Source organism: Cotesia glomerata, linkage group LG4, assembly GCF_020080835.1.
Source record: "Cotesia glomerata isolate CgM1 linkage group LG4, MPM_Cglom_v2.3, whole genome shotgun sequence".
NCBI classification, from domain to species: domain Eukaryota; kingdom Metazoa; phylum Arthropoda; class Insecta; order Hymenoptera; family Braconidae; genus Cotesia; species Cotesia glomerata.
This window is the reverse complement of record NC_058161.1, coordinates 16,597,145-16,658,786: the sequence shown is the minus strand read 5'-3', so window position 1 is coordinate 16,658,786 and position 61,642 is coordinate 16,597,145. Positions and strand designations below refer to the sequence as shown.

At 29.1% G+C, this 61,642-nt stretch overlaps 4 protein-coding genes across 8 annotated transcripts; 2 read left to right on the top strand and 2 right to left on the bottom strand.

Moving 5' to 3' along the window:
* Positions 1–1,879: 1,879 nt before the first annotated feature.
* On the top strand, positions 1,880–16,320 carry LOC123262597 (E3 ubiquitin-protein ligase KCMF1-like). 4 transcript variants are annotated; one of them, XM_044724850.1, is made up of 9 exons: positions 1,880–2,146; positions 2,344–2,448; positions 4,071–4,238; positions 4,319–4,458; positions 4,783–4,979; positions 6,161–6,341; positions 7,215–7,540; positions 10,384–10,918; positions 13,629–13,952. In XM_044724850.1, the coding sequence occupies exons 2-9, from the start codon at positions 2,433–2,435 to the stop codon at positions 13,857–13,859; spliced, it is 1,794 nt and encodes a 597-aa protein (XP_044580785.1). In that variant the 5' UTR covers positions 1,880–2,146; positions 2,344–2,432; the 3' UTR covers positions 13,860–13,952. The 4 variants fall into 4 exon arrangements, with proteins under 4 accessions (XP_044580785.1, XP_044580784.1, XP_044580786.1 ...); XM_044724849.1 differs by having other exon boundaries at positions 6,152–6,341; XM_044724851.1 differs by lacking the exon at positions 13,629–13,952 and adding an exon at positions 16,102–16,320 and having other exon boundaries at positions 1,881–2,146; positions 6,143–6,341.
* A 4,444-nt stretch (positions 16,321–20,764) lies between these two features.
* LOC123262404 (DE-cadherin) lies at positions 20,765–37,647 on the top strand. Of its 2 annotated transcripts, XM_044724581.1 has the most exons (7): positions 20,765–20,867; positions 20,950–21,233; positions 27,555–27,625; positions 29,337–29,478; positions 29,682–29,920; positions 32,272–32,463; positions 33,264–37,647. In XM_044724581.1, the coding sequence occupies exons 2-7, from the start codon at positions 21,143–21,145 to the stop codon at positions 37,305–37,307; spliced, it is 4,779 nt and encodes a 1,592-aa protein (XP_044580516.1). In that variant the 5' UTR covers positions 20,765–20,867; positions 20,950–21,142; the 3' UTR covers positions 37,308–37,647. The 2 variants fall into 2 exon arrangements, with proteins under 2 accessions (XP_044580516.1, XP_044580517.1); XM_044724582.1 differs by lacking the exons at positions 20,765–20,867; positions 20,950–21,233; positions 27,555–27,625; positions 29,337–29,478; positions 29,682–29,920 and adding an exon at positions 30,053–30,085.
* A 3,683-nt stretch (positions 37,648–41,330) lies between these two features.
* On the bottom strand, positions 41,331–51,377 carry LOC123263244 (exonuclease 3'-5' domain-containing protein 2). The gene is made up of 7 exons (XM_044725846.1): positions 50,815–51,377; positions 49,239–49,380; positions 48,828–49,127; positions 45,547–45,668; positions 45,060–45,472; positions 42,597–42,967; positions 41,331–41,583 (listed from the first exon to the last, which is right to left on the bottom strand). The coding sequence occupies exons 1-7, from the start codon at positions 51,075–51,077 to the stop codon at positions 41,386–41,388; spliced, it is 1,809 nt and encodes a 602-aa protein (XP_044581781.1). The 5' UTR covers positions 51,078–51,377; the 3' UTR covers positions 41,331–41,385.
* Positions 51,378–55,555: 4,178 nt separating this feature from the next.
* LOC123262727 (interferon alpha-inducible protein 6-like) lies at positions 55,556–56,914 on the bottom strand. Its single transcript, XM_044725099.1, has 2 exons — positions 56,483–56,914; positions 55,556–55,779 (listed from the first exon to the last, which is right to left on the bottom strand). Exons 1-2 carry the CDS (start codon positions 56,714–56,716, stop codon positions 55,591–55,593), a joined length of 423 nt encoding a protein of 140 aa, XP_044581034.1. The 5' UTR covers positions 56,717–56,914; the 3' UTR covers positions 55,556–55,590.
* Between the last annotated feature and the right edge of the window lie 4,728 nt (positions 56,915–61,642).

The window sequence follows — 61,642 nt, the reverse complement described above, 5'->3', positions numbered from 1 at the left end:
TTTAAAATTTTGTTCATATAGATTTTTTCGCGCCAAATAATTTCATATGAGTCCATTTGCCGTAACTCCATTCCTACTCGAGATATCCGTAACTAAAAATCATTTTTTTCGGCTATGTGCTAACTTCAGGGTCATAAAATTTAAACAATAATGACATTTTCACTGCATTTATGCTCAGAATTAATGTAATCTCCCATCAATACCCGGTTTAGCAATGACCGTCATTTACAAAACTTAAAAATTAAAATAAAAAGTATTTTATTTATAAAATTTACTACTATTTATTGCATTGACACTCAAAATCAATGCAACCGCGTTAATATCCTTATAAGCAATAACTGCACAGAAAAAAAAATGTTCTTGAATCAAGTATATAATTTTGAAGAACTTAATATTCTTGATTTGAAGTAGAAAAATTCTTGATTTAAGAATTTTTCTCTTGAATCAAGTTAATTTTTTTTCAGTGTGTGACTAGCATAAAAAAAGTTTGGAAAATTCAAGAGTGCACGCCTCATAACGCTCATTCATTTTTTAAGAAAAAAATAAATTTTGTAATTGATTAAAAAAAAAATTATAAGTAAGTAATTTCTTACAGAGTATTTTTTATGTTTTTTTAAATATCGGCGCCCGTTTTTCTTGTTATATGCGCACGCAGTCTAAAAAAATCTAGTTTGATCAAGTGGCGCCATAGTTTTCACGTGACAAATAAGAAAAATTCGTTTGTCTTTGTACGGTTATATCGTAATAAATTTTAATAAAAATTCAATTTAAAAAAAAAAAATACGTAAACTAGGCCACTGATATGAAATACGGACCCAGTTCATCGAATTCTGAAACTAATAAAAAATTTCCGGTCTTGAAATATCAATTTGTTCGAGAGTAATCGTTGGTACATCCAAAATGGAGTGACATCCGGACGTCCACGTAAAATTTTTTTCAAAATAGCAACATGAAATGATTTTAGAAAGTAAAAGATGGTTTAATTTAAATGTTTTTTCGGTGTACATCTACTTATATCATTGTATAAGTGTAATATGGTTGTGATAGAGGCATTTAAAGATCACAAAATTGCTTGACCTTGACGAGTCGAGTATAAAGCACAACCCCACGCGCTTCGCGCTATGAGGCGTGCAATAAAGATAATATAAATACTAGTTTCTTCTGCAAAATAACATTTTACTGCATTGACGCTCAAAATCAATGCACCCTCTCACCAATATCCTAATATTAGCTATAATGGTCATTTTTTCAATATTAATATTCAAGTAAAAATTATCTTCTTCTCTAAAATGACTTTTTTTAACTACATTATAATGTCAATTGACACTTAAAATCAAGGTATCCGGCTATCAATATTTTAATGAGCAGTAGCTATCATCAAAAAATCTTCTAAATTGAAATAAAAATGACATTTTAGACATTTTTCACTGCATTGACACTCAAAATCAATGCAATCGCTCGTCAACATCCGATTTACCAATGTCCGTCATTTACTTAACATCAAAAATTTAAATAAAAAATACTTTAAAGTACTAAAATAATTATTAATAAAAATTACTTCATTTTACTGCAATGCATTGACGTCCGAAATCAATGCACCCCGTTATTATCCTAATAAACAATAACTGTGATTACCATAACAATTAAGATAATATAAATACTACTTTCTTTTGCAAAATAACCCTTTACTGCATTGACGCTTAAAATTAATGTAAGTTTTTTTTTACCTCCTCTCCCTAAAAACCCCTTTTAAAAGAATTCAAATTTACCCACGCTTTTTCACCATTTAAATCTCCTGCTGGCTTCTGTAAAACCCTTCAAAATGGCTTCCTCCCCTCTCTCATTCGGCGTGAACAGAGCAAAGAGAGTGTCGTGACATCAGAAACTTAAAATTAAAGAGCTCCGTGATATTAGCCTAGTTGGGTTAGGTTTTTATCTCGAGCGAATTTATTCTCATTACATGTTCATGTAGAAAAATTTATTTAGTTCGGTTAATAAAATTCTAAATGTCACGTTACTCCTAAATTTTGTGTAATAAGTTTATTTGTCACCCACCGCTTGCTCGTCTATTAATAATCAATCGCCAATCATCCCAACTAAACCAGCTACTCGACATTGGTGATCCCACTGCTAATGCAAATACTGTGTTAATTTCACATTCTCAATATTTATTTATTAATATTAATTTTTACTCTAATAATCATAATAATAACAATAAAAAAATAATTATTTTTCAAATTATCAATTTAAATTTACAATAATAATAATATTAATATTAATTATTTTACTAATAAAAAATTAATTATTTTTTTTTTTATTATTATTATTTTTTTTTATTGATAGCTAGTGAAGGTTTTTTTTTTTTTAAATAAATATTCAAGTGACCCAAGTTTAAGCATTTATATTGTATGTGATATTACACACGAAAAATAATGAGTCGACATGAAGGTATGTACCTAATTTACTTATATATATGTATTAATCTATTATTACATATATATATATATATATATATATATATATATATATATATATATATATATATATATATATATATATATATATATATATATATATATATATATGCTATATATATATATATATCCACGTACATATACATATATATATACAAAAATTTTTTTATCTATCAATACTAATTAAAATTCTCCATTTTCAATTTCTTCTAAAAAAAAAAAAAAAAAATTATTAATTATAAAAAGAAAATTCTAATAAATTATTTAAAAAATTTCAGGTTGGTTGGCGTAGGAAATATCTGAATTTAAAAAAAAAAAAAAATTATAAATAAATTAAATTTTGACATTTGGAAAAAAAAGAAGAAATATTTTTAAGTTTTGAAATCTTCTAAAATTATGAAGTGAAAAATTGCATAATTTTTAGTTGTGGGGATTTTAAGTTTTGAAAGGAAAAATATAATTATGTGATGATGATGTTCTGAAGCTAAGAGACAATTGATTTTCTTTATAAACGTCCTTATGATATTTATAGACTTTATTTATATTTCTGGGATTTATCGTTTGGTTGTTTGTAAATTAAATGGAGGCTTTTTTTGTGGTTATGTCTGATTGTGAGCGAGGAATTTAAATGGTGGTGATGTTACTTGCTTATATTTAGTTGGATCAGTTTTTTTTGTTGGTCTTGAGAAATTTTGGGGAGTGTTTTTTTTTTGTGAAGGAAAGTTAGAAAATTATTTTTGATGTGGAGGTTTAGAAAATTAGGCAATTTTTTTATGGATAGATTAGTCTTTATTATTTATTTGATTTTAGAATTTAAATGTTAAATTGTAAAAGTTTAATTGGGACATTTAACTTTGTGATTTTTAGGAAATTAGTTGTAGCAAAAAAAAAGTTATTTTTAAAATTTCTTATAGAAGCTTTGAAAAATTATAAATGCAGTTTTTTAAAAAAAAATTTCTAGGTTTCGTTTATTATTTAAGAAAAATTAAAAAAATTCTTAAATGTCAAAAATTTATTAGATTTTTTTTTTTCGAAAACTATTGATTTATATTTAAAAGTTATTTTTTTTATAATTTATAATCAAGAATAAAATTTTTTAGTTCTAAAAAATTTTGAAATAATTTTATGATTAAAAAAGCACATTTCAAAATTTTCATTGTTTTTAATTTTTTTGGTACAGCAAAATTATTTATAAATGATTAAAAAAAAAATTACGAAATTTTCTTCTTGAAGAAAAAGAAAATTTTACATTTGAAAATTAAAAAAAAAAAAAAATTCATGTCACTAATTAATTAAAAAAATTAACAAAATTTGAAATTGCAAATGAAAATTTGCAAATTTAGTCTTGATTTAAAAAAAAATTTTTTTTAATTATACAATTTTAATTTAATTTATTTTTACAATTAAATAAGTCGATATTAATTAGTAAAAATTTCATTAAAAATAGATTAGTTAATAAAACAATTAAATGTTAATTATTATAAATCATTAATTAATTATTATTAGAAATTTTCCTTGTTAAAATAAATATATGATTAAATTTCTTGATAATATATTCTTAACTACTATTTACTAATTATTAGTAATATTTTTCAGGAGTAAGTTGCGACTCCTGTTTAAAAGGAAACTTTCGGGGTCGCAGATACAAGTGCCTAGTATGCTACGATTATGATTTATGTGCTAGCTGCTATGAAGCTGGAGCGACAACCACTCGACACTTATCAGATCACCCAATGCAATGCATACTAACAAGAACTGATTTTGGTAATTATCCAGCATAAAACTTGTTCAATCATTTTTCTTCCAACAAATTTTAACTTTTTTTTTTATTTTATTAATTACAGAACTTTATTACGGCGGTGAAGGTGTAAGTGTCGAACAACCTCAGTCGCTGACTTGTCCTTACTGTACCAAAATGGGGTTCACCGAAGCAACTTTACAGGAACATGTAGCATCTGATCACCCGGACACTACATTTGAAGTGGTCAGTATCTAATTTCTGGAACGTTAATTTGATATAATTATTTTTTTATTAAACTGATACCACTTAGAGGAACACGTCTACAAAAAATCATCAAGTGAATCCTGGTAGTTTAATAATAACCAACAAAAAAATCTTAAAACTGGGACTAAAAACTCAGCTGCCATTAAACTTTTCCTTAGCTGCAATTAAACATGAGCATTAATAGCGATAGAATACATTCAACGACTTCTGATTTGAAATTTAAAATTAAGCGCGAAATTTGAATTTAAATAAGTTTTTGTTTTATTTAAAAATTTTTGCTAATTTAATTGAACTACATTACAGGTATGTCCGGTGTGTGCATCACTACCGGGTGGTGATCCGAACCACGTGACAGATGACTTTGCGAATCACTTGACTGCGGAGCATCGCAGCGGACCCAGAGATTTGATATCTTTCTTAGACGAGCCGACATCTTCTCGGCATGGTCCTCGACGAATACCACACTCTTCTCGTGGTGTCGGTGGTCAGCGAACTAGACGGTATTAACAAGACTTATTACTTATGACCATGTTTAATCATTTTCACTTAAGACTGCTGTTTTTATTATATTTTTATAAAGAGTTTATTAGATAAGATAGAAGCATCCATTATTAATACGGGTCTAATTTAATTTTCTAGGGTGTTAATAATAATCGTAGATTTTTTATGCAATCTTTGGAATTAAAATAATTTTTATAAAATTAATTGTTGGGTTAAATAGAAAATATTTATTGATAAAAGAAAAAAGATTAGCTCGAGTTTGTTGGAACAACTCCTCAGTGTCTGATTCATAACCTATTTTGGTTAGACGACTACTATTTTAAAACCCTCTTTTTTAATTATTTTTTTCATCTATTCACATTAAACTTTGTTTGTTTATAAATAGAATAAATATCGAACATTCAACAATATTAAATAATATTTACAATCTATTTAATGGTTATTAATTTTAAAATAATGGCTCTCAATAATTGGTAGATAAAATATATATATGTTCAGTAGGATCTGTTATTGACAGGTTAGGTTTAAACAGCGCCTTTAACCTAACTTTTCAGACCCCAACAAAATACGTTAGCAAGCTTTAAGCAACTTAAAATATACAACATTTCATTTTATTAAATATTCTCTTAATTATTGCTATCACTAATTAAAACTTTATCTTTTTATTTTTATTTAATAAATTTATTTTTTAAATCTTTATGAATTATTTTAATGATAAATAATAAATGAATATTAATTTAATATAGTTGAATATATTGTAGGGGTGTAAATAATTAGCGCAGGTATCTGTCACTAATTCGATCAGCTGATTGTTGTCAGGCTGTCAATAATTGGTGTCGTCCGGGTGATTGACTTTATCAATAGAAATAAACAATTAAATTAGATAAATTACTATAAAAAAAGCTTGAATTTTCTATTGAAAAAACTAATTAATAAAACCATCTTAATTCTAAATATGGAACAAAATATTGTAATCCTAGTCAGGTCTTTTACATTGTCAATAATTGGTGCTTTTACCTTATTAATTAATGTTGAAAAAAAAAACAGCAGTCCACCTCATAAATTCCATTAAAAATATCTAACCTAAAAATCAAAAAGGGATTTATTGGTGAAAATTTTAAGTATTACTATTTTTTTTTCGTTCTATCTTATAACTGTTTAGTGACGACAGGACCTTCAGGTCCAACATGCTTTTCAGTTCATCCGGAGGACTGAGTCCTAGCAGCCGTGACAGTATAGACCCGATCGCCGAATTATTGTCACAATTGTCTGGAGTGAGACGTACTGGAACCAGCACTGGCCAGACTACACAATTACAACAGTTGCAGATGCAACTACAATTGGAACGCCAACAAGTCAGGGTAAGAATTTTTCAATAAATTATAATTGAAATAGAGAACTTGCATTCAATTTTTATCAATAAAAATTAATATATAAATTAAAGAATTATTTATTTGAAGTATATTCTGATAATATTTTGATTAACAATTTTATTTTTTAAATTAATTTTAAAAAATGAAAATTTTAGTGGAAAGACAAGTTATGAAAAAATGAAAATTACGCTAACCTTTTGTATTTTATATATTCAGATCACCATAAATCACTAACCCGTTAAACTTAACCTAATAAAATAAATATTGTCAAGTAATAAAACAGACAATTTTTTTTTATTAATGCAAAATAATATCGAATAAATAAAAAATATGGTTGATGTCGGGTTGAAGAAACAAGACTTATAACTTGTCCGGGTGTAGGTGAAGTATTGTTGTTAAATATCGGTCAGTATTTATCTGTTCGCGCTTTTTAATAATTATTATTTTTCACAAATAATTGTTTTATTCTTCGTTAAAATATTTTTTTTTACATTTATTAATTTATTTCACCGACAAATATATCTTATATTATAAAATAGCCGTTTATTTATTTATTTAAGAAGACAATAAGTTAATTTAAAAATTCCCGGGACAAATAAATTATTTATAGTATATTACACACCTAGGGAAGTAAAGTAAGAAATGTCTCAGATCACATGTAATTGTTGTCCGAGGCGAAGCCGATCGAGGTCAACAAACGTGTGATCTGAGGCTTTCTTATTTACTTCCCTAGGTGTGTAATAAACTATTCTATTATTTTCTTTTAATAACTTTAACTAAACTTTTGAAAAACACTAAAATTTAAAAATATGCAACTTTTTTCTTAAAATTATATAATAAATTAATGTATTCATATATTAGGCTGCTACGAGACATCAGTTGGAGCGGCTGCCCAGAAGACAACCGCAGGCGATTGGTTCTGTCAGCGGTGGAACAAGCGGAACTGGAAGTGCCGCAGGTGGAAGTGGCACCAGTAGCAGCGCTATTGGTAGCACCAGCGGCAGTGGAAGCGCTGGTGGTAGCGGGAGCAGTTCTGGTACTGCTGGTAGTGCTAGTGGGAACCATCATCACTCAACAATGGCAGGTGTCGTTGCTAACAGTTCATCGAACAATAACAATACGAGTAATGTTAACCCGTCCAGCGGATCGTCTGCCAGTTCACAAAACTCTATGTTTTTGTTACCTAGGTAATTTTTTTTTATTTAATTTATTTATTGATTTCTAGGTGTATCTTCAATCGCAGTATTTTATGATGGCATGATTGAAGGTATTAATAGTTATAGCCTTGGATTATTTCTTTATAAATAAAATTAATAAGCTGCCAAAAGTAGATGAAATTATTAGTCAATTTTTATTGGCAGCTTTTATTAGTTTTGTGCTTATGTAAAATTATAACCTTAAATTTTATGCCTGATTCAGAAAGATGATTTGAAATGATTACTTTCATGTTAATTGTATATCTATATAGTATTCAAATCAGATGCTTTAAAATTATTTTTAAATTATTTTAAATCGTTTCAAATTAGATTTCTTAATCAAGGATTTATGTAATTTTATTAAATTGTTAGTTGAAATTTTAAATAATTTTTTTTTTATCTAAATAATATCAAAATTCATAATTTCACATTGAACTTTTGATAAATAAGCATTTTTATATGATGTTTGACACTTTGGGAGTACATTGACACTCAAAATCAATGCATCTACTTATTTGTTCACTATAAGTATGATATTTATCACTAATGTGGCATTGGAATTTTATTTTAAAGTTCCTTAATACAAAAATAACAATTTGAAGTGCATTGATGCTCAAGATCGTAAGATGTAATTTAATTTTTTCACTACTTTCAGTAATTCCAATAATGTTTTTCAATAAAATCGCCTTAAAAATTTAATAAAAAGTTCCTTTGTGAAATAAATGACGCGATTTAAGTGCATTAACTCTCAAAATCAATGTAGTACCATTTTTCTTGACATTTTCAGTTTTATTTAAGATATTTATTAGTACTATAGTCTTTAAATTTCAAGCATCAGCTTCTTTTTCACAATAAATGCAATTTTTAAACCGCATTGACACTTTAAATTAACATAATCCTACTTGCCGTTTTTTCACAAATGTTCAGCTATAATATAATACTAAAATTTCAATGACACATCCTTTAAAATGAAAATGTCGGATTTTACTACATTGACGCTCTAAATCAATATAACATTATATTGTACGCTATTCTGAATTTTTTAATAATATTCATCTGTAGTTATATATAGAGTTATATACAGAGTATCCCAGAAGTAGCGGAGGCCATTGTAGCATCTGATAAAAAAAATAATTCTGAGACGAAAAGTCCTTAGCCATTTTTTAATAAGACGCATAGATAATTAATTATTAATTAAAATAATGTCCTTTTATGCGTTAGAGAGAGAGCACCAGTGTCCAGTCAAGTGCGTTCCAAACAAAGACGCTTGCACGTGTGAATGTGTAAGTAAATGTGTGTGACTACGTTAGCTATAGTAGCTAGTTAGTCATACAGTTAGTTGTGTCTTTGTTTGCCACATACTTTACTGGACACTGACGCTCTCTCTCTAACACATAAAGCGACGTTACTTTAATTAATAATTAATTATCTAGGCGTCTAATTAAAAAATTGCTAAGGACTTTTCGTCTCAGAATTATTTTTTTCATCAGATGCTACAATGGCGTCCGTTACTTCTGGGACACCCTGTATATTTTTTACAATTGTAAATTGACTATATTTACAATTGTTATTGGCTATCTAGTCTAGTGCACGAATTTTCTCTAATTATTTATAATTTTTTGTTAGCCTGTATTCCCTCCAGGCATAAACAATTTTTCCATTCTTATTTAAATTTGTCATTAGAGATAAATTAGAGATACTATTCATCTATAGTATTGTAATTTTAATAACAGGCCTCTATTACGTCACGTACAAAATTTTTAATCTGCATTGACACTCTAAATCAATGCAATATTATTTTATACATCATTTTAAGTTTGTTTCGTAATATTTTTCAGTACTATGCTATTGAATTTTCAACATAAAGTTTTTCTGATATGATAAATGTCATATTTACACTGCACTGACGCTTAGAATCAATGTAATACTATTTTATACAATAATTTATTTTTTTAAAAGTTTACTTGTAAAACAGTAATGATATCCCAGTAGAAAGTCTCATTTACATTACAAACGCAATTTTTAAGTGCATTGACACTAAAAATCAATGTAAAACTATTTCATACATCATCTTAAGTTTTTTATAAATATAGTTCAGTACCATGGTATTGAAATTTAGTAACAAAAATGATTCAATAAACTAGTGCTATTTCACTGCATTGACACTATAAATCAATGTAATACTATTTTATACATTAATTTGAGTCTTTCAAAAATATTGTTTAGTACCATTATATTGAAATTTAGTAATAAAAATCATTCAATAAACTAGTGCTATATTTTCACTACATTGACGCTTAAAATCAATGTAACACTATTTTATACATTCTTTCAAGATTTTTAGAAATATTGTTCAGTATCACGGTATTGAAATTTAGTACAGTACATTTTGGTTATAAGTTATATTTCTTTCTCTCTTCTACTTTCCTGAAATATTTCATATATAGATATAACTGCCGTGAGAGTGAGTAGATTATCCGATATAACTTATAACCAGATTGTACTGTAACAAAAATTACTCTATAAATTATTGCTATATTTTCACTGCAATGTCGCTCAATATCAATGCAATACTATTTTGTACACTAATTTAATTTTTTTTCAATACTACCAAACGTCATTTCGAAACTGCATTGACATTAAAAATCAGTGTAATACTATTTTATAGATTATTTCAAGTTTTTTAGAAATATTATTTAGTATCATTGTATTGAAATTTAGTACCAAAAATTATTCAATAAATGAGCTCCATATTTTTACTGCATTGACACTCAAAATCAATGCAATAAAATTTCTTCTCTAAAAAATGATTAATTTCAAATTTTTTTTGTTAGATGCATTACAACAAGCCTATCAGAAAACCAACTTCAGAACATAGAACGTGATAATGCAAATCGTAGTTTATTTGTGCGTGAAATAGTACTTGGAACTCTCAGTCACACGGTAGCCGAATTAACAGAACAATTAGAAAAACAGCAGCTGGAGTTAGAGTCACAGACGGCATTAGAAGCACTAAAAAAGTTGCTAAGAACTCCGACAACGAGTGAAGAAACTAGCACCACAACCTTAAGTGACTCTGCTGAAAGTAATAAAGACAAAGACAAAGACAAGGATGACAAACCTCTCGAAGAGAATCAGTCTTGTCATTCACCGCCATCTGTGCCAGAAGCTCCCAGGGAACCCCAGGAACCTGTCACTTCAGCGCCACCTGGACAAGCTTCACCACAAACACAATCCCAGTATACAGTAGCCTCAAATACGCATACCACTGCTACTAGCAGCATCGCTACCAACTTGCAAACCCAAGCTGGACTTCCATCAGCTAATATTCAAACAATTATGCACAGCGTCTTACCTCCTCCACCGTTGGTGAGTTTTTTCCTCATTAATTTACAAAAATTAAGGTAAAAGCGCCAATTATTGATAATGTAAAAAACCTGACTACGATTACAATCTTTTGTTCCATATTTAGAATTAAGATGATTTTATTTTTAACTTTTTCAATAGAAAATTCAAGCTTTTTTATAGTAATTTATCTAATTTAACTATTTATTTACATTGATAAAGTCAATCACCCGGACAACACACCAATTATTGACAGCCTGACAACAATCAGGTGATCGAATTAGTGACATATACCTGCGCTAATTATTTACACCCATACAATATACTCAACTATATTAAATTAATATTCATTTATTATTTATCATTAAAATAATTCATAAAGATTTTAAAAACAAATTTATTAAATGAAAATAAAAATATAAAGTTTTAATTAGTGATAGCAATAATTAAGAGAATATTTAATAAAATAAAATGTTGTATATTTTAAGTTGTTTTAAAGCTTGCTGACGTATTTTGTTGGGGTCTAAAAAGTTAGGTTAAAGGCGCTGTTTAAACCTAACCTGTCAATAACAGATCCTACTGAACATATATATTATCTACCAATTGTTGGGAGCCATTATTTTAAAATTAATAACCATTAAATCGATTGTCAATATTATATAATATTTTTTACTGTTCGATATTTATTTTATTTATAAACAAACAAAGTTTAATGTGAATAGATAAAAAAAATAATTAAAAAAGAGGGTTTTAAAATAGTAGTTGTCTAACCAAAATAGGTTATGAATCAAACACTGAGGAGTTGTTTCAACAAACTCGAGCTAACTTTTTCTCTCTTATCAATAAATATTTTCTATTTAAGGAGGTCCTTTCGCCGCCAATGTAAAATAAAAAATATTAGATTATGAGTAAATTTAATTTTTTTCTAATAGTTAAGGTCCTTATTTATCTTATAGTGAGGTTTAAATTATACTTTACCGGACAAATTTTTGAAAAAATAAAATTTTTAAATGTTAGTATTTGTTCAGAGTCTTACGAGAAAATCAGACGTTTGCAGTATTTCTCGAATTATACTATCAGTCATGGATTAGATGAAGTAAAGAAAAACTAAAAATCAGATTTTCGAAATATTCAGGTTTCTTTTTTTGCAATAAAATATATCAGTTACCGAGATATTTATTGAGAAATTAATATTTAAAAATCACAAAAAATTCTCAAGTTACCTACAATAAAATGGAGTCAAAAGATTTGGCAACGTTGCGTAGCGCGCGAGCTTCAGACCATTCAATAAATTCAAACTAAACTTTAACGCGCTTATGTTTTTCATGCATACTTATTAGTTAATTTATTGTTAACAAATTTTCATAATTCATAATTGAAAAATAAAACAATAATTAAAAAATACTAGCATTCCTGCCATGAGACATTAGAATGTTATGGTTTTGTGACTAAACATTTTTAATTTATTTATTTATTTACACTGACTGCAAAAAGTTAAACACGGTTAAGGTTATATTGTGCAAATAAAAATGTAAACAACCGAAATAAAGCGTTGCCAAATCACGGACAGGTTACTAACAGCTGATTTACAACAGTCAAATTAATTTTTGTATTTAATTATTTTTTTTTTTAATTTTCAAAATTTCAACGATTAATGCCTCATATACTATTTATTTTTTAATTTTAGGAATTTTTATGGGTTTTGTATTTTAATCTATTGAAAATTTACTACTACAGTTGTTATGACTCAACTGGAGCGAAAGGACTTCCTTAACCCAACAATTAATTTTATAAAAATTATCTTAATTCCAAAGATTGCATAAAAAATTTACGATTGTTATTAAGGAGGTTCGAGCGAATCTAATGTGAAAAATAATTTCCAACTTTGAACTTTGAAATTAACTATACGTTCAAATAAATACGTTATTTATCTAATCCCAAAATTTAAAAAAAATTCACCGATTAGTTACTTAGATATTAAATTTAAAAAATCACATTTTTCATCTCTTTATACACGGGCTCTTATAGCGGACAAACGTTTAGTCGAGACTTTAATTATTTTTTTCAATATTAACTTCCCAACTTTAACGAATAAAAAACTATACACAAGAAACTTGGATTATTGTAAAATATAAAAAAATTTTAATAATAATACATTACCGATATAATTTTAGAAATATTTAAAGTTCAATTTAATGTTTTTGACTCGTTTATCGTCAGCTATTTATTCGAATAAAGATTTGGCAACGTCGCGTCAACAGCTGAGAAAAAAGAAAAGGATAGAAATATAGTTACAGAGAAAGAAATATTTAACTCGCACACTCATCCACGTCTCTGTATGGGTATAACCAAACGCGCTGTTGCCAAACCTGTTTATTTAATCCAGCAAGTAATAAATACGAAAGTAATTTTATTACTTCATTTTATTAAATAAGTAAAAATCATCAATTATTAAATTGTTCAAATTATTTTAAATTAAAATAAAGAATTTTGACGAATATTGGGAAGACTGAAATTAAAAAAAAATTTTTAACATTATTTTGACTCATAAGTTACGCTCGAACCTCCTTAACACCCTAGAAAATTAAATAAATTTTTAAGTAGGGTCTCAATAATTGGACCCGTGTTAATAATTGGTGCTTCTACCTTAATTAATTTTGATTAATTAATATATATTATTATTAATAATAATTATAAATGTAAACATAAAATATAACATGCATAACCTAACCAGGTACTGCAGCAACCACTGCCGCCATTACCGCCAACCCGTAACACGGGAACCGGAACGATCCGAGAGTCCTCGACAACAATCGCCGGCTCGCAACCGCCATACTTAACCACTCGAGGCGTTAACGTTACCAGCGGCGTTAACTCCGTCAACGTGACAAATTCTTCTCGGCGAAAACCCGTCCGGTCCGTCGACGGACGGAACCAGTCAACGGAACCCCCACCACCCCACTAACGTCTAGAATAATTATCTACTAATAATTATCTAAACAACAAATAATTAACGCTTTATTCATTTATATTATAAACTGTTTTTCTTTCTTTATTATTTTTCTTTATTATTTTTATTTCTTCATTGAGTGTCGGCCCATAAAGGAAAATTTTTTAAAAATTTATCCATCCAATAATTAAACAAACTTTTATCCTTAGCACTAGTCCTAGCGCTGTTTAGAACACTTCATCATTGTTGTTAATTATTATTATTATTATTATTAAAAAATATATATATATTGATAAGTTAACCCGAGTTAATTGCTCCATTTAATTTTAAATTATTATAAAATTATCTATGCAATTAGGAAAAATACGTAGACGGTCACTGAGAATATATATACTTTATTAAATATTTATCTTTGTACTAGTGTTTTAAAGACATATCATTTTTTTTTATTTATTTATGAAATTTAAAAATCATTTTATTAACATTGATTTTTGTTTTTCAATTTATGATTAGATATTGAAAAAAATTATATGTCTTGAGCATTAGTATGTGATTTATTAATGAGGAGTACTGTTACTGATTATAATTTTTTTTTAAATTAATTATTGCGCTGACGTCTTTTTTATGTAAATATTTATTATTATTATTATTATTATTATTATTATATTTTGATTTTAAAAACATATCAAAATTTCATAAAAATCGGATGAATAGAACCAGAGATATTGATAAAAAATAATTACATTGACTTTGAGAGTCAATGCAATGTAAAAAATTTATGCCTCGTAAAAAGACACTAGTGTTGAAAAATATTAACCGGTAATAATAGTAAGTTTGATTCATTAAAATATTATCGGAGAAATGCATTGATTTGGAGCGTCACTGCAATCTATATGTTTCATTTCAATTTAATTTAAAAATTATAAATATAATTTTACATTTTTTTAATCTTATTACTATGACATTTAATTCTATTTATAATTTTTTTAATAAATGAAATTGACGTTTTGATTTTGCATTGACGCTTAAAATCAATACAGTACATGCTGCATTGATGCTCCAAATCAATGTACATGTTAAATAATATCTTCATGAGTGAATTTTATTAAATTTATCACGTTGAGAATTTTTTAACAAACGTGTCTTTTTATTTTTACTATAAATAATTATTTTGAACTGCATTGTCACTCAAAATCAATGCATTGTTCTTTTAATTAATATCTCTTGATCTATCCATCTGATTTTCATGAAATTTTGATATGTCTTTAAAATTAAATCCTATGATTATGATTATTATTATTATTATTATTATTATTATTATTATTAAAAATATTGTAATTTGCGTCTGCATGAATAAATAAAAAACTAAAAACAGAAAAAAAATAGAAAAAAAGTCTGCAAATTATAAAGTTGCATTTAGAAATAATGGAGATTTAAACAACAAAAAAACACTAGTTTTAATAAATTGTAATGTTAATTATAATTATAATTATAATTATAAGAACAATAGTTAATTATTATATAATTATAATTGATTAAGTAGGACATACATAGATGTTTTGTTTTGTTATCGTCATGATAATATTAAATGTAAATAAAATATAGGTAATTAAATTAATGATAGACTAGTTAATTAATTTGGTGATTAACTGGATTAATTAAATAGACGTCGGTGTGTTTAAGTTTACCAAAAAAAAAAAAAACTACTGCTGGTATAAATTGTTCAATTAAAACTGAATAAAATGTGTGTGTTTTATAAATTTATAAAATTTATAATTATAACTAAAAAAGTATATATATATAATATCTCAGTGATGTCATGATTAATCCAGTGTCTTGAATTGGGGAAAGCTTTATGCGACAATTATTTAACTTGGTAAATTTAATAAATAATCGATTTAAAATAATAAAGATAAAAGTATAAATCTAAACATATTTATAAATAATATATCTTTTTTTTTTTTTTTTTTGGTTGATTTTACGCGCTATTTATTAATTTTCTTTTGTTACACTAATCTTATAAGTATTTATAGACGTGTGAATGATTAATTGCTAATAATAAGTCGGTAACGTTGTTACTAATATAATAATTACTATATTATTATTATATTTAAAAATAAAATAAATTGATGAATTTTAAAAAATAAATATCGACAGCGTTGTCATTTTTTTATTAGATTTGCTTGTAAGCTAATATTTTATTTTTTATTTTTTTAAGTTTAAATAATAACTCATAAAATTTTGTTTTATTTTTCAGCTGAAATAAGAAAGCTGGAGAAAATAATGAAGTAAACGTTTTATGGAACAATTATAGTCAAATTTGTTATTTACCATAACAACAACTTCAACAACAACACCAGATTATTATTTAATGATCTACAGTGATTATTTCGAGCTTTAAACACTCGTATAATTGTAATTGTTATTATAAATATGTAAAGTTCACTCGAAAATATATTATAACCTGGTAATTGTATATTACTTTTTTATTTATTTATTTAAGTTCATTTTACCCCTCTTTGGCTTACAGTCATTATTATTACTTTATTTTGTGTTTCAGTCCAAATAACATATCAAAATTTCAAATAAATCGGATTATTAGTTTCTGAGATATCTCAAAAAAGTTAACTGCTTTGACTGTGAGTGTCAATGCAGTATAAATGACATTTATTTTACAGAAGCGATTTTAATTGGAAATCTGACCCGATATTACTAACAAACATTACGAACTGCAACATTTAATAAAAGTATTGCATTGATTGTAAGCGTCAATACAGTATAGAATCGACATTTATCGTACGCAGACACTTTTAATCCAAATTATAACACAATATTTCTAACAAAAATTACTAACTGAAATTTATTAAGACTATTGCATTGATTTAGAGAATCAATGTGGTCTAAAAATGTAATTTCTTACTCAAAGACAATTTTAATTGAAATTTAAACGCAAATTACTAACAAAATCTACCAATTAAGACATTTATCTGAGCATTACATTGACTATGGTCGTCAATGCACTCTAGAAACGTCATTTTCATACAGAGACACTTTTAACTAAAATTCCGGCCCCATATTACTAATAAAATCTACTAACTGAAACATCTACTGAAAATATTGCATTGATTTTCAGTGTCAATGCAGTACAACTGTGACATTGATTGTTTACGGATACTTTGAATTAGAATTCCAACGCAATATCACCCACACAAACTCTAACACGTTTAATAACTATTACATTGATTATAAATGTCAATGTAGTCAAAAACTGTCATTTCTTGTGCAAAAAAACAACTAAATCTATAACAAAATATTCTTACTATAAACAATAACTATAAACTAAGATTAATTAATTTCATTGCATTGACTTCGAGCGTCAACGCAATCTAAAGCTCAATTTCCTCTCCTAAAAAATACTTTAAATTCAAGTGGTACCGCAAAATTTCCAACAGATTTTATTTTATAAATTAATTAGTTCACACAAGGATACATTGAATTCGAGTGTCAATGCAATCTAAAATTGTCATTTTTACTCAAAGATAAACTTCTAATTAAAATTCAAATGCAGAATTACTACTCATTAAGATGTTTACTAAGGAACGCATTGATTTTGAGCGTCAATGCAGTCTAAAAATCTCAATTTCTCTATGAGCATACCTTTAAGGGGGTATTCTAGTCTAGAAGCATGAATTTCAGGTAATTTTTTGAAGTGCCGTAAAAAAAAGGCAATCAATATTTTTACCATCCATTTTTTTATAAATTATTTATTAACATTACAAGAATACAGAAAAAAATGAAAAAATAGAAAAAGTTGAAAATTCAAAAAATTAGCAGCTGATGAAGTGGGGGGGTCTCAAAAAATTCCTACGTGATCATGCCCACGATTCCAACCCTCCTAGCAATCGGAACAACCTAGAAAAATGTTGTTTGCTTCTGAAAAATTTAGTATTTTTGACTTATGGGGTTCCTCAAATAAACGATTCAAATGTCATAAGTGTTGAAACTAGTGTTTTTCCATGACATTTATGTGGGTGATTCTCTGTAAGAATGTTTCTTGCTGTCCCAGGCATTTTTTTATTGGAAAAATTGTTATTTTGTTACTGAAAAAAATTTGTTACGAAAGTAAAAAAACATTTCTATTTGGAGCATTGAAAATTAAAATGAAATAAATTTTGGTTTTTTTGCTATAAATTCGTAAACCACCGAAATAACAGTCCCCTGGGCTGTCCCATTCCCAAAATTGAAACTTTAAGATTAAATTTTAAATTATTCGTCCATAATATATCATTTTGTCCATAATGTTTATAAACTTCATCAGTTAACTAACAATATTCTTCAATAAAAAGTACCGAAAATTAATTTGTTTTATTAAATTCATTAAACCAAAGTTTGTCCCAGGCATTTTAAGAACAGTCCCCTGCCAGAAGTTCAAAGCCAAAAAAAAAATCCAGCGTGTTATTTTACCTTTTGTAAGGTTTATAAGGATCTAACTAGCCTTAAGTTAATAACCATAGGGCTGTTAGCGCTTTATCGTCATTTTATTTAGTGTCAAAGCACTGTTTGTGCTGGAAATATGTGTCTGGGCCACTTCAAAACTCAGTCCCTTGGCAACTATTTTTATTTATAATTTATTTATAAAATTGGATCCATAAGTCTTAATATTATTCTAATTAATGTAAACATTAATTGAGAACTTGAAAAGTTGAATGCATTGAAATAGTTTGCTTGATTTTTCTCAATTTAATAAAAAAAAAAACAGTCCCCTGTCATGTTATATGGCAAAAGATACACAAATATCAAAAAAACAAAAATTAATTTGGCTGTTTATTTATTATCATTAAGCTGATAGTTTTGTAGCCCTTGTTAATTTTTAACTTCCCGCTAAGAAAATCGAAGATTTTCAAAAATCAGGAAGTTATTGTTTTCACCCCGTTTTGCAAAAACCGAGTTTTCATCAGATCTCGACGTTTGAAGGTCACAGGAAGCTTCCCTGACTATCCCCGCGAGGTTGTCACGGTGTCTGTATGTATGTGTGTGTGTGTGTGTGTGTGTGTGTGTGTGTGTGTGTGTGTGTTTTTTTTTTTTTTTTTTTTTTGTAGGGGGGGGAATCCTTTTTACGGCGTGTGTGTGTGTGTGTGTGTGTGTGTGTGTGTGTGTGTGTGTGTGTGTGTGTGTGTGTGTGTGTGTGTGTGAAAGTATGTGAACCGCTTATAACTTTTGAACGGCTTGACCGATTTCATCGCGGTTGGTGCCATTCGAAAGGGCTTGACCAAACTTAGATTTTGAAAACTATTTGGACCGATTCAGATCAATAGATTTTGAGAAATCTTCAAAAAACTGAAAAAAAAATTTTTTCAAATGTGGTTTTTTTGGAATAACTTTTAAACGGCTTGATGGTTCAATTCCAAAAACTAATCAGCTCTTAACCTCGAAAAACCACGTCGATCGCCACCAGTCCGGTCAAAATCGGTTGATTCGTTCGAGAGATATCGTGAACGAAAGATAACCGAAAAAAGTGTTTTTTCGGAATAACTCCGAAATTTTTAGCGCGATTAATTCAAAATTTGAGATTCTTTGTGAGGCTTGAAAAACTGCGTCGAATGCTGCCAACCGCGTGAAAATCGGTTTATTCATTCAAAAGTTATTGCGGTTTAAAAATTCAAAAAATAGTGTCATCAAATCCCTATCAGACTTTTGAGCTCGAAGAGCTCAAAAGCATAGGAAAACAATCTCTTTGAGCTTGGAGAGCTCAAAATAACCCATAAATTGTATTTTTGAGCTCGAAGAGCTCAAAAACGTCATTGTTGCAATTTTATGCGCCTAAGTATGGAATTAGCGGGAAGTTGCAGGGATGGCCTTCAGGGTCAACCGTTTTCCTAATTTTTTTTTTAATAAAATCAAAAATAATTTGGTCGGAAAATTTTATACAGATTTAAGACGTCCTTACAGAGAATCACCCATGTGTAAATATCATTCTACAAGTGCGATAGAAAATAAATATACAATTTTAGTTGAAAAAATCTTGTTTTTTAGGCACTAAATTTAAAACTTAAAAACCTCCCGCTAAATATACGCGCTTGCGCACCAGCCACCAATCACCAACTGCGTCCTGCGCAGAAACTGTACCAGAATTACCTGTAGCAGTAACCACTCACCTTTCTCTGGTCTCCGAGCCATTACCCCCGTGAGTCATCCGCTCAAAAATTTATTTGTAGGGGTGGGAAAAAAAAATTAATCACTGTTTTTTTCTCCCAAGCATTCAACAGTCAACATAGTATAGTATACTACAAACACTATACTAGTATACTACTAAATACCTTCAGCACAGCACACTCATTCTCCCTCTCTCCAACCACCAGCATTCCTCCATCTTTGTCTCCATTATATGTACCATGCCAACCAGCAAGTACAGTAAGCAGAGCGCCGACCAGTTGTATTTGTATGGTGTAGTCCAGCATTGAGTGAGCAGCCCCTGGTGTAGTCGGTATCATCATCATCATCATCATCATATAGAGTATGACTACTACTCCTTACTATTACTATTACTATTACTGCCCACTGGATTAAAAAAATTAAACAGTGATAAGTGACGAGTGGAGATTTAAGTTTTAAATTAAGAGCAAGACAGCCGTCACAAGTTTTTGTTTTAGTTTTTTAGTTTCTCTTAAACTAAACGGGCGTCGTCGGCCGTCGTTGTCCGTTGTCATACTCGAATCCGTGCCTTGCCTCGCGTCATTCGATTGGCGTCGCGTGTTCTATAGTCACATATTCGCGGAATATATATTAAATTAAATATATATCTATATATATATATAAATGTATGTGAAGTGTTGTAAATTTATGTTGGAGTGATATTGAGAACGTTCAAAGACTCATTCAGATTTTATTGATGAGTCAGATTATTGATAAATTTTTTTTATAAATAATTTTTTTTTTTAATAAAATTTATAAAATTAATTTAATTTAATTTTTTATAAAAATTAAAATAAAAAAAAGTTTGAAGAATTCTCAAGTGACAGTTGGGTGTGTATAAAATTTAACAAGTGGTTTTATTATTATTATTATTGTTATAAGGTATTAATTATTGAATTTTTTTTTTTTTTAGTTGGATAAATGGCTGGAGCTTCAAATATTGGCGGAATATTTTTTAAGATAAATCTGTGATTTAGAGAATAAACATGTGCAAGATTGTTGGAGGTTTTGTGAATTTTAGTGCGGTGAAGTTTTGTGATTGAGAGTTTTTTATAAATTACAAGCAGGTGATTTGGAGCTTGTTCTAAGTTTTAAGAGGACTAGTGATGGGGAGAAAAATTGAGAGCTGGAAATGTCCCGGGACACGGGGAGTTGTCATCGGGAGCATAGTGCTGGGATTACTCTGCGGAACTTTAGGTGAGTTGACTGTATTTTTATCTTTCTTCAGGTAGATATCTCTGTGTATTTACCTTTAGAGCGGTATATATATGTAGGTATGGAGGAGAATAGGTGTGTTGAGGTATTGTAAATGGAGAATGTGGAAAATTTAAGGTTCTAAAGAACTTTTTGAGTCATGGGAAATTTATAAGCTCGAGATTTTAAAGTATAATATTGGAGCGGCTTATGAATTATTTTTACATTTTAAATTTAAGGAAATTGCTAACTTTTTTTTTTTTGAATGAAATTTTTTTGTTATTATTATTATTGTAAAATTATACTTTATTATGATGTTAAAGTTAGCAGTTACTTGACAATTTTTTTTATTTTTAAATTAGTTCCGGAAAATTATTTTTAACAAATTGCTTTTTTAATTTCTATATGTCAATTTTTTTCCTCTATTTTTTTGGAGTAATTTATTTGTAAGTAAAATTCTTAAAATTATGAAACACCTGCTATATTAATTTTCATATTTTATTTATAAATTTTCAACTAGACTAAATTGGGTGACTATATCAAGATATATTAATTAAAAAAATAATGCATTAATTTAGAGTGACAATGCAGTTTGAAATAATTATTTATTGTAAAAAGGCACGTTTGTTAAATAATTTTTAACGCGATAAAATAAATAAATTTAACTCATGAAGATATTATTTAACATGTAAATTAATTTGAAGTGTCAATGCAGCATGTACTGTATTGATTTTAAGCGTCAATGCAAAATCAAAACGTCCATTTCATTTATTAAAAAAATTATAAATAGAATTAAATGTCATAGTAATAACATTGAAAAATGTAAAATTATATTTATAATTTTTCAATTAAATTGAAATGACGCATATAGATTGCATTGACGTCCAAAATCAATGCAATTCTCCAATAATATTTTAATGAGTCAAATTTACTAATATTACCGGTTAAAATTTTTTGAAAAATTTTATCAAATTTATTTTTTTAATATTTTAAAGTTAAGAATTTACTTCTGGAAATTTTATTCTAAAAAAAAATTAACATAAAAATTACAATTATTTCTAAAAGCTTTACTTGTCAAAATTTTACTTTTTTTATAACTAATTAATGCAATGAATTTCAACCAACAAATAGTAAAATTACAAATTTTTTTTATCACTTATTACTTAAAACTTATAAGACATATTTAAAACTATCAAAATTTTTATCTAAAATTTATTCAAAGAGGCAATGAACTGTTACGCAACTATTCAAATTAATTGGACGAATATGAAATGAATTCAAATCATAATTATAATAATAATATTTAATTTAATAATCAAAACTTTCTATTGTCATTCACAACAAAGTACTTGTTTGTTTTTGGTATTTAATCTCTAAGATAATTAATTGTTAACGATACCATAAGCATTTTATAAATCTTTATCTAAAAAAAATTATAGCGTTAATTAAAAGTATAAAAAGTATCTGATAAAAATGTGTAGGTATTGTTACAAGATAGTAATTAGCTGTAATTTACGAGGACAATGATCAATTAAATTTCTTTAGGGAAAAAAAAATTTTTTTTATTATTAAATCTTTCAAATAAATTTTCAATAATCAAATATTTAACTATAATTTAAATTGAAAAAAAAAAAGGTGTCATTCGGCAGCAAAAATGGAAGTAGATTTTTCATTAAAATAAAATGACAACACTAAATTTATATAATAAAATGTAAAAACTAATGCTAAAGTTTAATTTCATCAAATCGACCAGTAAATATTTAATTTTTTATTTGTCTTAAATATACAGATAGATTAATGAGAGCCTATTTGATAAGCTTCAGATGGAGTTTACAGACATTTAATAAGTTATCGAATTTAATAGTAATTGTGCCAACAACCACTAAAACTCACAATTTTATAAAATTTTTAAACTCTTAAATTACTGGCATTTTTAAACTTATTAATCTAGCAAAATATATAGCTATGCAAATTGAAGCTTATTTAATGAGCTTTCAGATAAAATTTACAGCAATTTAGTAAGTTATTTTGTTCAATAGCTATTGAAGGGAGAGACAGTAAAATTTTAAATTTTTCGCTATAATAAATAATTTATAAAAATTTATAATTGCTGTAATTTGTAAACTAACCACCGATTTAGCTCATCTTCGAACTTAACCTTGGAAATCCTCCAAAAAATAAGTACGCTACGTTTTTTTAGAGATCCGATAAGAATTGTGTGAGTTATAGTACACAGAAAAAAAGGTTCACTTGAAAATATTTTTCTTCCTAATTATTTTTTTAAGCAGAAAAAAATTATTTTTTTGACACAAGAAATTTCACTTATTCCAACGAAATTAGTTCTCTTGCTTTAAGAAATACGTATCTTGATTCAAGAAAATTTATTTAAGTCAAGAAAATCTTGTTGTTTTGAGAAAATTCAGCCTCTTGCTCCAAAAAATTTAGTTCTTGATAGAAGTAAATTTTCTGGTCTTGAGAAAAGTTCTCTCTTACTCCAAAAAATTAAATTAAAGATAGAAGTAAATTTTCATTAATCTTTTTATTGATTAACATGTCAAATGGGAAGATCAAATAATATTTCATCATCTTTTTTCATTCAATATATATATATATATATATATATATATATATATATATATATATATATATATATAAATGCACGCTAAAATAATATAAAATGGGTATTTAAATATTCAAAAAAAAAATTTTCTCAAGGTGAGAAAATTTTTTTCTCAGCTGAAGTCGGTGGCGTTGTTTCCCTAAACTATCTAAAAATCTTGATCAAATATAAAAATTTATTGTATCAAGTATTTATGTTAATTTAAATTAAGAAAAAATGACTTCCACCAAGAATAGAATTTAAAGAAAAATTTTTACTTCGGCCAACACAACTTCGGTCTTCTTTCAGACACCCGAAAATTTTCTTGAGCCAAGAATTTTGTTCTGCAGTCAAGAAATTTTTCTTTCTGTGTAGAGACGTAGCTCGACGAGCTGAGTCAAGGAATAGCAAAATTTTTGAAAAGTTCCGTCATAAGGACAAATACAATTTAAATCTACAAATAAAAAAATGTAATTTGTAAAGGGTCAGCCCTCATAAATCAAACTAGGACACTAAGTGTACAATAATCTAATTACAATAACTTCTCTAATAAGATTAATTCAAGCTATGATTATTACACTAATTGCAGTGATATAAATAAGATCAAGGTTGATGTTATGATTATAATTATAAATTACGAATAATGAATATAAATAATATAACAAATGGTGAATAAATTAAATGGGAAGAAAAGTAGGTATAGGTCTTTCTTCTCTAGCAATAGACTTACATACATGTGTGTAATAATAAAAGATGGGAATTAAATGAATAGAAAGAAAATGAAATTTTTAGAGGGGAGAGCAGGAAATAACATACAATCGACGACTCATCGTGTACACGCGTACTCATATCGTACATATATATAAGCGTATGGTTTATATTGTAAGAAGTCAGAGTGTGATTCATCCGTGGGAATGTACTAAATCCACACACACTTACTCACTCACTATTACTCATTTATTTATTATATATGTATGTATGTTAAGTATTTACTAGTATAATAATGCACATACAATGGGGCCGTTTGTACGTATCACCACTTACATTTTTTAAATTTACAATATTTTCTTACTTATACTTCTTACTCATATTTAGATATTTTTAGCCATGTATTACTTTTTATGTTGGCATATGTGATAATATTCATGGATTTTTTATTTATATTTATTGATAAATATTTTTCATGTGAATGAATGAAAATTATTATTATATTTTTATCTTAAATTGGTTGAAATTCATTGCAATAAATTATTATCAAAAAAGTAAAATTTTGATTAGTAGTTTTTAGAAATAATAGTAATTTTTATGTTGATTTTTTTTAGAGTAAAATTTCCAGAAGTAAATTCTTAACTAAAATATTAAAAAAATAAATTTGATAAAATTTTTTCAGGATTTAATTTTTTAATTAACAAAAATTAAAGCTTTTTTATAATAACAATTATATTGAAAATTATATTTTTTATGTTTATTGTCGGAGTAAATTATAATAAAAAATAAAAAATATTTAAAAGTTAAATTTCACATCAAATTTTGGTTAATTTTTGTCTAATAATAAAAATAAATAATAACAATAATGATTTTAAAACGTAAATTGAATATCAAAATAAAAATATTAAAATTTCATAAAAATCAGATAAATAGATTCAGAGATATTGATGAAAAATAAGTACATTGACTTTGAGAATCAATGCAGTATAAAAATTTTATGCTTTGTATAAAGACGCTAGTGTTAAAAAATTTTAACCGGTAATATTAGTAAGTTTGACTCATTAAAATATTATCGGAGAAATGCATTGATTTGGAGCGTCAATGCAATTTATATGCGTCATTTCAATTTAATTGAAAAATTATAAATATAATTTTACATTTTTCAATGTTATTACTATGACATTTAATTCTATTTATAAATTTTTTAATAAATAAAATTGACGTTTTGATTTTGCATTGACGCTTAAAATCAATACAGTATATGCTGCATTGACACTCCAAATCAATTTTCATGTTAAATAATATCTTTCTGAGTGAAATTTGTTAATTTTATCGTGTTAAGAATTTTTTAACAAACGTGTCTTTTTACTATATATAATTATTTTAAACTGCATTGACACTCAAAATCAACGCGGTTTTTAAAATTAATATCTCTTGATCTATCCACCCGATTTTCATGGAATATGGAATTTTGATATGTCTTTAAAATTTAAGTCTAATTATATTATTATTATATTTATTATTATTATTGTTATCAATATTGTAATTTTCGTCTGCATAAATCAATAAAAATCTAAAACCAGAAAAAAAAATAGAAAAGAAGTCTGTAAATTATTAAGTTACATTTAGAAATAATGGAGATTTAAACAACAACAAAAAACACTAGTTTTAATAAATTTTAATATTAATTATAGTTATAAATATAAAACTGCGTTGACATTCAGAATCAATTTACCTCTTAAATAATGCCTTGATAAATAAAATTTATTAATTTTATCGCATAGATATTATCATCATATATATTAGCAAAAATGAGTGTTTTAATTTTAAGTGTCAATCCAGCACGTATTGTATTGATTTTAAGTGTCAATGCAGTGTTAAATCATCATTTTTTATTTTTATCATTTTTTTTTTCAACGAAAAATTAAATAAAGATTCATAGAAATAATAATAATAATTTATATAATTAAATTAGAGTATTATTATTCATTAGAAATTTTTTTTAATTTTTAAAAAGATGTAAGAAAAACCTTTATAAAATTTTTTTCTCCAATTTGTGAACCAAATTGGGATTAAAAAAATAGTTTTAATACAAATTTTACTAATAAATTATAATTATAATGTTTATTTTTTTTTGCAATTCATTTGCAATTTTTCTCACAATAGATTTATATTATAATATAAGTAAGGTTTATACGAATCGATAATATTATCATGTTTAGATACAGTTACGCGATAAAAAAAAATAGAGTACCCGTAATGCCTTCTTATATTACTTGCCCTGAATATTTATTAAAAAAGATAAATATTTAAACAGTATTTCGTATTGAAAATAAATATTTAACTTCTAACTAAAAACGTTAATATTATAATTTTGATAAACTCTTTATTCCAATAACTTCCCAACTTTTGATAATGTTTAATTTTCTCAGCGGGAAGTTAGAGAAAAATAATAATATTAACTTTAAACATTTCTTCCTTACCGACAGTTGAATCCTCCATTTTAAATTAGCTGCCATCTTGTTGACAAGCATAGACTTAATCAAAAAATTTTCAAAATTTGTAATTACACTAATAATAATCGACTGAAATTATATAAATGATATATTACAATAATATTAAATAATAATTGTAGAATTATCTCTACTCTAAATACTATTTTTGTTCTTTGTTAACGGAAAAAAAAGTCTTAAGAAAAAAAACCCACAATCATCTGACCTTTAACATCAAGAACTTCCTGTTCAGCGATTTAATAATTTCAAACATATACAAGTATTAGAATTAAAGATTCTTTACTAAAAATACTTAACAATGTAATCACGACTATTTTTATCAGTCCATAAATTGATATAAAAATACTTATAATTTACTATAATTCATCATTCTCCATGATTCACACCGATGTCGTAATACCTCCGTACAATCATATCATGCTTTATCAAACATTCTTTTAAGAATTGCTCACCACAAATTTGACTAAATTCTGTGTACTTATTACAAATTTCTCATTTTTTTAGATGCAGCCCACTTCCGACCATCAAGGCAAGCAGATTTTCGCACGCAATACTTGAGTATCGACGATTCAATGGTAATCTTGAAATAATTATTAGAATAATCAATTATTAATAGACATTTGATGATTTTAAAAATTTTTTTGAAGAATGTTGCATAGAAATTGAAGAAATTTTATTGATTTTTAAAAATTTATTTAAAGTTATTAAGAGAAAATAATAGAAAAATATTTAAATAATTTATTTGCCCGGGTAATTTTTAAATTAACTTATTTTTTTAATTCAAATTCAAGCGGCAGTGACGTAGTATTATATCCGGCGTGCAACGCTATCTTACAGAGAGTTTTAAAACTATATCTATGCTTATGTTGTCTTCTTAAATAAATAAATAAACAGCTTTTTTATAATATAGGATATATTTGTCGGTGAAATAAATTAATAAATGTAGAAAAAATATTTTAACAAAGAATGAAATAATTATTTGTAAAAAATAATAATTATTAAAAAGTGCGAACAGATAAATACTGACCGATATTTAACAACAATACTTCACCTACACCCGGACAAGTTATAAGTCTTGTTTCTTCAACCCGACATCAACCATATTGTTTATTTATTCGAGATTATTTTGCATTAATAAAAAAAAATTATCTGCTGTATTACTTGACAATATTTATTTTGTTAGGTTAAGCTTAACTGGTTAGTGATTTATGGTGATCTGAATATATAAAATACAAGAAGTTAATGTAATTTTCATTGTTTGTTCTTGCCGCAACGAATATAATTACGTCACAGCTTATCACAACTTGTCTTTACACTAAAATTTTCATTTTTTATAATTAATTTAAAAATAAAATTGTTTATCAAAAAATTATCAGAATATTCTTCAAACAAATAATTCTTCAATTTATATTTTAATTTTTGTTGATAAAAATTTAATGCAAGTTCTCTATTAAGAAGAAATATTGTTATTAGTTTGTTCCAATTGAGGTTAAGTCAGCAAAAATAAAAGAAATTTATTATCATATATTACTTCTCTAACTTATATAAAATCAATATAACTTCTCTATTAAAAAATAATTTTCTATTGCACGCCTCATAAGCGAAGCGGATGAGGTAGTGCTCTACTCTCTCGCTGTACAAAAATCAAGTGATTTTTTGAACTAAAATTGTCTCTATTTATTTTCTATCGCACTTGAAGAATAATATTTACACATAAATGTCATGGAAAAACGCTTGTTTCAACATTTATAACATTTTTAAAAGACATTTTGCTTTTTAAGTAAATAAAAAAAATGTTTAAAAAAATTATTCCGTGGACATCCGTGTGTCTGATGTATGTATGGAAACTGGCGTGATCACAATAACTGCCGAAAAACTTAACTGATCAAGTCCATTTTTTTTATACGCTTCAGTATTATCCAAAACTAAATCATTTTGAAGATCACGGTCTAATTCAATGTAGTTTAATTATAATTAGCAATAAACTAAAATTCACTTATCGTTTGTATATCTATATCTATGTAAATAAGGTTCGTTTACAACACATGCGCAGTACTTTTTTTTTCTGGGTGAACAATGGCGCGAAAGATTTAAAAGTATTTTTATTTTATTTTAATCAATTTTACTATGTAAAATGTGATTATGAGGCGTGCAGTTTTGGGTTTTCCAAACTTTTTTTAAATTTATCCTTCAAATAAAATTCAAAAATAATCAAGTGTCTAAGTAATTTATTTCTTCACATCACAAATAACAGAAAATTAATTCTAACTTCACTTTATTTTCCAGACAAAAGATGACAACCACAACCACAAGCCCGTATTTTCGGATTGTTCGAGTTCCTTAAAACCGAGAGTGAAAGAAGACGAGCCCGCTGGAACAGTGGTCGTGCAAGTCCACGCAGTAGACCGAGACTCGCCAGAAGAAGGAGGTAATTGTCGCTTCTCACAAAATATAACCAAATTTTTGAATTAATATCGCACGTGTTAGTGTTTTTCGTGCAAGCTGCTCGTGTTTGATTTTATTTAACTTAACTAATTAATTACAACAAAGCTCCTAAAAAATTATTTTTTTAATTTTTAATTTTATTTATTTTTGTTTATTTATTTTTTTTTATTCACCCCAAACTTTTAGGTACCATAACTTACAGTTTTGTCACGGCGCCTGGTGAAAAATTAAAATTTGAGATAAATAATGTCACTGGATTAATTAAAACCACCCAGGTAATTGATCGAGACGAGCCGGCGCGTGAAAAAGAAGCTTATTTAACAGTATTAGCGACGGACAATGGTCGCCCGCAGCTTGATGACGTTTGTACCTTTAAAGTTACCATCGAAGATGTTAATGATAACGCCCCTGTCTTTGACAAAGTCGTAAGTGTATTAGTTTTTTTTTTTTATTTTTATTTATTTCATTTTTATTTATTTATAACCAACTATTCATGCCATCGCACTGCTTGTCACGTGAATTTTTTTTAAGTTTACTAATAATTTTACTAGGTCTTACGAGGATTCACTACTATGCAAACAATTCAAAAGGTTTGCTGTTTGCTTATGTTCATTGTGATGCATTCACTAATTACTAGTTACTTTTAATTAATTGTTCATATTAATTATTAATTATTTATTATTAATTATTAATCATTCACTACCATACTGTGTGACAAATACCAAAAGGGAGTAAAAAAAATTTTTTTTCAATCTTTGTAAAAATATTTTAAACTTAAAAGTGAAAAAAAAATTTTTGTAAGCCAAAAAAGCGTTTGTCTAAAATTCTACGCTAGTTTTTGATTTAGGAACTTAAAAATTTAGTGATCTGAAGCCAAAAGGGCGGAGAAAATTTTTTTTGTCAATCTTTGCAAGCAAATTCAAAGCTTAAAAATGAAAAAAAAAATTTATCAAGCCAAAAGGACGTATGTATAAAAATGTACGCCTGTTTTGGGTTTAGGAATTTTAAAATTTAGTGATATAAAGCCAAAAGAGCGTAGAAATTTTTGGTAATTATTTAAAAATGGGGTCAACCCCATTTTGGGCCATAACTAGGTGAAAAATTAACATTTAAAAATTTTTTTTTGGATTCTGTTTGTTTTTACGGCGCATTTATGATAAAAAATGTCGTGAAAAGAAAAAATAAAGATTTTGATAACTTTTTTTGCCTTTAAAAGTTGGAAAAAATATTGGCTTTCATGTTTTTAGATAAAATTTCTATTTTATCTTTTTTTGATATATTTTTTTTTGAAAAATCCATAAACGAAGAATTAAAAAAAAATTTGATCAATTTGATTAAAAAAAAATTTTTCTACGGCCAAACAAAGAGTAAAATGGGATTGATCCCACTCGTAAACAATTATCAAATTTTAGTGACATCTACTTGTCTTATTAATCGATTTCTTCGTCATCTTAGTTTATTTTCATATCCTGAGTATTATTTTTATCTACTTTTATTTTTCGACCTTTTTGTCAACCTTCTGTCATAAACACATCTATTTTTTTCTCCGCTTTTCTGCTTAAAAAAATTTATTTTAAATCCAAGAGGGCGTATAGGGATCCGCTTTTTGGCTCTAGTAATAGAGCCATGTCATATATATAATATATAAAAAAATCACGTGCGTACTCAAATTAAAGGTTTCGATGAACGTAACATCAGGATGAGCTTATCTTTTTAAAAATGTCAATAACTAAGTCATTACATTTTATTTTGACCACTGATAATATTTCTAATGATATAAGCTTATTCTGACGTTATGCTAATCAAGACCTTTCATTTGAATATCCACACGAATTTTTTATATATTTTATATATTTTACAAATATCATATGTATAAAATATATTAAAAAACCATGTACATACTCAAATGAAAGGTCTCGATGAGCGTAACATCAGGATGAGATGATATCTCTAAAAATGTCAATAATTAAGTAATTGCATTGTATTTAATCGACTAATGATATTTCTAAAGATCAAGTTCTTAGAACAAGACCTTTCATGGTAATCCCAGATAGCCATCGTGATAGTAACTTGCCAGAAATCTACTGCCGGAATTGGTACTACAAAGTGTGGGTAAATTGGCAGTAAATTTCCAGGGAACTTGAGTACAACTTGAATACAAAAGTTTACCTGGCCTTTATTGCCGTTAAGTTGTACGTAAGTTATCTTCTACATTACCTACAAGTTTTGCTATCAAATTAATTACTAATGGCGGCAGTAGATTTCCGTCAAATTGTATGTAAATGTCACTCAGCAAAAACTTGCCGTTAACTTAACGTTAAATTGACTGCAATGGCTAATTGGTAAATTTTTGTCGAGTAACTCTGGCTATCTGGGATTCAAATAATTTTTTTCTATTGACTTTAACATTGTTAACGATTGTTGAGTTGGCAAAAAAAATTTTGTATCCACCCTTTTGGCACAAAACCCTATCTAACTGATGAAATAAAGCTTTTTGGCATTTGTCACGTGATATATATCTTCTAGAGATTAATTTTAGATAGAAATTTTTATTAAAAATCCGCAAAATCAGTAAATTTTTCCAATTCTTATGAGTATTAATAGTCATAGCGCCCTCAGTTGGAATTTTGGATACTAAATGTTAGAATTGAACTCTAGCGCACTCTGTTGAAGTTCTCAGGAACTAATTGTGAGACCTCTGAACAAAATTAACTCTAGAAGATATTGTTTAGATAGAATACTGTGGGATATTGGTAAAAAAATGTAATTTTTGCAGGTTTACACAGAATCAGTGCCCCAAGATCACCCATTGAATGCCGAGGTTATGCGTGTATCCGCGACGGATATCGATGACGGTAATAACTCCGTGATTCAATACAGTCTCACTGCCTCAAGAAACACCGACGATGATTCTTATTTCAAAATAGATGAGAAGACTGGAGTGATTTATCTCAACAAAACGATTAAGGTACTACAGTTCTTTCACTTTTGATGACTTAACCTCAATTGGAACAAACTAATAACAATATTTTTTCTTAATAGAGAACTTGCATTTCATTTTTATCGATAAAAATTAATATATAAATTGAAAAACTACTTATTTGAAGAATATTTGGATAATTTTTATACTAAAAATTTTAATTTTTAAATTAATTATAAAAAATGAAAATTTTAGTGTAAAATTTTAATGTAAAATAATCTCGAATAAATAAAAAATATGGCTGATGTCGGGTTGAAGAAACAAGACTTAAAACTTGTCCGGGTGTAAGTGAAGTATTGTTGTTAAATATCGGTCAGTATTATCTGTCCGCGCTTTTTAATAATTATTATTTTTCACAAATAATTGTTTTATTCTTCGTTAAATTTTTTTTTTTTTACATTTATTAATTTATTTCACCGACAAATATATCTTATATTATAAAATAGCCGTTTATTTATTTATTTAATTGTTTATTTAAGAAGACAACACAAACATGGATATAGTTTCAAAACTCTCTGTAAGATAGCGTTGCGCGCCGGATATAATACTACGTGACTGCCGCTTGAATTTGAATTTTAAAAATAAGTTAATTTAAAAATTACCCGGGCAAATAAATTATTTAAATATTTTTCTTCTATTTTCTCTTAATAACTTTAACTAAACTTTTAAAAAACAATAAAATTAAAAAAAATGCAACTTCTCTATTATAATTATACAAAAAATATTATTATGTATTTTTTAATGCTCAAATAATCAAAATAAAAAACCATGCAATTTACGTCTTCCAGCACGATCCAAACTACAAATTCCGTCTGATAGCCCGAGCGCAAGATTTAGGCCGCCTGGAGCCAAAAGCCAGCGAAATTGACCTTGAAATCCGCGTGGTGGAGTCCTACAAAAAAGCTCCAACGTTCTTAGGAATCTCCACAAGCAATCACAACCCTCTAACCATCCCCGAGGACTTCAAAAATTACTCAGCATCTCTAGTCCAGATCACCGCGGCTTCAAACATTCCCGACAACCCAAACGGGTTGATCTTCGAGCTTGTAACCGGTGGAACCGAACAAGCAAACAAAGCAAACACATTCCGTCTCGAATCCGAGGGGAACACTGCCCACATAAAACTGTCCCAGAACCTGGACTACGAGCGAGTAACCGAGTACACGTTGATAGTCCGAGTCCAGAACAACTACGACCTGGCCGCCGAAACAGTGGTGAACATCCAGGTCGAGGACGTCAACGACAACTTCCCCGTATTCGTCGAAATGAAGAAAGGAAGCGTGTTAGAAAACGAACCTAAAGGAGTTCCAGTGATGCAAGTCCGCGCCATCGACCGGGACGGAACCGAAGCTAACAACCAAGTCACCTACGAACTGGACAACCACAAAGACCTGTTTGCTATCGACAAGTACACCGGAAACATCACCACCCTGACCTCCTTTGATCGTGAGAAGGTAGACTCCTACAACATCAAAGTAATAGCCACTGACAACTCCCCTAGTGCTTCAATCCCGACCGGAGGCCCTAACAAAGGTCAGCAGGACTTCAGGATTGAAATCGCTGATAAAAATGACAACCCACCGCATTTTAACCGCTCAGTCTACACCGCTAACTCCATATTGGAGAACACCAACATCAACGCTCTGGTCACTGAAGTCAAAGCTGACGACAACGACACAGCAAGTCCCGTAATTTACTCAATAATTGGCGGGAATGCAGACGACAGCTTCTACATAGAGGCCACCACCGGTAAGATCCGGATAAAACAGTCCCTAGACTACGAGAAGGTTACAGAGTACAACCTTACCGTCCGAGCGTTCGACGGTCTTTACGCAGACAACGCTACAGTGAAAATCTTCATTGAGAACGTTAATGACAACCTTCCAGTGTTCTTGCCAGGTGACAGGAACCCAACGATTGACGAAGAAACTAATATGGGTAATTGCGTTACCACCGTGACTGCCTACGACCCTGACATCAAGAACAGGAGCGCTGATCAGCACATCGCCTACTTTATCGTCAAGGAAGACCAGCAGCCGCTGCTAGAGATCCTTAAGAATGGCTGTATAAAGTTGAAAAAGCCTCTGGACCGCGATCCGCCCGGAGGGTATCCAATGTGGCCAGTGATAGTCATGGCGCGGGATGAAGATGGCGCCCCTACTGCGCTTCAAGACATTGTTCGGGTGAACATAACCTTGAATGACCTGAACGACAATGCTCCGTTCCTGGACATGCCTCAGCCGGTAGTCTGGTACGAGAACCAGCTTCCGGATAACATAACCAAGCTTCGTGCTCGTGACTTTGACTCAGAAGAAAACGGACCGCCGTTTAGATTCTCGATAGACCCAGCGGCTGATAATAGCGTTGATTTGTTCGCGAAGTTCAGTATTATTGGAGACGATCTTAGAGCTAATGTCATGTTTGATCGTGAGGATCAAAAGCAGTATCTCATACCGATTGTCATCTCCGACAGCGGACGGCCTGTGGCAATGACTGGAACTTCAACGCTAACAGTGGTGATTGGTGATGAAAATGACAACGCGATGGAAGAAGGAACTAGTTCTATCTTCGTGTATAATTACAAGCCTAAAAACCCTCCGGAGGAACCGGTACAGGATACTGAGATCGGTAGGGTGTATGTCAACGACCTGGACGACTGGGATCTACCGGACAAGCGGTTCTCCTGGCTAGAGAACGGAGATTATCACAAAGGATTCAGCTTGGACGAACACACCGGGATGATAACGATGCTCGGTTCCAACCCTTGGACGGACGGAACCTTCCTGCTGAAGTTCGTCGTCAAGGAATCGAGCCCCAGGATCCCCAGCCACTCCGTGAACGCTTATGTGAATGTCACGGTCAAGTTGATCCCCGAGGAAGCTGTTGTCAAGTCGGGTTCCATCAGGTTCTACGACGCCACTGCTGAGGAGTTCGTCGCACCGAGGCGAGACTCAATTGCCAGTAAAAAAGACACGTTCCACGCGAGACTAGCCGCCATTTTAAACACTACTATTGAGAATGTTGATGTATTCACTGTTCTGACTTCCCCCCACCAGCAGAACTTCCAGAACAATGACACCAAAAAACATGTTCCACTTCTGGACGTTCGGTTCTCGGCACACGGCAGTCCGTACTACGCACCGGAGAAGCTCAACACGATTCTATCTCGGAACGCGGTGAACATAGAACGAGAACTTGACATGGACATAATGATGATCAGCATCGACGAGTGCTTGATAGAAAATGTCCACTGCAACAACTCATGCCGGAACTACCTGAACATTTCTGCAACTCAGCCGTACGTTATTTACACCAACCTAACCTCCTTCGTAGGAGTCAGGGCAGTAGTGGATCCTCAGTGCACTTGTCATGTAGCGGAACCAATTTACTGCTTAAATGGTGGAACTCCTTTGTTAGCTGGAACATCGCTGCAAAACGGCGAAATTGTTGGAACCGAAAGGTGTGAGTGTCCTCCCGGGCTTGAGGGTCCTAGGTGTGAGCTCCTGGACATCGCGTTCCACGGTGACGGCTGGGCTGTAATGCCTGCAATGGAACAAGCTTGTGATGACAATCACCTGGGTGTCGAACTTAAGACTTATCATGAATACGGATTGATTTTTTACGTCGGACCGATGATGTACAACAAGTTCGGGGTTCCAGATTTCTTGGCCGTGGAACTGCAGAAAGGTTACCCGGTTTTGTATATTAATTACGGAAGTGGAACACTTAGGTTGCAATACACTGAGATTATGGTTAGTGATGGTAAGGAACATCGCCTTGACATCTACTGGACAAAGTCTACGGTAGAATTGAAAGTTGATAACTGTGGAAGTTCCTCGTGTTTGTGTTTCGGAGGACCGCCACCTAGTAATAAGTTCCTTAATGTTAACTCGCCGATACAAATTGGCGGGAACGGAATGGTAAGTACGGACTTTTACGAACTGAGCGAGCTTTATAATTGGACTGTCACGCCAACAGACCGCGGGTTCTATGGATGCATTCGGAACATGACTATCAATGGTAATACTTATAATTTTGGAAATTTGGCGCTGGCGAAAAATGCCTACGCCGGATGCGACAGTGGAATGGCCAAGGCGGTATCATTCTCGCTGGACACAAACTTCTGGGTGGTGATTGCGGTTTGTTTGATCATCTTGTTCCTGCTGGTGGTGGGAATCTTCGCTCACAGAAGAAGAAGCGATGAGCATTACAAGGACATGGACGACATTAGAGAGAATATTATTAACTATGAAGACGAAGGTGGCGGCGAACAGGACACTGGGTATGATCTCAATGTTCTCAGGAGGATCTACGACTCCCCGAGTGTCCTAGGTGGTGGTAATGGCGGTATTGACGCTAAGCTAGCCTCGGTTATTAATCAGGGCAAAGCCGGGGAAGAGATTCCTGATATTTGCAGCTTTCTTGACGGAAAGAAGTCCAATTGTGATAAGGATCCGGATATCAATCCGTTTGATGATGTCAGGCATTATGCGTATGAGGGAGATGGAAATTCTGATGGGTCATTGTCTTCATTGGCTTCTTGCACTGATGATGGCGATCTTAAGTTTAATTACTTGTCGAACTTCGGACCTAGGTTCAGGAAATTGGCGGATATGTATGGAGAGGAACCTAGTGATGATGATGATGACGACGATGATGATGATGATAATGGCCCGGATGTTGATGTTGATAATGATAGTAATATTAATGGAGACGCTTGCAGGCGCAGGAGGTTCCGGCAAGATGATCATGGGAATAATTCTGATAGGCCTGCGCCCATGCCTAGAAGAAATCCGGGGAATGATGAGAGAGAGAGTGAGAGTTGGTGTTGAGTTTATTGTGATTATTACTAGGGTTGCTAAGAGTTTTTGTGATTTTTATGGTCTTTTTTTGGTCATAGAAAGTTTTTATAGTAATTATGGAAATTTTAGGAAGAATTGTTAACGTTGTTAATTCTATTAGCAGCCATTTTGTTTTGTAAAGTTAAGACTAGCGTGCGCAACAATAGTACCAACAGTTAAAAACTTGAGATTAATAATGGCGACGTTTGGCTATAGTAAGAAGTATGGTTATGTTTATTATAAAAAACAGTTAAATGTGTCATTAATATTAGGATTAATAAGAATGAAATTGACAGCTGATAATTTCTAGGATTTTCTTTAATATAAATTACAAAAAAAAATTTCTAAAAAATTCCACTTGCGGATGTTTCAGAAAATTGATGTAATTTTTTTTTAAATATTTTCTTAGTAATTTATTTGTAAAAATTCTGAAAACTGATGACTGTTAATTTCAGTTTATTAGAACTGAAAACAATCAATTTCAATTTATTAAGGCAGTTTTTTATATTAAAAACACTAAAATCACTATTAATTTCAATAATAATTAGAAAAATTTTCAGAAGAATTGCAAATTTTAATAGTCAAGTTGTTAATTCTATTTGCAGCCATTTTATTTAGCAAAGTTAAGAATAGTGTGCACTACTGATGCGCGCGGAACAATAGTACCAACAGTTAAAAACTTGAGATTAATAATGGTGTGACATTTAACTACAACAAGAATTATGGTTATGTTTAACTATAAAAAAACAAATGGAATGTTTCATTAATATTAAAATCAAAATTAACTTACATTTAATTTCTATAATTTTTCTACACACAAATTATTAAAAAAAAAATTTTTCTAAAAAATTCCTCTTGTTGATGATTTAAAAAATTATTGATGTAATTTTTTCAAAAATTTTAAGAACAGATTTTTTATAATTTTAATTTAATAACAAATTTTATTAATATTAAAAACACTTAAATCACTGATAAATTTACAAATTAAAGAACGTTAATTCTGTTACCAGTTGCCATTTTGTTTATCTGTCAAAATTAAGACTATAGTGCACACTTGTGATGCGCGCGCAACTATAATACCAACTACTGAAACTATATATTTATAATGTTGAAATTTGACTATAGTAAATAGTATAGTTTATGTTAACCATAAAAAAAATGTGTCATTAATATAGACCATTAAAATCACAAAAATTTTTAACCAATTACTAGTAAAGAGCTTGATAGTAAAACAAAAAAATCTCATTTACGTAATATCATTATTATGTACTTAATTATTATAATTAATTGTAACACTAGTTAATATTAATATTAATAACTAAAACTTAAAAGGCTAAACGAAAGTCTACATAACCTCAAAAGGGAATCAATTTTGTAACTAAAATAATTTGTGCCTTACACACGCCTTATTATAACAAAAGTAATTTAAGTATAAGTAGTAACAATTATCAAACAACTAATCATTCCACGTACACGAATTAATTTTTCGAAAAAATATTATTAAATAAAATAAAATATAAATGCAAGTCGTTTTAAGAGCGTTAATAACGCCAAAGAAAAATTAATTTACGAACGCCGATGGCAGCTAAAAAATCAAAGTGATTTTTGTATTTAAAAATATTCGCTTATATAATTATTATTATTATTATTTATAATTTCAATGAGAATTTAATTAATTTTCAAAAAAATAATTGACCATATAGATAGTTAGATTTAGTTTAATTTAATTTACGGAACAGAGGTATTAAATTAAAAAAAAAAAAAAAAAAACAATCATTGTAATTTGTATTTATACACATTAGCGTATTTTTTATTTACATACTTATTAATTACCCAGTAATTAATTTAAAATGAATTATTTTTTTGTCGAAACATTTTTTCGGTTCCAGATTATTTACTTTTTTTTACTGAAAAAATCTTTCAAGACTGAAATTTTTTATTTTCTTTTTTGATCTTCCATTGTTTTGACTCATGCATTTATTAAACAATTTTTCACTGAGGATAATTGTTTTAAAAGTATTTACAATATAAAAAAATAAGATGCGTTGATTTTAGAGCTAACTTCTTAGGTTGCGGAAAAAAGTTTAAAACTTTTAGGTTAGAGAGAAACAATGCGACTTTTTAAGGGTTAATATTGTTTTTTTGAACATTTGCAGCTAAGATCCGAACAAAGGCGACATTTTTTAGCGTAATAGTGAACAAAGTTTGTACTTTTAGGTTAATAAAACAAAGCAATATTTTACTAAGAAGAAATTTGAGGTTAAACAAAGCAATGATAAAAAGATAATCATTAATGAGCTCTAAAATAAAGTATCTTATTAATGTTGACAATTGTTGATTATAAATAAATAGTAAACAATAAACAATGTTGCAACGAATAAACAAAGTAAAAAATGTTTAAATACTGTTGAAGAAATGGAAAATATGTAATCTTTGTTTTTTTATAAATTTACTAGTTTTAAGTCGATTTAAAAAATTATAAGCCCGAATTAAATATATTTTATAATTAGTTAAAAATAAATAGTTTTACATAGTATAGTTATATTACTATTCGTGATACTTTTATTTTTATATAAAAAAAATTCCATTAGATTTATTGTAATTAGTGATAATTTTTTTTGTAATATTATAGTCATAAATAAAGTAAATAAAGAATAATTTAAAATATTTGTCAAAAGTGTTTTATTTATGTAATTAATACTAGCAACCTTGCAGTCACTAAGTGACTGCCGTGACTTGTGGACTATAAATAAATAAAATTTTGGTTTATTAAATAATGACTTTTGTTAAATTGCACTGTACTTTTTTGACTATTGACGTTTTCAAAGATATAAACTCATCCCGATGTTACACTCATCAAAAGCTTTCATTTGAGTACCCACATCAGTTTTTCATATATTTTTATATATACATACATATAATACATATTTTAAAGATATAAGCTCATCCCGATGTTAGACTCATCAAGAGCTTTCATTTGAGTACCCACATCAATTTTTTATATATTTTATATATTTATACATATTAAATATATGTACATATGAAAAATATATCAAAAATGCATGTGGGTACTCAAATGAAAGGTCTCGACCAGTGTAACATCGAGAAGAGCTTATATCTTTAAAAATATCAATAGTTCTCAAGATTCAAGGTCATTTCTTAATTATTTATATTTTTAAATATATAAGCTCATCCCGATGATACACTCATCAAGAGCTTTCATTTGAGTACTCACATGCAGTTTTGATATATTTTTCACATATACATATATATAATATATATATATTGTATAAATATATGAAAAAATTGATGTGGGTACTCAAATGAAAGGTCTCGATGAGTGTAATGTCGGAGTGAACTTATATCTTTAAAAATGTTCACAAGATACAAGGCTATTTTGTCGAGGTCATTTCTTAACTATGTATCTAGAGATAGAGAATTTTCGAATGCAGCCTAAATACTTATCATCATAAATTGACTATCGGTGAGAATGATATGAAACCTTGAAAAGGCACATATTCAAATTAAGACCTTTGCAATGACACTAAATTTCACTACAAAGACGGATTTTATCATATGACTATCCTGTACATAAAATTTTACTTATTCTATTAATAATATAGATTTTATTTGTGATAATTTTTTTTGTAAATAAAGTCATAAATAAAGTAAATAAATAAACAATTTGAAATATATGTCAGAAGTATTTTATTTATATAGTTAATATTTTATTTAATATATATATATTGTGTAAAAAAATAGAAATACTTATAATTAATAATTGCTACAAAAATATAATTGCTCAAAAAATTTGGCAGTTTTTATAAAGCACTTGCTCTTAAACAAGTTCTTCTGACATTCTAATAAATAGTTTTTAAATTTATAATATCTTAATTAATATGATTATAAATTAAATTTACATTTTTTTTTAAATATTAATAATTTAATATATTAAATCAATATTGTTTAATATATGAAATATAATTTACAATATTTTTTAAATTTCTAAAATAAATAATTAATTTTTTTTATAATTTTATATACAATTTATGAATAATAATTGAAATTACTATCGAAGCCCAGCGAGTTTGGCATCTTGAGGCTCGATTCGATTTTGATCTACACGAATCTCTAACCTCTCTTGATTGTGGTGCACTGACCATAATTTCGGTAAGTACTTAGGTTTCATTGTTTTTAAAAAATGCTCCCGCCACAGACGCTCCAGCTCCACTAGACCTTTTTCTGACTTTGTGAAATATTCTACAACCTAAAAAAAATATAAATAATAAATTAAAAATTGTATCAAAGCATAATTTGAAAAAAATTAATCTTAAGAACAATTTTAAAATAGAAAACAAAGCTTTTTTTCGTTTTTATAAGGTTATGTTGCCGGTCGGGTCTATTCGTTAACTTTCATAATTATTCGGGTCTCACCGACTATACCCGGCAGTACTCGGCAACCAATCAGAAGATTTCTACCATTTTTTTTTTTTTCAAACAATGATGTCAGAATGTGAACAAAGTGTTTTTTATGTCAAACTAATGAATATTAAAGAAGAAAAAGAATTTTATTTTAACAATTTGTTAAATTAATTGAAAAAAATTTTTAAATTGTAAGTCTGTCATGAAAACAAAAATAAGCAATTAAAAGTTATTTTAAAACATGGTTTTAAGAAAATTAATCATAAAAATAATTATAAACCAGAAAAACGAAGCTTTGTTCTATTTTTCTAAGGTTATGTTGCCGGTCGAGATCATTCGTTAATTTTCGTAACTGCTCGGGTCCCACTGACTATATTTGGTAGTACTCGACAACCAATCAGAAGATTTCTGCCATTTTTTTTGTCAAAAAATATTAAAATGCAAACAAAGTGTTTTTTATATCCAACTAGCGAACATTAAGAAGAAAAAAAATTTTGTTTTAATAGTTTGTTAAATTAATTACAAGATATTAGTTAAAAAAAAATTTTAAATTGTAAGAAAATTAATCATAAAAATAATTATAAAACAGAAAAACGAAGCTTTGTTCTATTTTTCTAAGGTTATGTTGCCAGTCGGGTCCATTCATTAACTTTTGTAACTATTCGGGTCTCACCGACTATATTCGGCAGTACTCGGCAGCTAATCAGAAGATTTTTACCATTTTTTTGTCAAAAAATGATATAAAAATGCAAATAAAGTGTTTTTTATATCAAACTAAACTAATGAAAATTAAAGCAGAAAAAAAATTTGTTTTTTGAAAATTAATTAAATTAAATAAAAATTTCAATTGAAACAAACCTTGAGGCCATGAAGAGGTTTAGAAACTTGATGAATAGATGAGGTATTATCTCTCATAAGTTTCTGATGAACAATATCAGTGACCTCAGGCGTTATTTTATCGTGTCCAGTGAATTCTAGGACTCGTGACTCCAGTTCTTTTCTTCGGTGACGCGGAATCGAAGGATTGTTGTCTCTCAGAACCTTGACGGCGGACATAAGTTCGCGCTTGCGATGGTACTGGTCATTCCTAAGTGTCAACGGCTTTGACAGAGGCGCGTTGCACATTTTAGCTAATGACTGTCTCATCGCGAGGTCGCTCCTGTTGCTGATTTCGTGACACCTCGGGCAAAGAAGAAGGACATCGTGTGACTGGTGAGATTTCATGACCACTAAAAACACAAGATTTTATTAATTTTTTTCTTCCATATTTAGAATTAAGATGGTTTTATGAATTCGTTTTTTCAATAGAAAATTCAAGCTTTTTTTATAGGAATTTATCTAATTTAATTATTTATTTATATTGATAAAGTCAATTACCCGGACGACACACCAATTATTGACAGCCTGACAACAATCAGCTGATCGAATTAGTGACAAGTACCTGCGCTAATTATTTGCACCCATACAATATACTCAACTATATTAAATTAATATTCATTTATTATTTATCATGCAAAAAATTCATAAAGATTTTAAAAATAAATTTATTAAATAAAAATAAAAAGATAAAGTTTTAATTAGTGATAGCGATAATTAAGAAAATTTTTGATAAAATAAAATGTTTTATATTTTAAGTTGCTTCAAAGCTTGCTGACGTATTTTGTTGGGGTCTAAAAAGTTAGGTTAAAGGCGCTGTTTAAACCTAACCTGTAAATAACAGATCCTACTAAACATATATGTATTTTATCTACCAATTGTTGAGAGCCATTATTTTAAAATTGATAACCATTAAATAGATTGTAAATATTATATAATATTGTTAATTGTTCGATATTTATTTTATTTATAAACAAACAAAGTTTAATGTGAATAGATGAATAAAATAATTAAAAAAGGCCATTCGGCAGCCGAAATGGAAGTAGATTTTTCAAATAAAGAAAATTGATTTTTAATAAAATAATATAATAACACTAATAATGTATAACTTAATTTATGAATTAAAAACAAAATTCAATAATAAATTTAAAACTATTTAGAACAAATTTTGGAAAAAAAATTAACTTTTGAAGAATAAGTTTCTCAAAGAATTGCAAAGATTATAAAATTTGAATTATAAATGACCAAATTTTAAATAACTGCTTAGGAACAACAATTTGCAAATCAATCAGATGTTTGAAACCGGATAAAATTTTAATTGAAGAAAACAATATATAGAACTAATTTGTGACATATTTACTGACGAATTACCTGAAAACATTACACGAAAGACTAATCATTATCGTAATTATTGAATCTACATCATGATTAAGCTGTGATGCAGACAATAATTCTAAAACGGCTGCAACAGTAAAACTGTTTTATTAAACGAACTCTAAAAGGAGTAATATTGAGGTTATTACCACTTCTGAGTAGTGGAAATTGAAGCTTATTAAAAGAGCTTTACGATGCATTTTACCGAATTTTGATATCTTGTCTCGATCAGTAATTATATCAAGTTGAAGCAGTAAAAACATCAATTTTTACGATTTTCAAAATTTCAAAATCCAGTCATTTCCAAATTACTCGCCCGATTAAGCTCATCTTCGAACTTAACCTTGGTCTTAATCGATAGATAAAGCATGTTGAGTTTGAGAAGAATCGGTTATAAATTGAAAACGCTATCGTGCTGACAAGCCGCGTTATATCGTATATATATATATATAAATACATACATATATAAACTTTTGAACTATATAAATTTTCTGACTCAGCTCGACAAACTAAGTCGGAAAACGACTAAATTTTTTTAAAGTTGCGCCATGAGGACGGCTGCAATAGTTGGATTTTTATAAAATCTACTAAAAAGAGGCTTTTAAAATAGTAGTTGTCTAACCAAAATAGGTTATGAATCAGACACTGAGGAGTTGTTTCAAAAAAATCGAGCTAACCTTTTTTCTTTTATCAATAAATATTTTGCATTTAACCCAACAATTAATTTTATAAAAATTATTTTAATTCCAAAGATTGCATTAAAAACCCACAATTGTTATTAACGCCCAAAAAAATTAAATAAATTTTTAAGTACACTGATAAAAATCTTAACTTGACTCAAGAGCAAAAATCTTGAACCAAGAACACCAATTGGAAGAAAATGAATTAACTTGGCTCAAGAAATTCATTTTCTTCCAATTGGTGTTCTTGGTTCAAGACTTCTGCTCTTGAATCAAGTTAAAATTTCTATCAGTGTAGGGTCTCAATAATTGGAGCCGTGTCAATAATTGGTGCTTTTACCTGAAATTAAAAATTACTATAATTAAAAAAAAAATTTTTTAAAATACCAACATGGAAAATATTTGCGGTACTCTCTCGGTACAACGTTTTTCTTAATAAACTTGTCCTCAGCACCACAGACAACGCATTGGTTGAGCTTAACCTGGGTGTAGTACTCTCCAACCTGGCCCAAAGCTCGCCCGGAGGGTTCAAACTTTAGCCTGATGGTCAGCGGGTCGTCCTTGACCTTAACCCCCAATTCTTTCATCAGGTACCACTCGACTTTTTTCCTGTCGCAGGTGCAGAGTGTCTCGCCATCTGGGGCCTCTAGATAGCAATTGTGATACAACGGTTCCTTGCGGGTCAGTACGTTCGCTCGATTGCTGTTCTCGTAATTAATGTTGTAATTGTTCAATTTTTTTGAACGTTCACTGTCAGCTGTTGGAGCATTGATCGATTTTATTTTCTTACTTGGCCCTCGATACCTTTCAAAAATTTTATATTAAATTAGGCAATATGTAAATTAATTGTTGACGATTGAATTGCATTAATTACTCACCTGATGTCGATAGTATCCTTGGGAATATCGTGCAAAACGTATGAATTTCTGGACCAATTTTTTTTTATGAATAAAACAATCTTACTCCAAGTTGACTTTCTTTTGTCGGCTTCTTTCATGATCTGTAACATGAAAAATTATATAATTGGAACAATATATATAATGCTAACACTGAAATTAATTATATTAATAATTATTGTATTTTAGTCAATAATCAATATTATTGCATTAGAATTCATATTTTTATTTTTTTTTAATTTGTTTAAAGTCGCATAAACTACTAAGGTCATGAGCGACTACGGTAGGGGGTAAATTTTGAGATTGGAACTCGTTTTTATTTTTTGGGCTGAGCAGAACAATACACTTAAATATTTAAAATATTCATTGGTGTACGCCGGACTCGAACCCGGTCCAATGCTTTGGTAAGCAAAGGCCGGATCCGATAGGGCTACTGCGCGCCTTAGAATTCATATTAAAAGTCTTTTTATACGATAAAATACGATTTTGACTGCATTGACATTGAAAATCAATGTAATATAATTTTTTCTTCAATATTTTGGGTAACTTTAATAGTGTTCATTAGTAATAGTACATAAAAATTCCAATTAAAGGTTCCCTAGAACGATAAAGAAAGATTTCGGACTGCATTGATATTCAAAATCAATGTAATCCATTTTTTCAATTTTATTAACCTTGGTAACATTTCAGTAATATCACACCAAAATTCTAATTGAAAGTTCCCCTACGTACTACTTATTTGACCATCATTTAGTGCATTGACGCTCAGTGTCGATGCAATACAATTTTGCACGCCTCATAGCGCGAAGCGCGTGAGGTTGTGCTTTATACTCGACTCGTCAAGGTCAAGCAATTTTGTGATCTTTAAATACCTCTATCACAACCATATTACACTTATACAATGATATAAGAAGATGTACGCCAAAAAAACACTTAAATTAAACCATCTTTTACTTTCTAAAATCATTTCATGTTGCTATTTTGAAAAAAAAAAAACGTTGTGAAAAAAATTTTACGTGGACGTCCAGATGTCCCGAACAAATTGATATTGCAAGACCGGACTTTTTTTATTAGTTTAAGAATTCGATGTACTGGGTCCGTATTTCATATCACTGGCCTAGTTTACGTATTTTTTTTTAATTGAATTTTTATTAAAATTCACTACGATACAACCGTACAAAGCCAAACAAACTTTTTTTATTTGTCACGTGAAAACTACGGCACCACTTGATCAAGCTAGATTTTTTTTTAGACTGCGTGCGCATATAACAAGAAAAAAGGGCGCTGATAGTAAAAAAAAAAAATAAAAAATAGTCTGTAAGAAATTACTTAATTATAATTTTTTTTTTTTAATTAATTACACAATTAATTTTTTTCTTAAAAAATGAATGAGCGTTATGAGGCGTACACTTCTGGATTTTCCAAACTTTTTTTTACCTATTTCTAGTAATATTACATTGAAAGTCCCTTTATACGATAAAATACGATTTTAACTGCATTGACATTCAAAATCAATGTAATATAATTTTTTAAAATATTTTTAGTAATCCTAATAATGTATATCCGAACAAAAACAGTTTCACTGTAAAAAAGTCGCACCAAGTCCACGTTCATAAGACTATTAGGAAAAAAAATTTTTTTTTTCTTTACAAAAAGATACAAAATAAAAAAATTAAAAAATCCGAGTAACCGATATGATTGTTTATGATTTTCGGAAATTAAAAAAAATTTTATTGTAAATTTAAAAATTAAAAAAAAAATTTTAGAACGTATTTAGTGTGCGCGGTTGCAAAATATTTTACTTTTAATGAAATTCGTAAAATCTATTTACTAGGACTTTGAAAAAATTGAAATACACAATGACGCACACCAAGTACGTTCTAAAATTTTTTTTTAATTTTTAAATTTACAAAAAATTTTTTAATTTCCGAAAATCATAAACAATCATATCGGTTACTCGGATTTTTAATTTTTTATTTTGTATCTTTTTGTAAAGAAAAAAGAAATTTTTTTTCCTAATAGTCTTATGAACGTGGACGTTGTTCGACTTTTTTACAGTTAAACTGTTTTTTTTCGGATTTTATTATTTTTGTAATTATAATGAAAATTTACAATTGATAACAACTTAAATCTCGTGTTGACTGCATTTTTACTGCAAACTATCCCCTTAAAGCTACAGTTTATGTAGATGTAATTCCAGTGCACCCTGGCGGCCATAGATGCAAGCTATGAATCACTTTTTACTGTAGTTGCGTGTCTATAGGAAGGATTACTACACATTTTTATTTTATCTAGTCTGTGGCGCTGATATTCCCCATCGAAAAAAAGTCAGGATCGAAATTTCTGGGCTTACTATAGTTTGTGCTGATAAAATTTAATAATTTTAAGTGAATTAAGTGTTATAATTGATTATAATTAATTAATATCAGTAAAATAAAGTATAAATTACTTTTATAATATATTATTTTGGAAAAAGGAGAACCATATAATTAAATAAAATTTTGCAACCTCGAAATACCGTTCTGCTTACAGTAAACACAGTCGGTAGTCTGGCGCTCCGTTTACAACGGATTTGAACGGAACTTGGCGCCAGATTCTACCGAATCTGTGGATTAGTAATATCGCATCAAAATTCTTATTAGAAGTTCTTCCGTACGACAATTGACAATTTTAGTGCATTGACACTAAAAATCAATGCAATACGATTTTTTCTTGTAACCATTAATATTTATCAGTTATATCGCATTAAAATTTATAGAAAGAATCTCTCTTGCACAATAGAAGATTTTAAACTACATTAATGCTCAGAATCAATGTAGCTATTATTTAGCAATCCTCGTACAATTTGTCACTTATACAGCACCAAGGTTCTAATTAAGAGTTTTTAACAGTAACTATAATAATTGACATTTTAAAGCTGCATTGATTGTCAAAATCAATGCAATTATTCTTTATCAACATCTCAGAATTTACTGATTCGATTTTTATGAAATTTTGATATGTCTCAACATTGAAATTTAATAATGATTTTTTATTAAAATAATTATTTTTTATTATTTCAATTAATTTTATTTAATCGTCAATTAAAATAATTATTTTTGTAATTTTAATTAATTTTATAAGTTTCTTTTGATTTAGTCACCAGAAATTGAATAAAATTAGCTATTATGGAAACAATTTAGTAAATTTATAATTGTTATTATTATGATTCATTTTTCATCAACGATATTATTATTAATAATAATAATGATAAAATTTAATACCTCGTGATAAACAAAAACAGAAATAATAGCATCAGTAGCTGCGTATTGAATCTGATCATTATCAAGCTGGTCGGCGTCCCAGTTGCTGCACCTTATATCTGCGAGTTTCTCCATTTCATAGTCTAAATATTGAAGACTCAGAGCTGCTAAACTCTGACGGCTGGTAACAGAAAGACGCTCAGCTAGCAACCGGAGATCCAGGGTGCCCAATACTACGCAATTGTACGACGAAAGAATTTTTCTACCGTCGTCGTAAGCGCCAACTCCAACTTTTATTATTGCATTGTTTGATAGTAATTCCTATGAATAATTTATAATTAATTAATAATGATTTATAATTAATTATTTACAACAATATTTTGGTTAGTAAATGATTAATAGCTAAGTAAAAAAAATTATTTTAATAAGTACTTGTAATTGCAATGGAACGTGTCCCATTTTGCCAATACGGAACACTGCAGCAGTGCCATTATTTGTTGCTAATTGAACTAGAGACACTGGACCTTCATTTACCCATTCGCAATCAAATCCCAGCACTCCATCCGTCAAATCACTGAGAAAGAAAAATAAAGGAATTAATTGAATAATTTAATAATAATAATCAAAATTTGATTTGATTATTTCAAAATTATTATCATTACTATAAAATTTGATTTTTTTTTTCATTTTTGTCGTAAAAAAATTTTTTTTTTTTTTGAAAAATATGAACAATGTTGTAATAAAAAATTAATTTTTTTTTAATTTTAAACAATTTTATTTCTTAGCTGAAGAAATCATAATTTTTTGATAGTGACTATCTTAATATGGTGAGGACTATCTTAATATTAATATTAAAAGCTCAAATCTTAACTGGTGTCTTTTTACACCAAAATAAAACTTTTAAGCCTGTTTGGAAGAAAAAAAATTATTTTTATTTTTTAAATCACCCTAATGTACAATTTTTTTGAGCTTTTATAGATGGAATTTTTAAAATAAATTTTTCTTGTTATAATTAAGTTGTTAAAAAAATTCTAAAAATTATCAGGTGTCTCTCAATTTCACTGTTATAAATTTTGACATATTCTCTAGATTAAAATACAGTAATTATAAAAAAAAATATAATAATAATAATAGATTGATCAATTAATTAATCTTATTTTTATTATTATTATTATCGATGTTGTAAAATTAAATTAAATTTCTTATTTTTAAAAATTATGTAAATGAATTTTTTAGACTGTATTGACTCTCGAAATCAAAACAGTAATTTTTTTTAAGATTTCTGAATCTAATGATTCAATTTAAATGAAATTTTTATGTTCTTGAGATTAAAACCTAGAAATGATAGTAATAATATTAATATTAATAATAATGATAATAATAATAATAATTAAAGAGTTCTATATTTCAAAGCCATTATTATTATCCCCGATCCAAATTGATGTTAGACTAATTTTAAATTTTTATTTATTAAATTTATTTTCACCACTTCCGAGTTCGATTCTTGGTCTGAGAATTTTCCAAGTTATTTTTTCGGTGACCGAAAAAAGTTTCACTGAGTAAAAAATTAACTTCTTTGCTTAATCTTAATTAAAAAAAAATTTTTAATTATTAGATATATTCACCCGAAGATGGTATTGAGTGCTCATACCAACAATAAAAGTGGTGAAAAGAAATTTAATAAATAAAAATTTAATGTAAAATTTAAAATTAGTCTATATAATGGCTTTGAAATATAGAACTCTTTAATTAGTAAAAACACCGATCTTCGTAAAAAATAATAATAATAATAATAATAAATTCAAAAAATTTTGATATTATTATTACTGTTATTTTTTTTTTTTTTATAAAATGAACAAAATAAACCGCGATTGTAATTAAAAGAAATAATAATGACAATATCAAGATTTTTTGAATTTATTATTATTATTAAAACCGCGAAATTCCCCGTTAGTAATAATAATGATAATAATAAAAATAATAATAATATATATGGTATAAAACAAACCTGCGAAGACGTTCTACGGCGTAATCGCATTTTTGAGGATTATCAGCCAAGATTATATTATTGAATGACAATGCCGGTACCAGAGCCTCATTATTACTGTATTTGTAATTATCATCACCATTATCGTTTACATTATTATTTTTATCAGAATAATCCGACTTGCTTTTATTTTTTTTACACAAACTTTTTATACCTGAGACAACATTATCTCGGTATTTAGTTGCGAGAAAAAGAATACCGACCGTAATGCACTCAAGAATCATCTTTAATTTTACTTAAATAAATGTTGATTATATAAATAAATATTTTGTAAATAATAATTTAATTAAAGTTAATAATAATTAGCGGCACTATCGCAAGGATGAGGTTAAATTTGTTTATACTGAATAATTTATTGAGCAGCCGCGTTGCTACAATTTAATTTTTGAATTTATTTATAGTTTAAATTGTTAATTTTAAGATTTATGTTTACATAATTGAAATTATTGAAAATTAATTTACAAATTGAAAAATTTTTTATGGAAAAATATTGAAATGTTACATGCTTCTACTAAGTAGCTAACGCGACTGAGAAAAAATGTATGAATAATTATTATTGTTATTGCAGAAAATAGTTTGCTGAGGTTTTAGTAGATGGCGGGAAGTTTAAATTTTTAGCGGGAAAAATTTAAAATTCAAAATTTGAATAAATTACTTAAAATAAAGGCTCTAAATATCGACCAGTTTAAAATGAGCATAAAATGAACATAAATACATTATTTGTAAATTTATTGGAAAAGTTTATGACCTGTTTTGAATGTTATGTTTTATTTATAGTTTTAACTTACAAACTATAATACTTGGGTTTATAAAATACATAATAATAAACATTTAATTGTAATAATTAACGTTACAGCCAATTGCACCGAATATTGACAATTGCGCACTAAATATTGACTGCCTATGTTCCTAATACTGACCAGTTGTATTATGCTTACTAGACTTATAAATACGTTTTATTTTTAATCTATAATAGTTTCGACATTAGGTAATCTATTCACTGACATGTTAATAATTTCAGTATTTTTGTTAGCTGTTCTGTATTCTGATACAATATTATCTTTAGTACTCACATTTAAATCAATGACCAAAGTCATACTAATATTAGGTACATTGGACAATTTACAACACCAATTGTTGACCAGAGTATTATTTCAATTATTAAAATGATTCTTCTGACAAAAATTAGTGATAACTTAAGGCCAAGATTTTTGTCTTCCCGAGAAAAAATGTTTCTATATAATTATATATAATTGTATATAATCATATATGATTATATATGGAATCACATATATAATTATATACAATTATATATGATCATACATAATCATTGAAAGGACGATCAACCCTGGACGCGATCAACCTGGTTGTTAATACGGCCAAAGAGGCAATCGCAGGAACTAGATGGAAGGGTGGAACGAAGAAGTACTGCCTGGTGGCTGCCTTGGACATCAAAAATGCTTTCAATTCCGCTAATTGGGACTGCATCATGCAAGCTCTCGACGAGAAGAACGTGCCAACATATCTTCGCAGACTAGTGATTAGCTATTTTACAGATAGAGTGCTGAAATACGATACAAAGAATGGTCCGAAAGAGTATGATATAACCGGTGGTGTGCCACAGGGCTCTGTTCTTGGTCCACTTCTGTGGAATATCATGTATGACGGGCTCCTGAGTGAGTGATCGTCGCCAAACACCTCGACGAGATTCAACATCTGTTTGACATCACTTTTGAGAAGATCAACCAGTGGATGGATACAGTGAACCTACAACTGGCCAAGCAGAAGACCGAAGCAGTGCTTATTACCAGCCGAAAAGAAGTTGAAACAATTAAGATAAATGTCGGTGACCGAGAAATCACATCACAACCTCATATACGATATCTGGGAGTGATGCTTGATGCCCGACTCAACGAAAGCGTCAGTAGTGAGAGCTAGTCTCGCACGATTGATGCCGAACGTCGGAGGCCCAAAGCAGAGCAGGAGGCTACTATTGTCATCAGTAGTCACATCGGTGCTCACCTACGGAATATCAATTTGGGCTGACGCACTAGAGGTGCAAGATTGATGGAGAAAAGCTGGACCAATATATCGTATGAGTGCCCTACGAGTTGCAAGCGCCTTTCGAACAATATCAGAGGAAGCAGTGTGTGTCATTTCCGGAACTTTGCCGCTCAGAGTCCTAGTTGAGGAAAGACGGAACCTTTACCAACGAAAGAGGACAACCACACAAAGTGCCGAGGAACTCAGAGCTGAAGAACGGCAGAACAGCATCGCACGATGGCAATCGCAGTGGGACGCCGCGACAACAGGGAGATGGACACACCGTCTCATACCGAAGATCGACGTTTGGCTAAACCGAAGTCATGGCGAGGTCAATTACTACCTGACGCAGTTGTTGTCAGGAGATGGATGTTTTCGGACGTATCTTTACCGCTTCAAGCATGATGATTCACCGGAGTGCCCGTCCTGCCCAGGAATCAATGAAGACGCGGAGCACGTTTTCTTTGAGTGCCCACGATTTTACCCACAGCGAGATGAGCTGGAGATGATCCTAAAGAAGAAAATCCAACCAGAGACAATAGTAGAAGCAATGTTGTCATCAAGAGCCTCCTGGAACGCCATCAGCACATTTGCAACAGAAGTCCTTATAGACTTGCGTTCCATCGAAAGAAGAAGAGCAAATGACAACAACTAGAAGAAAGGTAAAATAACACCTTAGCTACAAGAAGAAAGAGCAGTAGCTAGATCCTCCCCTCACGAAGTAATGCCTAACGGCGGTTTCCATGAGGGATTAGGGGAAAGAGGAAAAGGGGTTTAGGGTTTAGTGGGTAGGGGCGCTAGCGTCGAGTTTTAGTATGACACTGCGTCGAGTCGCCACATATCCAGGCCAAACAACTATGCATAGAATCCGTAAAAAGGATTCCCCCCCCCCTTAAAACAAAAAAAAAAAAACACACACACACACACACACATACATACATACATACATACATACATACATACATACATACATACATACATACAGACATAGTGACATCCTCGCGGGAATAGTCAGGAAAGCTTCCTAGGACCTCAAAACGTCGAGATCTGATGAAAACTCGATTTTCGAAAAACGGGGTAAAACCAATAACTTCCCGATTTTTGAAAATTTTCAATTTTCTTAGCGGGAAGTTAAAAAATGTTAATGATGTCAATAGTCTTAGATTTCTGACTTATCAAGGTCTCTTAATGGTTTTGCTAAGAAATCGCTCGATGATCTTAAGCTCATAGAAACCTAATGGAAATACTTTTCACTAAAATTTTTTTTTTATGTATTAATACAAATACTCAGAATTCGATGCAATTAATTGATAATACAAAAAAGACCCTATTGTTATTTAAGATTTACTGTTCGTCTATTGGTACAACCAAAATAAGCTAATACCCAGTATCGGAACAGTCAGCTATATTGATATTATTTATTGACATTTACGATATACTGTGTTGATTGTTTACATCAAGCACAACAACAAAAGTTTTTGCGAAATAACATTTAATACAGAAAGTAATTTTATTATAAAAATTGCTTCAAATATTCGTAAATTTTAATTTGAAGAACAAAAGCAAATTTCTGTTTCTCGACAAAATTGATAAATTTAATTATTTTCGTGTAACTACATGTTTATTCTATATGATTGGATGAATTATTATTACTAATGAACCATTTGAATATTTTCTAAGTAATAAAAACCAGTCATGTACCCTTCGTCGTTCCGGTATTGGGTCTTTTACCTTAATTAAAAATTGATCATTACTTCCTGAAGATAAAATTAAATTACTAGATTTTTTTAACCCTTCAGCACTCTCGCAAAACGATTTACTATCATTACTCGCGCGATGAGAAAAACTCTCACGCCTTATGTGGAAGCGCACGCATGCTTATAGTCCCTTTAAATAAATTTCTTAAAACAAAAAAAAAATTGACTTATTTAAAAATAATATTTAATAATAATACATCCAAACACAAATGCACTCTTACGGGAACCTCCGAACTGTACCGATCAGACCCGATTTTTTTAATTTTGACCCCCCTACTTTACTATTGCGATGAGAAAATATCTCACAGAGTTAATAAAATTTATTTTATTTTTTTATAGTATAGAAAAATTAAAATAATAATATTGTAATCTGAAATAATATTAATTTTTTGACAGATAGAAAAAAAATCACATAGTCATTCCATTTGAAATTTGAAAGAAAATTTGAGTTATTGATGAGCGTGAGAGAAAATCTCATAGCGAGAGTGCTGAAGGGTTAAATCAAGTTTTTATGCTGCTTGGTCAATATTTAATTCAATTTTTTTCCAGTGTAGTTTCGTAAGAAACGCAATTATAAACTTTAGCGTCCCATTCCGGCCATTCTGTTGAATATTTCGCGCGTTTTTAGATTATATAAATAGTAGGAAATTCCAAGGATGACTTGCCCGATTATCCGTTTTTATACTTATCATTTATTAGTCACCATTTACGGTTATAAAAGCTGGAAAAGTGGGAGGAAGGAGAGAGGTGTACGACCTTATGATCATCAATCAACTCTTTGATACGGCAACCGCTATCACTCGGACGTGCTCGCTAAGATATCATGATACACTATTACAACTACTTACAAATCATTATATCATCTTCACTAGTGGTATTTGTGTAAGTATGATGTACATTTGTCTCATTAATCAATTTTTATTATAAAAAACATTTTTTAAGAATTATTATTACAAGAAATTGATACGGAATCATTATCACAACAGCACCAGTCGAATTTTTCTCGATATTTATGGATCAATCCAAGAGCACCAACTCCACCAATCACCGATCCAGTTGCTCCGAACAATAAAATTCCTAACCCGGTGGCTCCCAATGACTGACATATAGCGAACACTGATCCAGCCTGTAAAAATCCAATTAATTATTTTGTAATTATAAATTAATAAGACAGCTGAAGTTATTTTATTTATAAAAAATCATGACATTTAAATTAACAGACGCTTGATAATTTTTTGACTTTTTATGAATGTTAAATTAGGTCTAGAAAATTATTTTTAAAAAATTGCATTTATAATTTTTTTAAGCCTCTAAAGATGAAATTTTTTAAATAAATTTTTCTTGTCATAATTTATTAGTTAAAAAATTTATAAAAATTATCAGATGTCTCTCAATTTAGAATGAAAATTAATTTAGCCGACTCTAGATTTTTCGAATTTTTTTTAATAAAAAAATTATTACAAAAAAATTTTTTTCAAAATTTTATTTGTAAAAAACATGAAAAACTATAAGTACAATTTTTTAAAAATATTATTTAGTTCAAATTTAGTAATTAAAAAAGAACTTAAAAAATTAACTATGTTGGCTAACTTTAGTATTATCAATTTAAGCCGACGTTTTTAATTTTTTATTTTATTTTTAATTATTTAATTAGAACTGAATAATATTTTTACAAATTGCATTTGTAGTTTTTTACAAATGAAAATTTTTTTTTATTTTTTGTAGTAATTTTTTCAGTTAAAAAAAATTCTAAAAATTTTTAGATGTCAGCTAACTTAATTTTCATTCTCAATTTTAATATTATAAAAAAATGAACAGTTTAAACTGACCGCCACAGCGGGTCCTTGCCAACTTGCAGCGAAAGATCCTGCAGCTACACCAGTAGATCCAAATCCCAAAAATGGTAACACACAAGCTCCGATTGCTCCACCAGCAGCAGTGATTAATAGACCACACACTCCCCACTTAATCCATTTAATGCGCAGTAGTTTTAGGTTTTCTTCATTTATTAGCGGTTTTTCGCACGTAGGACACAATTGATACCCATCAGCTTCAGTCTCCATTTTTATTGAATTTATATGTAAGAATATATAAATGCAAGTGTAAAAATTATTATTTATATTTAATACGTGTTGATTTTTGTAGATTGCTTATGCCCTCGCAAGATTACAGATGACTGATAGAAAAAGAGATTGTGAGTTTATCTTTACATCGACCTTCATAACTACGCATGCGTAGTGACTTTCGCATTTTGGAAAGGGAACTACGACGAGATTTTTCGGAAAACTAGAATTCAAATTTGCGTGCGCAAGCGCGCGCCTCATATTTATTGTCATGATATATTTATGTGTCGTTTATGTATATTATATTCACTTTCAACCAATCAGAATGAGAATAAATATTTTCAACCAATCACATCACGAATAGATTGGTTTCACATACATTTCATCTCAATTTTATTATAGGATTTCTTCTTTTTGTTGGATAATTTAATTATATATACATTGGAAATCGGAAATAAATCAAAGAAAAGAATAAATCAAAATAGAATCATTCAATTTAAATTCATGAAGAAAGTACATTCAACTTAATGGGCTGATTACCTTGTAGCTGAAAAAAATTTATCAAAAAAATTCGACTTTTAGAAATTAAAATAAATTATAAGTGCAAATTTTTAAAAATGAATTTTTTATAATAATTGATTAGTTGTAAAAATTCCAAGAATTGTTAGATATCTACTAATTTCAGTATCATGAAGAAGAAATTTAAAAGAATGGAAAAAAATTCAAATTTTGTTATTTTTATGGAGTCATTCTTGTTCCGGCGCTAAAAAAAGCCAATATTCATTATTTTTTTACACTGAAACTTATTATAGATATTAATATAAAATTTATTCAGCTCAACAAATATCCCGTGTAAAAAAAAAGTTTCCTGAAAAGTTCCGGAATAGTTCCTGGTCCGGAACGTTCCTATGATAAGACAATCCGGAACATCCCCGGAATACTTTTGCAATATTCTCGAAATAGTTCTGGATCATTCATGGAACACTTCCGGAACATTTCCGGAAAATCTCCGACAGACTTATAAAACATCGCTGGAATACTTCGAGAATAAATTAGGAATACTTCCGGGACATAATCCAAACGTTTACCGCAAATGTTTCAGAAGCATTCGAGGGTTTTTCCAGGAATATTTTAAACATATCCCCGATGTATTCCCGATATATTTTGTAACTATTCCCGATTTGTTCCAGAAGTATTTCGGGAATATTCCAGGAATGTACCGGAGATGTTCCGGAAGTATTCCTAATTTATTCTGGAAGTATTCCAGCGATGTTCTATAAATCTGCCGGAGATTTTCCGGAAATGTTCCGGAAGTGTTCCACGGATGTTCCAGAACTATTTCGAGAACATTGCAGAAGTATTCCGGGGATGTTCCGGATTGTCTTATCATAGGAACGTTCCGGACCAGGAACTATTCCGGAACTTTTTAGGAAATTTTTTTTTTACACGGGAAACTCTTGAGCAACACAAAAAATATCTAACTTTATTTTTTTTATATTTTTACGGAGATTAATATTTATTCATAAATAACAAAATGGCGAAAATTTTAAAAAAGACGCCATTCGGCCACACCCGAAATGGAAGGTAGATTTCATAGAATGAATTATCATCTTATCTCAATAACTTTCGTTTGACATGGAATGAAATTTACTTTAACGTACATAAGTAGGTTGTATTACATATTGCCTGAAAACGGTTTAATTGAACTCTTAACTTCGATAAAATACCTAAAAATAGTCAAAATGTTAATGTTATAAACGTTAAATTGAAGATAATTTCATGAGCTTTTACATGAATTCATCAAAAATTAGCCATCTCTTTTCAATCAAAAGTTATACATCAATGAAGTCACCGAAAACGTGATTTTCACTATTTTGATCATTTTGAAGAGCTGCCATTTCTAAACTTATTGATGGATTTGGCTCATCTTCGAACTCATTCAAGGTTATTATCCAAAGAATATGTGTAACAAATTTCATCTAGATCCGTCAAGAACTGTAGAAGCAATCGCGGCAACATCCCGCGTTATATTACATATATATGTATATATATTATATATATACATACATACATAAATTTTTTAACTAACGTTATTTTTGAGCTTTACTCGACTAGTTAAGAGATATTACGACAAAATAAATTCCGATATGAGGACCAATGCAAAAGACTGATTTCTATGAAATCTACCTAAATGTATCTTGTCAACTAATGATATTTTTAAAGACATAAGCTCATCTCGACATTTCACTCATCGAGACCTTTTATTTGAGTACCCACATCAATTTTTCATATATTTTATATATTTATATATATTACATATATGTATATATGAAAAATATATCAAAAATGCATGTAGGTACTCAAATGAAAGCTCTTAATGAGTGTAACATCGGAATGAGGTTCTTTTTTTTTTTTTTGTTTTTTTTTGGGCGAGAGGAGGGAAATCTTCATAAGACACCGGCTAGATATTGATGATTTGGTTGCCGGTAGTGTGAGATTTTACTCACTACAACCCTCCCCTCTCATGTACCTGATACTGCGGGACCGTGTTAGCATTACTTCGTATTACCAGGCCCCCTTCAAGCTACTCCTGTAGCTATTTCCTCCTGTAGCTATACCTCTTATATAATCCTGTAGCTATTCCTCCGTTTTCTTTCCTCTTTCCTCTTCTCCAGCAGGACCTCACGCGTCAGCCTTCAAGGCCTCGACATATGGGATTTTTTACGTCCCTCCTACTATTCCCTCCGTTTTGCGGCTGTGGCCGACTTACAGTCTGTACCCGCATTTGCCTGTGCCCCGCCCATTAGCACAGGTGCAGGTACAGTCGGCAAGGAAGCAAGCCCCTGAAAATCGCAGACAAATTGCGACTGCCAGGGCTCGAACCCACGCCTGAGCGACTGCTGTACGGCAGTTTAAGACTTAAACCGCTCGGCCACGCAGTCACCTAACATCGGAATAAGCTTATATCGTTAAAAGCATCATTAGTTAACAAAATACATTATAATTCGTTAATTATTAACATTTTCATAAATATAAGTCCATTATGATATTATACTCATCGAGACCTTTCATTTAAGTACCCACATGAATTTTTTCATATATCTTATATATATGATATTTATAAAATATATGAAAAGTGCATGTGGGTAGTCAAGGTCAACAACAATTTATAAGTAAAAAATCTATTAAATAAACAGTTTCCTGTGGACTGAATTGGGAATCTAAACCATTCTGGAATCCACCGGAAGACACACAAAAAATTTCATTAGAATCGGTCAAGCCAGAAATATATATATATATATATATATATATATAAAGATATAAAAAATATGAAAAAATTCGTGTGCGTAGTCAAATAGAAGGTCTTGACTAGCTTAACTTTAGAATGAGCTTACACTTAAAAAAATGTCAATAATTGAGAAATGACGTTGTATTTTGTTCACTGATGATATTTTTAATTATGTAAGCTCATCTTGATGTTACACTTATCGAGACTCTTCATTCGAATACCTACACTAATCTTTTATATATTTTGCAAATATGATAAATATTATATCTATAAAATCTTTTATTAAAAAGCTTATGCGACGTTTTAATTGTTGTCGCTTTTCACTGCGACCTTTACAGTCTTTCAATGTCTGAATCATCGTGTCGTACACGGAAAAAAAATCCTATGAAAAATTACTATAGTAACATCGTAATCCAGGACTAGACTTTCAGTATCTCGATTTTTACGATGCTGCCGTCTACAGAATACAATTTGAATTATTGAAAATTACGATGTTATTTAGTAAATTTTTTTTCCGTAAGAGCAAGTGAATAAGGACGCATACTATATGTTTTAATAAAAGAGAGACAGAGTCTAGTAGTTTGCGACGCCACCACCGAAAGATGACCAACTACTGTATCGAGGGTCTTATTATGTGACTGAACAGAAACTTTAGATATTCCCTCCGATAGCGTGAGGGGATAAACCTTGGACTTGAGGCGAAGAGGACACCGGGTTCGATTCCTGGATGATACAGAATTATTTTTTCGGTGACCTTAACTTCTTTTTAATTTGAGTGACAGAAATTTACGATGTTGCATCGTATAAATTACGATGTTTGAGTTCTGGTCCCGCACTGCAATGTCCTATACTAAAAATTACGATGTTATCATTGTAATTTTTCGTACTATTTTCTTTCCGTGTAGATCTCATTTAAAAGAAAATCGAATTTTCCTGGAAAAATGTCAAAATGGCGAGGTGTCCCGAAGTAGGGGGTCTGAATACACCAAGAAATATTTATGACAAATATAATAAGCAGATTTTACTATCAAATAATTATGAAGACTCCATTCAGCAAAATAAAATAAAACGAATTAATTTTTACACCAAAATTAGTTAGTTTATCGACAGAAAACGACTGTTTGAATTATTTGAAATATTCGAACTATTCGAATTATTCGAACTATTCGAATTATTCGAACTATTCGAATTATTCGAACTATTCGAATTATTCGAACTATTCGAATTATTCGAATATTCGATTCGAATTTCGAATCGAATAGTACTATTCGATTCGATTCGATTCGAACACTATTCGCACACCCCTATTAAAATTAATTATTATAAAATTACTTGGGTATGCATGAGTTATCTGACACAGGAATAAAATTATGTTTGCATCGACAGTGAAAGTCAAAACATTCAGAATCTTTTGTTAAGCATTGATGCTCGTCCCAACAGTTTCCACCTAAAATTGGGTAACACGTCGCATTATTAATAGAAATATGATGAGATGCACAGATACACTTATTTTCATGACATTGATAATGCCAGGCATCACCACAGTCTAATAAATCATAGCAAAGAAATACACTTTTAGCTGAAAAGAAAAAAAATGATCATTAATGATATTAATCCCCGGGAAAAACGGATTAGAT

Excerpts from the sequence above, each read along its gene's own strand:
- LOC123262597 (XM_044724848.1), top strand. Across the intron at positions 4,239-4,318 it reads ACTAACAAGAACTGATTTTG|AACTTTATTACGGCGGTGAA; the intron begins GTAATTATCCAG and ends TATTAATTACAG. Across the intron at positions 4,459-4,782 it reads CGGACACTACATTTGAAGTG|GTATGTCCGGTGTGTGCATC; the intron begins GTCAGTATCTAA and ends ACTACATTACAG.
- LOC123262404 (XM_044724581.1), top strand. The coding sequence starts at position 21,143 with ATGGGGAGAAAAATTGAGAGCTGGAAATGTCCCGGGACACGGGGAGTT. Across the intron at positions 29,479-29,681 it reads AGACTCGCCAGAAGAAGGAG|GTACCATAACTTACAGTTTT; the intron begins GTAATTGTCGCT and ends CCAAACTTTTAG. Across the intron at positions 32,464-33,263 it reads ATCTCAACAAAACGATTAAG|CACGATCCAAACTACAAATT; the intron begins GTACTACAGTTC and ends TACGTCTTCCAG.
- LOC123263244 (XM_044725846.1), bottom strand. The coding sequence starts at position 51,077 with ATGATTCTTGAGTGCATTACGGTCGGTATTCTTTTTCTCGCAACTAAA. Across the intron at positions 49,128-49,238 it reads ACGTTCCATTGCAATTACAA|GAATTACTATCAAACAATGC; the intron begins GTACTTATTAAA and ends AATTATTCATAG. Across the intron at positions 41,584-42,596 it reads AACCTCTTCATGGCCTCAAG|GTTGTAGAATATTTCACAAA; the intron begins GTTTGTTTCAAT and ends TATTTTTTTTAG.
- LOC123262727 (XM_044725099.1), bottom strand. The coding sequence starts at position 56,716 with ATGGAGACTGAAGCTGATGGGTATCAATTGTGTCCTACGTGCGAAAAA. Across the intron at positions 55,780-56,482 it reads GGCAAGGACCCGCTGTGGCG|GCTGGATCAGTGTTCGCTAT; the intron begins GTCAGTTTAAAC and ends GGATTTTTACAG.